This window comes from Pogoniulus pusillus, chromosome 7 (genome assembly GCF_015220805.1).
Source record: "Pogoniulus pusillus isolate bPogPus1 chromosome 7, bPogPus1.pri, whole genome shotgun sequence".
NCBI lineage: Eukaryota > Metazoa > Chordata > Aves > Piciformes > Lybiidae > Pogoniulus > Pogoniulus pusillus.
In genome coordinates this window covers 10,821,322-10,893,410 of record NC_087270.1, presented here as the reverse complement: position 1 = coordinate 10,893,410, position 72,089 = coordinate 10,821,322, and the positions used below count along the sequence as shown (strand labels likewise).

The window sequence follows — 72,089 nt, the reverse complement described above, 5'->3', positions numbered from 1 at the left end:
CATTATTGTTCTTTTTATTATTAATTTATTTTTATTATTTATTATTATTTGAATTCTAGACAGCTAATACATTTCTTTACCCATGTCCTTTAGCAGCAATGATAGTAGCTGAGGTGAGATTTCTACAGGTTATGGAGTACAAGATTTATCTATGCTGTTGTAGTGAGTATCTTGGTGCTTTAGGTAACCTAAATAATAGAGAGTAATAAATGTACCATTTTCTGTATTATTTCTCTCCATTCATGTTATTCAAATGAAAGACATTTATTTTGAATGCTCTCACTGAAGCTATAAATTTGCTATGGAAAGTCTACAGATATCAATTTAGAAACAGAGGCTGATCTGCAGTGGCATTATACCATTATACCACTGCTGAAAGCTGCAGTGAAACGCACTTTCAAATGAAGTTTCAAGTTAGTGGTTATGTTTCTGTGCACCTCCCTGAACTAGGCAAGTTTCTAACACCTGTGATGAAAATCTGGCTGAACAAGAGTTTGCATCAGCCATACATGTGGATCAGTGCCCCACCCTATTACACCACACAGTACTAAAAAAAGGCCCAAAGGTAAAATGTAGCAAGCAGATATAGTAAGGGAGACCTTAGTGCTCTCTACGACTACCTAAGGGGAGGCTGATTTGAGGCAGGAGCCAGCCTCTTCTTGATGATAAGCAACAGGACCAGAGAAAGTGGTCACAAACTGCACCAGGGGAGGTCTAGGATGGATATTAGGAAATACTTCACTGAAAGGGTGATCAGACATTGGAATGGTCTGCCCAGGGCAGTGTTGGAGCCACTATTCCTGGAGGTGTTCAAGGGCTACGTGGTGCTTAGGGACATGGTTCAGTGTTGACACTTCAGTGATGGACTGAGGGTTTGACTGGATGATCTTTGAGATCTCTTTCAACCAGATATATTCTGTGTCTGTATTAAAGAAATCAGATGATTTAATTAAATTACTTGTTAGCCTATCTGGATTTGACCTGCCACAGTCAGAGAACTTCCAGGTTTTACAGAAACCTGAAAAAACATTCTCTCTCTGCTGGCACCTGAACACCTAAAGTGGAATATTAATTTTAAAAAATATATATATTTAAAAATATCCCTCTCAAATTATTTCTGATTGATGAAACTGAAACAATCTCTTTTCATAGAGAACTAGACATTATAGGGTAGCATGAAGAAACTTATTATGGCCTTTATTTATAAATCAAGTTCCTATCCTCAAGTACTAAGCAGTTAAAAGCCTTTTATTTAAAATAATTGTTTAAGAAGAACCTTGTTAAAAATGTGAATCTTTTGAAAGACCTTATAGCTGTCTTTCCAATTTGCAAGAAAGTAAATAACATTCTCTGTCTGGACTTCAGGTATAAAACAAGAGCATGCATGTCAACTTTATTGCTGCAGTTACTTGCAGTTTCCAGTCTATGAAGTCTTGAATGCTTTTCAATGTTCTTTAGTCCCCGTTGCTATACTTACATCAGCAAAAGTCAAGGTGTATGTTTGTGTGGGTTAATATCTGCACATCCACATGGATGCACAAATACACATTCTGCTATATTTATCTCATATGCAAACCACATAGTGCTAGCTTTATGTGGATGGCTGAGTGTGCCTCCCATTTAGCAGACATGTTTTATGATAATAATAATGTTCATTAATATGTAAAGTGATTTGTGACTAATAATCAGTTCTAAAATAATATGGATTATATAAATCTGCAGAGAATTAAACTTCACTTCTTGAACAATCAAAATCCTATGCAATTACACTATTTTCTTCATTTACTCAATCCATATTTCCCATCAATTTTAGCCAAGTAGAACTAATTAAGTATTCCTTTAACATTCCTAAATTGAACCTCTTTTTTCTCTTCCCCCTCCCCCCCTTTATTCATGTCAACAGGGAATGTTGTGCTGTGTGTATCTATTGGTCAAATAAGTGTTGCAGAAACATTCCTTTTCAATTTGAAGTGATTAGAGAGTCTCAGGAATTCCATTGCCATCATTTGTGTTCGACAGGTCTGTGTTGAGTTGAGCAGTACCTACCAATATTTATGTACTGTTCTGTATGTGTATAGCTGGAGACAGATATTACAGTCTTAGTGCCATGGTCTAGTTGACTGGCTAGGGCTGGGTGCTAGGTTGGACTGGATGAGCTTGAAGTCTCTTTCAGCCTGGTTGATTCTATGGTCCTATGATATTCACCTGTGAGTGATGCCAGGATGTGTTCTCATATTCCCATTTGCTGTTTTCACATATGGGGGGCAGTAGGCTCCAAAGGATGACAGCAAGCAAACAGTAATGTTAAATCCTTAGATCACCATATCTGCACAATGGCTGTGTTCAAGTCCAGTTGTTTTCACGACCAGTTGCAGTACTCTAAATTACTCAGTGACAACTTGAACAATTACTGACATGCAAATGTCTTTCAGCATACAGAATAATTGAGAACATTTTTCAATAACCATTTAGCACATTCTGCATTCCAAATTCGTTACTAATGCTGAGACACAAGACTGTTTTTATTCTATGCCTGGATGTTTTTCAAGCTTGTAGAACGCTTAAAATGGCAAAAAAAGAAAACTTCTCTTTTGAACATTTGCAGTAACACAAACTGCACTCCATGAATATTCATAAAAGCTTCTCTTTCTGTGCTATTTTTAGAACAAATATTGCTGATACCTTTTTTTTTTCGCTGTTTGGTATGGGCACAGAGAAAGAATAGAACTCTTATTAACTTAATCCTGGTTTGTGTCTGAGAATTCTTATGCTATGTCCCATCCTTCTAGAAATATAATGGCCAGCTACAAGAGAAAGTTGAGTGAAAAAGGGTGAAATAATCAACCCTATTTAAATCAGTCCAAGTTAATTTTGAAAAATATTAGACTTTTCTGCTAACCAGCAGACACATAAATATTTGTGTAGTAGTTCATCCTTGCATAATTGTAGTGTTCTTGATTGGTTCTCAATGAACAGCAAAATTAAGAAGCATATGGACATACTGACTAATGCTAGACTTAGGACAGAACTCTGGACAGCCCTACTTGATACAGCCTTCACTGAGACAGGGGAACATTAGTATGGTCTCTAATCCATATTATTTTCACCTACACTATGTCTCCCATGCTTGCTTATGAGAATGTCTGTCAAAGATTTACTCAGGTCAAGATATATTTAATCTACTTTTTCTTGTCTATTCATAGGGCTTGCTGCTCTCTGCTGGAGAGAAATTATGTCTTGCTTGACAAAATCAATTTATGACCAATCCATGCATCTTGTCACTCATCTCCTTTCCTTATGCCTGCCACTAGTGACTGTTACCGCTCCTAACTGGAGTAGAGCTATGTTTTGAAAATTGGTGCAGAAAAGCAGTAAAGATTTTAGCCTTCTTGCCATTAGCTGTGGAAAGCTGCACCACCCTGCTGAACAGCAGACTGGCCCTTTCCTTTGGTTTTCTCATGCTGTTAACATACTTGAAATTCTCTTTGTCCTTTGCTAATTGCAGCTCATCTATTTTTGCCTCTGTGGTTTTCATTTTGTCCCTGTATGCTCATGCTAGACTTTCATGTTCATCCTTATTAGCCTGTCCTAGTTTCCATTTGCTTTTTGCTCGTTTCATTTTTAAATCCACAAAGTGTTCCTCCTTTAGCTGAGTAGGTCCCTTACGCTATTTTCTGTTTCCTCTGCAGGGGGATAGTTTGTGCTTGGGCCTTTTAAGTCTTCCTTTAAAGAAGTGCCAGAATTTTGAAATATCTCTTCTCCTCAGATGAGCCTCTAAGGATAAGCAGCCTACCACTTCTTGGAGTTTATTCCAAGTTTATTCCTGAAATCCATTGTTTTCATTTCCAACTTCTCCCCTAAAAAATCTTGCTGCTTTATGATTCTTTCCATCTCTATATTCTTCTGATTGTAAGAGAAAGGAATCCCAGAAAATCTTCTCTGATGGTTATCTGCACCAACAGTGTCCACAAGTATGTTCCACAACTTTTTGGACACAGTTTTTCTTTCTCCTTCTGTGTGTCAGGTTAGCTGGGATACTAAGGACAGCTCTGCCAGTTCCTTGGAAAAAGCCTCACTTTTAAATTCTTTTCCCCCTGAGTGTAATGTAAACCTATGGCAGACTCCCTTGATAAATGGAAGAAGCTATACTGCTGTTTTCTTTAAGCAGCTCTGGAGAATGTTTCAAATCTCTGTGCTCCTTCTTGACCCTGAAGCTCTCTTGTGCATATTCATATTGCTTCTAGATTCAGGCTACCATTTTTGAGAGGTGGATATTTAGAACTTTTTATAGTTATGTATTTTATTGTCATGTTTGTTATGTTGTTAGTAGCAATAAACTTGAAGAAAAACTCAGGTTTATGATCTTTATTCTGTTAGCAGTAATAACAGCACAAGGAGTGATCCAAAGTGGATGGATGTGGCAGTAGTGGAAGAAAGTGATGATCTTTGAATCATAGAATTGTTTCAGTTGGAAAAGACCATTAAGATCATTGAGTGAAACCATTCTCTAACTCTACCAAGTTGCCTGACTCAGTGCCATGCAAGACAATGGAGCAGGTCACCTTGAGTACAATCACACAGCACCTACAGGATGCCCAAGGGATCAGACCCAGCCACTATGGGTTTATGAGGGGTGGCTCCTATTTGACCAACCTCATCTCTTTTTATGACCAGGTGACCCACTTGGTGAACATGGGGAAGGCTGTGGATGTAGTCTACCTGGACTTCAGCAAGGCCTTTGACACTGGCTGACATAGCAAACTCCTGGCCAAGCTGGCAGCTACCTTTCAGGTAGCTGTGGAGAAGGTCTCCCCTCAGCCTCCTTCTCCAGAACAAACATCCCCATTTCCCTCAGCTGCTTCTCAAAAGATCTGTTCTCATGACCAGCTTTGTTACTCTTCTCTGAAGGAGACAAAAACTATTCCTATGCTGCAGGAAGCAGTACAATGTCCAATCTGGCAAGAAACATCATATTTCCTTTGCACTCTGTATCCCCTATGGGATAATCCTGATGCCACTGAGCTCTTTTCCTGCTTAGAGTAAAACCAAAATAATGTTTCAAGCCAATAACTACATCACTGGAACGAAAGAAGCCTTATCCTCTACTTCAGTGGAATGCTTCTGTTTCTCTGGTGCTTCTTAGTAAACCTAAAAGGTACCCATATCTTTGTGACTTCTTAGTAAACCTAAAAGGTACCCATATCTTTGTGACTTCTTAGTAAACCTAAAAGGTACCCATATCTTTGTGACTTCTGAGTGACCAGTGAAGGAGGTTTGTAAACACAGGGATTTACCAGTAAGTACACTAAGAGATGCCACTGACTTTGGAAAATAAACACTTCACATGACATGTTGTCTAAATAAGCAAGATAACATAAACTATTGACAATTCAAACAATTTATCAAAATCAATGAGGTCAAGGCTGTCTCATGCCCAGTTTTGCTCTTTGCTTTGTTTGTAACAAGTGGCTCATTCACTGCATCGCATGACCTGCTTCATGAAAAACAAAAAATGAGCAAATTCTCTGAGCCATATTTCACCTCCAGACACTGTCTCAGTGGGAGGGTTATGGTCTTGGCCAGTGGCTAGCCCATTCCCAAGGAGAAGCATAGGAGAAAGGCATCTAGTGGTTAATTTACAACATCTCCAAAGTAGATGGTGAAATAAATGAGGCAAATTATCCTCCAGAGGTGCTTCTTTCTCTGCTAGCTCTAGACAGTGCCTAGATGACTACTTTCAATTCAACACACTATCAGATGACCTTTGGTGCACTCACAAACTTCTTATGTGCCCAGAAGATTTCCTTTCTGATCCATTTGGTTCTTGGCTAGTATATCTGGTGCCTGCTCTCTTGGCAGTTCCTTAGGCTGACCAGTTCTCTGCTGTAACTTTCTTTCTTGCTGTGCCTTAGTGTCTCTCAAAGTTTCTCACTCAGAGCAAGCTCTCCAAGGCAAGTATAACTGCCTCTTTTTTTCCAGAGGCAAACGTTTGGCCCACTTACTCTTCCAAAAAAGGGCAACATATAGCCAGAATAAGAAGACCAGACTGTCATGTACTGAGAGAAGAGAAAAATCCCTTCCACTGTATTTTCTAAAGGCAATAATGCAGCTGCAAGTATGTCTCACAAGTTGGATAGTGGATAGACATATTGAGCATCATTTATTCCAAACTGAATCAGATGGAAATCTTATAAAAGCAAGCATAGTTTTGCATGAAATTTCTGTTTAAGTACTCTCAGTTTTCCTAACTCCTTATAATCATTACCTCACTTCCTTTACATCAAGGAGATTAGGAAAGGCTCCCAACAACTTGGAAAATGCAACTGTTGCAAAAACCTTTGAGAAAGGGTATGGAAAAGATGTGAAAGTCTGTCTCTCTTCAGGCCCTGGTCAAACCATGATGCAAGCCCTCTTGGCACACAAATTAAGGAGAAGGTGGTGACTGGGAAAATGGATTTACTGAGGGGAAACTGTCTGGTGAAATAAATTGCCATCTATTATTTTCACTAGTTCTAATAGGCAGATCCATGCCAGGTGATATGTCACACAGATTTAGTTTGGTGGAAAGGTGTACTGAAGCTCTTGAGTCTTGTAAAATTAAGCACCCTGAGAAAGGGAACTATATATATATTTTTTAAATTATCTGGACAAGAAGAGAATAAAATTGAAAGAAATAGAGCATCAGCAGAAGAATAAAATAAACCAATCCATGTATCCGTTATCTTCAGATACAGCTTTGATTTCCCCACTACCTTCTTCCTCATACTATATTTCCAATAGTAACAGGCAAATATGGTGATTTTAAATTCTTCATGAGCAGCACTCTTCAGCACAGCATCTCATTGTCAGATACAGAACTGCCAGCCATGGAGGATTAATTATATTTCAGGACTCTCCAGTGCATATCTGTTTCCATCTCTTAAAGATTTTCTGGAGTTTTGGTGTTGCTTTTGTTTCCTTCCCCTAAGAGTACATTCAGCTTTACCTCTGCAGCTTTTCACATAAATACAAACACATTCTGATACCATTTCTGGAAGATTGCTATCAGAAGGGCAGTTCAGCAATCCCTCTTCTCAAAGCAAGGTTTCTGCACTGGCAAGTCTGGTGTTTTGAATTTTGTCAAGATCTGTCATAAGGATAGCAAGAATAATGCACATAAATCAAAGATCTCAGCATTCCAGTGAGAAGGACCAAAGCCTACAATGTTTTCTAAACCAGCAAACCTATTGAGTTATTTTCTAGGGACCTGAAATCGAATTCCTGCCACTTGCAAATCATCAGCTGAAGTAGACTCAAGAGTGTTCTTCAGGACAATGACCTAAAACTTGCATTCCTCTTCTTCACTTTTTTTCAAGTTAACACAAAGTAATTATTGAGCTCAGTGGGCTTGTTCCATACCAGAATTTTAAAACAAAGAAGCAAAACCTTGTAGCATCTTTCTTGGTAGAAAATGCTGCAGGGAGCATTTATGAGACTTTTGCAGTTTGCTCCTATCTATCCCGAGAGATTGCATGCAGTAGGTTTTGCTGATCAAGATGTATATTAATGCTGGAAACAAAAATGTACTACCTTTCTATTAATTGTAACCAAAATTTTGTCAAATAATATCATAACTGAAATAATAATTCTCACAATTTTACCAAGATACTGGACAGTGGCTTACAAACCGCATTGAGCTTCTAATACATGGGTTGTTAACGTCGGGCAGAGTAATTAGATACCAGACCCTGACACACTTCACTGAAACAAAGGCCTGAAATGGAATTTGGATGGAAGTTATACTTTGGTCTACTAAATAACAGAGACTTCCACAATCAATTTAAACACATAGACATGCCTTGCCTAACCTCTCTCCAGTCTGGATGACAGCTGGCAGATATGTGGAATTAAAACACCTGCAGCCTGGAAAAGAAATTAAACACAATCTAGACAAGAGAGGTCCAGATAGCAACATCTCTACCAGTTCTCAGTCTTCTATTTCTAAACACAACAATCTGAATTCATCATTCATAATAGCATAAAAAAATGTGAACATATGGAAAATAAATTTATCCTTCCAGAAGGGAAACAGTAATGATTGTTTCACCCTCCATTTTCAATATTAACCTCGCATTTGGGGCATTTGGCCAAGATGTGGATGATCCATGGTTGATTTTCTCTTGCAGTTGACAGGGTTTAAATCTTTTTTCTATTTCCTAGGTGTCAAAGTATAAAATGACAAAGTGAAGAAATGCACTGTGTAGACATGCCAGAGGGGAGGAGATCTTTTTGTGCTTCTGGGACTGTTCATGAGTTCTACAAGAGTCAAGTATAGTACAGAGTGAGTCTGGTAATTAGAAGGAAGACATAGTGTTTGTCAAAGACTTGAGGAACTGCTTGTGACAGTCATTTTCAGAGCTTCTTTAGTACACTGATGTCATTGCATCCTTCATGAAATGGACTATGGTTGCCCTTTAAAGAAAAGCAATCCCCATATGTGCTGTTTACCTTATACAGTAGCCTACTCATTATAGTATTCACAGCCAAAAAGTATTCCAATGAAAAAGTTTACAGTGAAGGATGTTTCAGCTTTTAGCTTCTTACATGGGCTTGAACCAGGAAAAAAAAAATGAAACTGAGCATGAGAATGAAATTGGCATCAAATTTCCAGCCTGCCATTTGAATGATACAGCTGCCAGGCATTTATAGAAGGAATGCTACAGCAGACGTTTTTTCCCTCTTAAGAGTCAGTTTTGCTTCATTTCTGAAAGGTTGATGTACTCAGCCTCTGAATCTCAAGAGATCAGAGTTAGGTGCCAAAACCCCAGAGATGGATGTCTCTGTGCTTAACATATCTTACAATAAAAGCAATTCTTAGTTTTTGTACTGAAGTTTTTGTAACTTCGGTGGAGACTACTCTCTGTCCCCAGACATGACAGGAGAACTTCTGGGGCCTGGATTGCCATTTGAGAGTGGCAGCAAAGACCAGAATCTGGAAGTACTTAAGGAAATGCATTCACTGATTTCATGAAGAAGCAGAGGCTGACAGAACATTCAAAATCCAGCACTGAACCCTAATGAGAATTCCTCTATATTCACAGTCTTATTACAGATTGTATTTTCCATCACCTATTTCTTCTTGTGAGGCAAAAAAAAAGCACCACTTTGAAGTCCCACTCAGTGCTTGTGCTTTTTATATATGTCCAGTGTCATGGTATGCATTTTTGTTGTCTGTGCAGTAACAGAAAACAAACAATAGCAGAATACACAATACAGAACCTTGGAGAAAATCTGTGTGAATAGCAGGCAGAAAGTAACAGGTGAAGTACATATTGATCTTTTTGTTATGACTGAAGAATGCAGAATGTACAAACCATGAAGCAGGGGTTTATGTGTGGGTATTTCTCTTCTGGTGGCACTGGATCTATGTAGCCAGGCCCCAAGAAGCAGACAGACCTAATACCTCATCATGATTATTGGCTGATATGTATTATGAAGGCTGTACCTCCACTGTAAGGATAAAGTTTATCTTCTCATTATGAGTTTGATTGTTGAGTCTTTCCCTAAAATCCTCTAGAACAGCCCAAAGTGGGGTTGGTTGGCTGAAATTAACTGAAGATGTAATTTGCAGAGTTTTGTTTGTAGCAGAAAAACCTTAAAGGGGGAGGTGGGGGGGAGGGGGGAGAGAGAAGTCATAACAAGCTATAAAATCAAATCCCATTGAATCCATTAGGGGCAGAACTTCACTAGCAACTTTTCAAAACTATCTCTTTAACTTATAATTTATGGATCATCACTTACCTTGCACTGCTCCCTGAAAAGTAGCAGCAGTTGCCTTGAGGCCTTTCAAACAAGCTGCTAGCCAGACTTTGCCTCCTGCCTTCAACAATTACATCCTCTCCTCACAGTTCTTCAGTGACACATAACGGTGATGGTTTGCTGTGACCTGAACCCTGAAGAAAAATATTTCTGATTAATTGTTTGGAAAATGTCAAAGCTTCCTGACTGCTTATATGCAGTTTGTAGTTTCTCTTCCTATAGCAAATACACTGGACAGGAACATTCTCCTCATGTAATTGTAACATGTGTTTGTGTGATGGGAGACACAGGAAAAGAATGAAAATTCACATACTTAGTCAGCCTCTTATGACCTGCAGAGAAACCATTTAAGGTACTCACACTTTTCCTGATATTATTGTAATACTGCAAAATCATAGTACACTTAGAGTCTGATGAATTTCTACAACAGTGTTCTCTTAGAGGCTGAGCACTCTCTAGAAATGAAAAGCTGATCCAGCCTGAAGGATTAAAATGATGTTTTAAACTCAGCAAAGTCCCTATTTGAAAGTGATGGCAGAGTTTTATATGATTACAAACTGTAGCATCTAAGAAAACAAAACAAAAAACCTGTTGCTTTATGAAATCACCAATCTTAGGCTTGTGTTTAATTTCTAAACCACAAAAGCTTTCTCAACCCTTTTCATCTATGTTTTTTTACAATATTAAGTCAATTGCACTGTCATTCTAACTGAAGATCCCCGACACCAATATAATGGCAATATTACAACACACTGTGAATATGATTATTCTGTACTTCAGTTGCAGCTTATTCCCCAGAATAGTACTCATCTGATGCAAGTTGAATGAACTGAAGGTAACCATGAGGGCATTTTTTTTGCCTTCACTTTAATAGCATAAATATATTCTAATACATAATTTAAATGGTTTGCTTTAAGTGAGGCTTTAGTGGCTCTCAAAAGAGAAGTTAATCAAGATAGCAGATTAATACAAACCACTAATTTCACAGCTGATGATTTAAAAAGTCAAATTAAGTTCTGTAATAAAAGAAAAATGTTTAGTTTCTGAAGAGTGCTTTACCCTCCCATTTCTATACAATCTAGCCAAAATATCAGATATGGTAAACTTAAGATAAAAAAAACTTAAAACTGTAAATTTATTACAGATATGGTATAGATATGGTACTTCTAATGCAGAAATTAATGAAGCAGCAAAAAGGATTAAGTTAAGCAATTAGTCATTATGGAGCCAGAAATAAAGCCCAGATTGTTCTATAAGTGGTAAATTGGTAGTTAACTACTTTTTGCAGCTCATGGAAAATAACCTCCATGCTCATTTCTTTATTAATCTGTTTATTCACGTATTTGTTTCAGCCTTACAAAGGAAAAAACATGCATCTAGCATTCTGGTTACAATCACATTAAAAGCAAACCAATCCATTTTGGCTTGCCTGTCACATCAAGAATGCTAGCAAAAAAAGAAATGTATTAATTATTCTTCACACAAAAGCCTTAACTAACTGCAATGGTTTTGTGAGCATATAAAAATAATATCGACATGGTATGCCCTGAAAAAAAACCCCACAAATTCCAGATGTTAGGAGCTGATGAAAAACAGCACAAGAAATAGTGTCATGGTAATAAAAAAATGCTAGTCTGCTTTTTCTGATACATACTGAAGGTTGGGTCAGCTTTTTCTCATCTCAGAATTATAGAGATGCAGCAGAAGGTGAAGCACAGTACAGTTTCTTATGTATGAGGCTCTCCAGTCACTACAGATCTAAATCCAAATCGCAACAGCAATCTGACAGTTCCAGCAATAGCTAATACAGACCATAATACGCTTTAATAAAGAAAAGGGTTAGCAAATGATGCACTACATCTAGTATCAAAAAGATGTAGCACTCTTTTATTGTACCAATATAACTTTAGTCTTGAACTGGCTAGGGCATGGATGAAATTGCAGAGCTGCCACCTAAAAGAAATGAGCCTAGACTTCAAGCAGTCTATAAATAACAACAGTCATTCTGTCTGCAGCCCTAACATGATCACCTAGAAACAGATGAAGCAATTTGGAAGATCTGTAGATTTCAGACTCCTGAAAATAAACTATGGACAAATGGAATTTCTTTTTTTTTTTTGTTACAGATATTACAGATATTACTTTGCTTTTTGAAGTGCTTTTTGCAGCTATCTCATAGTTACACGAGAACAGATAGGGTTTCAAGTTGCTAGTCTTCATACAAACCCTAAACTTTCCCAAGCAATGTCAACTGACATTGTATACGTTATATGTGAAAGCTGTACATGGTATGTATGAAAACAGAAAGGAAAAGAATTCTGAGAGCCCAGCTGGAGAACAAGACTCATAATCCATTGTTTTTAAATAACATTTCCATTTTGTGAAGTCAAACACATCACTTTTGAGTACTTATGTTTAGGAGGAACAGATAGGTGCTTTCAGCATCCTGAGTTGTACTGTATTCATGTGACTCTTGCGAGAGGAAAAAGTGAACTCATCACGAGTCGTGACATTAGCCACACATCTAGCAAATGCAAAATGAACTAATTGTATTTGGAATCTCAGTTTAGAAGAAGAGGGAAGGTTGCACTTTGTAAATTAAATTTGTTGTACATCAGGGTTCCAAGCTGCAATAGATAATTTTTACATGTAGGATTAGGTAATTGACTAAATATAATCTTCAGGGGAGTGTGGTGGAAGGTCCAAATTATACCTAGAATACATATCCGAGACATATCCTAAACACCTACCTGAACACCCACCTTGCACTCCCACCCCCCCACTGCTTCTTCCCGTGTGGAAAAAGTATGGGAAAGCAGCCAAAAGCCTTGGCGCCTCTCGGTCTGCCACAAAGACACCATATTTGGCCTTCTTCTGCAGCCTGCTTTGTCTTTGGTAAACACAAGTCATGGATCCTAGGCATGGGCACCTCCCCTTTTTGGTGAAGTAACTTAGCATTGGTTCTGGGGGTGTTTTTCTCTGTTGCTATTGGTCAAATACACTTGCCAAAATGCTTAAGGCCCTCGCAAACTTATCTGCTTGCTGCTGCTGCCTTTGTTTTGTCAGCTGTTTGCTTGCATGCCTTTGCACCGTGTAGCTGGGGACTGGCCTCCCCCACGAAGGGCAGCCCTGACCCCACCTGTCTTCCACACTGAGCCGAGTGACTGAAAGAGCTTGTCCCACACTAGTATACAACTGCCCACTTGAGCTCAGCCAAGCCTGAGTTCGTTTGACTCTCGCCGAGTCTAGGCAACCACCTAGGCAATGCCGTGCCAACGAGTTGCAGTATCAGGACCTGCCAGGCTGCCACTTCAGCGCAGGGCCAGCTCCTTTGCTAACCACAGCATGCAATCGGACTGCTCCAGCCCGCACACCTGGCTCCTGCTTCGCCCAGGTGGCTGACCACTCCGATGACCTCCTGAGAGCCACAGAGGATTTGCCTCGTGTCCACAGATCTTCTCAGACGACCTGCTCAATCTGAGCTACACAAGCAGCAAAGCCCCACCACACCATCCCCACGTGGAAGGCCACCATGTGGCTGGGACTGTTTTTCCTCATTTGTGCTTCTACACAGACTTTTGAATTGCAAGTACTGAGACTCTAACTAGCGAGTAAACTACCTCTCTTTTCTGAAGTTTGCAAAAGTTTATGCTCTAACATTTAAGTGGCAGCTGTTGAAGTTTTCTAAACCCTTTCCTAAATAATTGAAATTTAATCTGACTGTATATATTCATTCTGCAAGATTAGTTTTACCAACCACATAATAGAATCTCTCTGCGTTAATTGTAAATAAGTTTGGGGAAATCTTCTTTATATATATTTAATTAAATATTTAAGACTTTTATATTGGCCTCATTGCAATTCATTTCTAACCCAGATTCAAACCCCTCCTTAACAGGGAGGTCCTATAATTATTTTTTTAAATTGAGGCTGTCTCCCATGTGATTCTCCTAGAGATGCTGTGATATGCAGACTTGACAAGTATACAGTGATTGGAAACTGTGGCTGAGTGAAAGTGGATTGAAAACTGGCTATTTGTGCCCAGGGGACAGCGTTCAGTGAAATGAAGTTTAGTTGGAGGCCAGTAGTGTATCCCAAAAGGCAATGCTGAGTCCTATCATATTGAACATTAATGACCTGAATAATGGGTGTACATGCAGTAAGTTTCCCCATGATGTGGCTGAAATGACAAGAGTGTTGCACTGCTATCCAGAGGGATCTTGAGAGGCAGGAGAAATGGGTCAAGAGGAACATCAAGTTGCTCAACAAAAGGAAATGTGGAACCTCATGAACCAGCATATCCTGAGAGCCAACTAGTTGGAAAACAGGATCTGGAGATCCTGCTGGATAGCATGCTAAAGTGTGATCTTGTGGCAAAGGAGGCAAATAGTATCCTGAGTTAGGCAAAACATCGCCTGCAGGTTGAGGAAGGTGCTGCTTTCTCTCTGTGGAGTACTGGGGAGGTCACATTCTGTACTGTGTCAGTTCTGGGCCCCCAGCACAACAAAGACAGATATAACAGAGACAGTCCAGTGAAGGGCCATAAAGACAATACAAAGCCTGGACAGAAGCATCGTGACTATGAGGAGAGCTTGAAAGAGCTGTGACTGTACACATAAGGGAAGAGAAGGCTCAGAGGGCATGTTGTCAGTTGGTGTCCAGAGAAGGGTCCAGAGGCAACGAGCACAAACACAGCAGGTGCCAACTGACTGTCAGGAAACAGTTTTACTATGACCAAGCACCACCACAGATTGTCCAGGGAAGTTGTGGAGTGTCTATCCTTCAAGACACTGAAAAGCTGAGGGCAGTAGAAGATGACCTGCAGAGGTCCCTTTGGAACACAAGCGTGCTGTGATTCTGCATTTTCTATCGTCACTGTCCCTAAATTACATATTCGTGTGTCTTCCTTATGTTTAGTAGATAATATCCTTAGGTGTCACACAAATTTTGAAGGTTTAGTCCCTAGCAAACTATGAACCTGGTGCAAAAGCCATTGAAGACAGCAGGGTCCCAGAAGACTGCTTAATCTCATTTCCACACTTTACTTCTACTCACTGAATATAATAACTTAAGAATGGTAAAACCAGAATGAAGACAAGGACAAAAAGATTATGTGGGCACTTGGGAGGTTAGTGCATGTGGTTCTGCTTTTATTCATGAGCTAATACATAATTATTTTTTTCAATTAGATGAAATCAGTTAAAAAGCTTAACTAATCAATTACTGAATGAAACTTAAACAGAAAAAAAAGAGAAAAGGCAGCAAAGACCTTAATTTCACATTGCCTAACAAGTCCAACAAAGACAAATGAATGCTAATCACGCTCTGAGAGAAAAACTTCCTTCTTTCAAATCTGTCTTGGGAAGCTAGGCTTTTCTAGCATCACCACTCAATTCCTCAAGCAACCTTCAGGAGGTTGTTTCTAGCACTCAAGCACCAAGAAGCCACTTCCCATGTTTTCCCAACTTCCATTAAGTGTATAATCCTGCAAATAAAAACTCCTCCTGAGTAATCTCACAGGATCTGGAATTAGAACTTTTCAGTGTGCTTATCATTGGCAAGGGGCTCTGAAGAACATCTGCTTTTTCTGTGCAGACAACTGAAGGTGGCTTTTCCAAACTGGCTGCAAGAAGATTTTCCAAAATGCATCAGAAATCCTTACATCTGACTCCTCTCAGCTTCTGCTTTCACTTGTTCTGCAGTAAGTAGAACACAGCGAGGTCAGGAAGAGTTATTAGACAGAAAAATCCCAACAAATCAGATTTTTGGAGGTTTTTTTGTTGATTGTTTTTGTTTGTTTGTTTGTTGGTTGGTTGGTTGGGTTTTTTTTGGTATGTCAATGAAGTCCAGAAGAAATTAGCAGATCATCTTATCTTCTACATAAAAGTCTACCAGATTGGATCCAAATACTTCCATGTGGCAGCCAGTAACATTATCTGATTTTGTTGAAGTATATTTTATTGAGAAATATGTGCTTTAAAATGGAAAACAGCTGATTTAAAAATAAGAGTCTTTATTAATAGAATCTCTGGTTTTGTTAGTATTCCATGTTTTCATAAAAAACAATGTCCTATTTATTTCTATTTGTGCACCTTTCCATTGAAGTCATTGTATCCTGCTATAACTTTCTCCAGTAGATCTGAGAGTAGCAGGAACTCATTTGGTTTTCCCCAAGAAGATGCTATGCATTGAGAAAATTCTCAGGCTTTTTTACATGAAGCACAGAGGAGTCTTTAAGACTTACATGACAGGTTATAGCTACAAACATTGCACAAAATACAGAGTCTCTCCAGAGCTACTTCCCAAAAAAAATCAGTGATCCTTTCTGACTTTATTCCTTTCCAAATATCTATGCACAGTCTTCTAAAGATGTGCCTCTAATTTATCCTCACAGGCATTCCACTCTGGAGAAATTCTCTATGTGGTATCTAGAGAGAATGCTGCCCACAGTAATTTCATATTTGCTCCGAGACAGTTGATTAAACTACCTGAATTAATTATTATTGATTTATTTTCTGGATTAATTAATTATTGAATCAAGATTTAGGCTTAAATCCAGTCCCTAGATGTTCACAGAAATAGTTTCATTCACGGTATTTGCCAGACAGTTGGGTCCATTTAAAAATGCTTCTTACTGTAATGTTGAGCACCAATGAATCTTCATGAAAATGTACTGAGATTCTAAGTAGTATGATATGTAGTAATTTTATCAAACTTATCTTGAGGGGATGAACTCATCCTGTAAATATGTTCTTTCCTCCTATATGTTTAGCCTGTGTTTTGACTTAAACTCTCTATCATTAACATCTAAGTTAAAATCTAAGCTAGAATGTTTGTCCACAGTTATAAGTATCTTGCCATGAGGTTTTAACCTATCATGGTGGACAGCAGAACTGATTTGCTTGCAATGTCATTTTAACATTACAATCTCATTTTAATCCACTTAATACAAACCACAGTGATTCAATACACATAGTTCTTTTGCCTCAGAATGTTGTACAAAGCCACATAAAATGCTGTATACACTATATAGCAATATAATAGTTTGTACTGGCCAAATCCATGACTGAATAAAATAATAGCAATGGATCCACTTCACAAAAAAATCTTGTTTCTATAAAGCTGCACTGATCTGTCATTAATTATGTGGCGGGGGAAGTCTAGGATGGATGTTAGGAGGAAGTTCTTCCCAGAGAGAGTGATTTCCCATTGGAATGGGCTGCCCAGGGAGGTGGTGGAGTCACCATCCCTGGAGGTGTTCAAGAAAAGCCTGGATGAGGCACTTAGTGCCATGGTCTAGTTGACTGGCTAGGGCTGGGTGCTAGGTTGGACTGGATGATCTTGGAGGTCTCTTCCAACCTGGTTGATTCTATGATTCTATGTTCTTGATTCTTTTTATCACTTGAATTCTATGTCTGATTTTGGTAGAGATTCATGCTAGACTAAGTTATCTGTAATTACTTTTCATTCCCCTTTTCTTACTAGCATTAGCACTTACACAGTATTTGCCTATACATCCTTTCCTGTATCAACAAGCACAGAATAACAGACAAGTTTTGGTTGGAAGTGACCTCTAGAAGTCACCTGGTCCAACATCCTTGCTTAAGGAGGTCCACTCGCCTAGGACCTTGCCCAGACAGCATTTCAATATCTCAAACATTGATAGAGATTCCTGAACCTCTCCAGACAAACTGTGCCAGTTACTCTTACAGTGCGCAAGGTATTTCTGACATTCCGATGGTACTGGCTGTGCTTCAGCTTGTGCCCATTGCCGCTGGACTTTTCACTGTGCACCACTTAAAAAGAGACTGGCTTCACCCTCTTTATGCTCTCCCTTCAGATATTTATAGAAATTCATGAGAACCCTCCTGAGCTTTCTCTTTCCTTGACAGAACAGCCCCAGCTCTCTCAGGCTTGCTTCATAGGAGAGATGTTCCTGTCCAGTTCCTTCTTAGTGGTCCTTTGTTGAACTCTTTCCAGCATGTCTATCTTTGATGTATGGAGAGGCTCAGAACTGGACAGAGTACTCCAGGTGTGGCCTCACCAGTACTGAACAGAGAGGAAAGACCACCTCTTTTGACCTGCTGCCAATAATTTGCCAAATGCACTACAGGATATAATCTGCATTCTTTGATGCAAGAGCACATCGCACAGTCGAGACAGAGATCTCCATGAACACTTTGGAATACAGACTATTGAACACAAATTCAGGGCAAGGTTGCTGGGTGTTAAATATTTATCTGTAGGAGACAATTTTTCAATCCAGTTTTCTTTTACATTGCCCTTTACCTGCCACTTGGAGATTTTCCCCTTCATGCCCTTATAGTTCTTACTATTTTTTCTGCACTTAGTAGAAAATGTCTTCCCACATATTTTTTTTTTCACATTCAATATAGATTGTTTTTATACCTAACTGTTTCCTTCTCTTTAAACATGGCCTAAAATAAGGACTAAAGTAGCATTGTCTTCTTTTTTTGTTGTGTTCTTGAGAAGAATGTATTATTTCCTGAGTTGCTGCTTGGATTTCTCCTAATAAACTCAGTGACAACATCTTTGCTAGGTCAAGATCTCTCTACACAATTGCAAAGAAGAAACTGTTCACCTATGGCTCATTGATTTCCACATCTATTTCATACTATTTATTGATCAGGATTTATAGTCTTATAAAATGTAGCCTAAATACTAGATTACAAACTTCCTTTCCTGACTGAAGAGTGTCAAACCTTTAAGATTAATCATACAAACACTTTTGTTTCTGGATGCTTTTTTTTACTTTAAGAGTTACCTTTGAAGATAATAATAAAATTAATAAAAGGCACACAGCATTTGAACTTTTTTCCCCAAGATTTTCAGCAACAATAAGCAAATGATTAGAGCTATTGTGTGAACTGAATAATAAAATCAAGCTATTGCAAGCACTGTTTAAATAAAAAAGTCTGACAAGATGTTCAGCTCAAACCCCTAAGTGTATGGAGAGAAATTAATTTGTATTCCTGACCAGTTATAGAAGAGGTTAAGCAAAGTATTAATTTGGGCTGGAAGGAATCCATGAAAAAAAGAATTTTACAGTATGATACATACCATAAATACATCTTTTACTGCAAATTCTATTATGATTATTACCACTGTTACTGTTATTATTATGACAGTAAATTCCTGTCCCGAGATGTGACTTTCAATCCTTGCACTGCTTTTGTCTGTGACAGCCTTGCGTGCCTATGTGGTTCTGTAGTTTGCAGTGCTGTACTTTCTGTATACCTGCCCTCATATCTCTGCTGCACATTCTTCCAAGAAGGAACAAATAGAGATATGATTAGAAATTAACATATTGCTGCTTTTGGAAACAGTAGGTTACTTTCTGACAAGATTAAATTGACACTAATAAAAACCATCAGGAAAACATCAGGGTGCCTAGTAAATCTACTTGAAGGGATTTCAGTGATGTGAGACACTATATTCTCCACCTCAGAATTTCATCTAAGCTAGCTGAGATCAAGTGATTCATTGTATTCTCCTACGGGAAATTATCTATGAGTCCTAGAAAGGCAGAGATTAAAGCTTCCCACTTCTGTCAAAGTGGTTGACATGCCTGGTAGTGTGACTTTAAATATCTTTAAATCAAAAATTTCCAAACCAATTTAGATGAAAGAAAATTAAATAAAAGCACTCCTCTTCAAGTTTAGATGTAAATTGGCGTGTATGAATTCATAGAGATATTTTAGCTCTGAACTGAAAGAGTTACCACCAATTTTTAACAGCAGTATAAATCCCTGTGGATGAAAAGCTCTGACAGAACTTTAGCTACTAGAGATTTCTGCCACTAATCACTCCTGATGTATTAAGGGGGATGAGAAGAAGAAATTTTGTATTAATCTGGTCATTTTTTAAAGAGTTGGTTCTGCTTAAGAGCAGCGTGGAAGTGAGCAAGCTAGAGCATTTCCTCCAGAGCAAATGCTGAAGATAAAGAAGCAACTGCAAGCTTTAAATCTGCTTATTTACCAGTAGCAGATCTGACTTAATTTTGAATCTAACATTATTCCATCGTTTTTAAGAGTGTGTCCATATTAAAAATAGTGGGAAGAAGAAGATAAGTTGCCTGTGTTTAGATCTTTTCAGTTTCTAGTGGCTTCTTGAAATAAAACAACAGTAGATATAGAAAAGATTATGTGGAGAAAGAAAAGGCATAAACCAAACAAAAATCCTGTAAATCCAAGGAGTGAATATTTTGGAGAAACAAGAACAACAGGGAGTTGACATCTCTCTAAACTAGGGGAAGGAAGCATAATAATGACTTGAAGTTGATGCTAAACAATTCAAGGATCCAACTCTTAATACAGACAATTACTGCTATTTCACAATGTTATTCTGAGGAAATGTATTGCTTAGGTGACATGTGGCATTTTAAAGATGCACTTTATTCCATTATAATGGTGGCACTTAAAAGAGGTCAGATCTTCCACACCCTAAACATCCCTGTTTCTCTCCACTGACATTAAAGGTAGGCTGATTATCTCCGATATATGTGTTTATAAGGCACACAGTTGTTGGTATATGAGGACAATCTAGTTAAATGAAGAAGTTCAAGCAAAATTGTGGTGCAAGCATTTCTGACAGAAGCTGAATGGTTTATAATTTATAAGAAGGTCAGGATAGATGATTATAATTCACTTTTTGGATTTAAAAACTCAATAATCTCTGATGAATTTTACTTCAAGAAGAAGAAAGACTTTGTCCTCATTTATCCATTAAGTCCTGAGAATTATGAACCACACATAAAAGAAGTTATAAATAGCTGAATATAATTTGTCTGTCTTCCTACCCTAAAAATACTTTGCATTTTTAAATACCATATGGTGTTAATCCATTGGGCCCAGGCTGGTAGAAGTTCATAAAGGAATGCCACCTGTAAGAGGGACACCATGTTGCAGCAAGGGAGGACTGTAGTGCTGCTTGGGGTTGTTGTGGCCAAAGTGTAGAAGCCTACACTTAGCCTTGTTAAATCTCATCCCATTATGACTGAACAAAATATAAGTACAAATGGACAATCGTGTATTGGAGTTTATATAAATCCTAAGTAAATCAGAAAGAAGTAGGATATGTGAGAAAGGCAAATGAATTTTTTAAGACAGACATATAATACCAAAAAAGTAGAGATTGATGAAAGGAATTGTATGGCTTATGCATCATCATCAGAAATTGACTGGAGATTAGGTTTTTTTTTTTTTTTGCTGGAAGATGGTATTTCACTCAGAAAAAATAACTTCTTTATTGAAAAATATCTGACTAACAACACACCAGAAGCTCAGAAACTTCATGACCTGATTTAGATGCATGTGTGAAACGAGACCTTTACTTAAAGTCCTGAGGTCAGTTCTGTCGTTCCTTACATCTCTGATGCTCCCTTTGAAGTCACTGGGGCACGCATCAGTTAACAGACAGAGGAATTTCCCCGTGGTCCTTATAGTAGTGATTTCACTTCTTTACAGATCAGCTCACTGCTACAGTAATAAAAAAAGAATCACAACAACAACAGGAGACTGTAGTATTTTTCCCTTTTAAACTTTTTGTTTTCCTTTTCCTCTTCCCTTTCCTCTTCCTTTTCCTCTCACTTTTCCTTTCCCTTCCCAAAGTATCAGACCCTGCTCTCAGAATGACTGCATGCAAAATGACCACAAGCCCCATTATAAGGTTATTACATTCCTGTTTTCTAGCAATCTCTGATTTAATGGTAGCTCACCAGAATTCCAAACACAGTTTTTTTTTTAAAGCAAGGATAGTAGCCCTCTTTGGGTGTTAATACCTCATGGTGTGATATGAAAAAGAGAAATGAAGCATAATTTCATAATGGAAACTAATTCTCTACTGAATGCTGAATAGAAAGTTTGTTGGTACCTAGTTTTCCAACCAGAACCTCCACAGTAATTTTCAGGAAAAAACCCAAGCAAGCAAACAAACAAAAAACAGATAAAAGTGCTTATTAAGTGCACAAGAAAAAACACTTGGCAGACCCCAAAGGATGCTATGCCAGAAGGATGCTATGCTGGCTGATGAGATGGCAGTGCTGTTTGGGGTTCTCTTCACATGCCAGCACTGCTTTTTCAGGTCCAAGGTGAGACAGGCAGCTGGCTTAAGGAGCACATTGTAAATATGCCTTCAAACAAGAGAGCACTTCCTAATGGATTTTGAATCCCCTAGGAAGATTCTTATTACTCTAAGGGTGATCTTTTTTCAGAAGTTTTGGAAATGATTTTGAAAGGAACCAAGAAGATTCAATGGGTGTCTGAAACAACTGTGAAATGCAGCAGTGAGGCTTTCATATTTCTCCTTTCCAAGGGAGTCATTGTAAGCAGACAAAAGTGTTGTCTAAGTACTGAGGGCACACAACTGTTCTTCCAGACTGCAAACCAAAGAAATAGAAACCACTCTGCAGCCTCTGATTTGTGAAAACAAAACAAAACAACCTGCATTCCTTCAGCTGGATGTGAAGTGATTTTTTTTTCTTAGGCTTGATCATAGAATCATAAAATCAACCAGGTTGGAAGAGACCTCCAAGATTATCCAGGCCAACCTAGCACCCAGCCCTATCCAGTCAACTAGACCATGGCACTAAGTGCCTCAGCCAGGCTTTTCTTGAACACCTCCAGGGACGGTGACTCCACCACCTCCCTGGGAAGCCCATTCCAATGACCACGGTGTGGGGCTGGAGGGAAAGTTGCATGAGGAGAGGCTGTAATGCTATTCATCACCGTTTTCTTCTGTGACTCAGCCAACACACACAAAATTTTGCCCTATATTACATGTGATAAGTAGGTTAAGAGTTTAAAAGGTAATGTGAAAGTTTCTGCTCAAATTTCCCAAACAGCAGAAGTGACTGATTCTGTAGCACTGGTGCACGTAAACTTGGATGCAGTAAGTCTGTTTGGGTTTCCAAAAGACTGTTAGCAAACACTCTCAGCAAAAGAATGTAAGCTGGCAGTGCACAAGAGGAAGATCCTCATATGGGTAACAGGTTAAAATAAGAAACAGAACAGGAGCAGATTATTTCAGGAGAATAGTTATGTCAGCAGTGGAACTCCTTGGAGATATCTGCTGCAATCTGTGTTGCTCAAAATATTCATAAATGATGTAAAGCAGAGAGAATAGAGAGGTACAGAAGTTATTTAGAATAATAAGGATGAGGCTAAGTTAAAGATGTGAAGAATTATGAAACCAAGTAACTGAGAATTTAAATGAAAAGTAAGGTTCTGTGTAGTTAAATATGAAAAAATGCAGCTGGGGAAGTTATGCACAAAACGACAGATTCCAAAGCACCAGTACCATTTAGGGGCAGATACTGTTTTACTGCAGATTGTCCCATAAAATATCACGTTGGGGATCAGTAGCAGTGAGAAATAAATGTTCAAAATTATTAGGAAAGAAGAAAGAATGAAAAAAGTTTCTTATATGACTTCATCTGCACTTGGAATACTGCCCACGGTTCTGGTCTCCTCAATCTCTTAAAGGATAACGTAGAAAACTGAAGGAAGACAAAGATGATCGAAACTACAGACCGGTTCCAATGCAAAGAACTAAATGTGTAACTCTGGAATAGAAAGGAAGGTATGACAGAGTGGTATGAACGTTACAGATGTGCGTTTGAGGCTTGAGGATTTAGCATTTCTGCAGTTAGGAGACTAGAGACTAATAAAACAGAGGAAATAATATTTCTTTGGGGGAGGATGGAACTCTTCATTAAAAGAGGAAATAAAAAGTTGCATATCTACAGAAGGAAGTGGAAATGGATTTAGGTTCCTAAGTACACAGAAACCTTGCCCAGATCAGCAGGTCACTATGATGAAAGCAGGACATTAAGCTGAATTATGTTTGCACTTCTATTACTGGGAGCAGGACATGGAAGAGGCACAAAGCCTTTCTCCTGTCCTTATTTATCTGCAGAAAGTCTATTAAAGCCTTTTTATGGAATGCTTATGCTATGTAGTGATATAATCCTGAGCATGTCGTTCTCATTTCCTTCACTTAATCGCTCGTTTATTATTCATGTCCTCTCAAACATTTTTACAAGTCTCCAGCCACTTTTACCTAAGTCCTTCATATTTATTCAGGAATCATATTCTTTAATTGAGGTTGAGCTTAAAGATCTGTTGCTTTTTATTTTGCTCTGGATATTTTCCAGTAGAATGTTCCTATGAGATTTTTCCAAGTACTGTTAAGACTAGTGAAGAGTTAAGAGAAAAGTAAGCAAACAGTCTAAATCTTATTATTTCCTTTCCATCTGTTCCATATTTTTGGGGGCTGTTAAAATCTTCTTTTCTTTCATTTGCCTCACTTTAGCCAATTCTGCTATCACCTTTCATTTTATGGCTGAAATTCCCAAATAAATTCCCTTAGAAAAATAGGTTCTTTATATTATACTTTGCCTCATAACTAATGAAACACAAATCCTATAATATCAAACCATTTGTTACATTCTGGCCCCTCAAAGACTATTGTTGGAACTGACTTCTGCTTCCTTGCAGTTTCACTGCTTCATCTTTTGCCAATGCCATTTACTTTCCTGATTTCCCTATCTAACACCTTAACAGACCAATATGTCATTGTGCATGCCTCTGAATTTAATAAAAGAAGAAAAAGAAAGCTATATCTTAATTCTAACCATACATTACGAAGATATACTGACTACCCATATTATTATTGGCAAAACATAGCATGATGGAGACAGAATTTGTGTGACTGTTTATAGAGATGCAAAATGCAATAAGGCTACATTTTGTTTTAAATGTTGTGATCTATTTAAGGTAATTAAAGTTGCTTTAAGTTTATGCCATCTAAGCTGTCTTTTTAAAATGTGTAAATGAAGAACATTATTAACTTTAATTTTAATGTCTTCAGTGACCTTTTTCCGTTTTCCAAGCTGTCATTTTATTTTTACTGTTTTCCAATTATTATCTATGTGAAAACACCCAAACCCTTTGTTAGATAATCCACCTCTCCTGGGGAGCACTCTGAAGGCACAATTCTAACAAAACAAAACAAAAAAACCCAACCATATAATTTCATTGACTAAAGCTATTAAATGTTGTCATATATTTTTAAATGAGTAATCTGTGTTAGCTATAAACTTGTATGTAGTATAATTTAAATTGAACAAGCTTATTATCAATTGATTCAGTGTAAATTTCATGGAATCATAGAATGTTAGGGGCTGGAAGGGACTTCAAAAGATCATCTGGTCCAGTCCCCCTGCCAGAGCAGGATCACCTAGAGCAGATCACACTGGAACACATCCAGACAGTTCTTGGGGCAGCCAGTTTTATCACCTTACCACCAAAACCATCATAAAAAAGTAATACCTGGTATGCCAGCAAATTCTTTGACACAACATCTGACAGATGTGACAATGGATACATCTGCCACTGTATGCTGTGTTGTCAGTACAATAGTACAGTTTATTAGTTTTTGGCATGAAGAGGTATTTTTATGTAAGTCCAGTAAACGTATCTGTGACTGTTTAAATACAGTCCTGTGTCTCCAGCATAATCTTATCATAAAAGACAACAACAGCTTTGCTGATGTTCCACATCCCTATGTAATGCAAACCTGTTATTATTCTGCAATACTTCATGACACTTTCCTCCATTATTAAATTTACTTTGTTAACAAGCCTCTTTTTCTTTGTGTGGAGTTCTGAGACTCTTTTGTGAACAAAGTTCTTCACTGAGAGAGTCATTGGACACTGGAATGGGCTGCCTGGGGAGGTGGTGGAGTCGCCGTCCCTGGAGCTGTTCAAGGCAAGATTGGACATGGCACTTGGTGCCATGGTCTAGCCTTGAGCTCTGTGGTAAAGGATTGGACTTGATGATCTATGAGGTCTCTTCCAATCTTGTTGATATTTTGTGATACTGTGAATACCTGAACACTGCTGTCTCATTCGTGGTACCCACTTTGTTAAATAGTAATTCTAGGGTTAACAGTAATTTATTTTGTCTGTAGACAATAGTTTGGTTTTTCAGTTGAGCTACACTCATTTGCCTATATAGCTGTTACAAACTATGAAAAATTAATAATCTATATCAGTTTTGATGTCCAGGTGAAGATTGTTAGCAACTATGAAAATTGTTTATTAACATTAAATCTTGCCAGAAAACTTATTTACAATGTTTGAAACACACAGTTTGGATACTTACACACACAGAGAAGAGGCAAACTAGAAGACTTAAAGAAAACAACTAGCAAATAGAAGCATTAAACTTAAAATTGGAGAGGTTCTTAGTTTCAATTATACCACTTGCCCACCAGGGGGCTTGAGAGGCTTCTTTCTGCTACTACAGCAGAAGACTCTAGTTACAGGCTTTCTTACAAAGAGGCTTTGAATATATGCACACAAAACATCAACACACAGTACTCCAAAACAGAACCCCCCAAAAAAGAAGGGAGTTCTGCCGGTGTCTTGAGAGTTGTTGCAGGCAAGGTGGAGCATAACATGGCAGGGCTGAGCAGGCAAAACCAAACGAAAGCAGAAGCAAAAAGCCATGTGGCAAAAGCCTATTTACTGATTGCCTGAAATGTGATGGCCCCTTGGACCACAGACATTTGCCAATCAGAATGATATTTTGCCAAACCTGACCATTTTAGGTGAAACCAGGAGCTTGCTTTGCCTTATTTGGGAAGTACAAGTCTGGGTAAGCCTTGTCTTCTCCCTGCGCTCTGCTTCCCCTCCCACTCCCAACAGAGGGAGGAGGACAATGTGATCATGCCTGGCTAAGCCAGGACATGTATCTTCCACGACAACAGCTTAATCATAGTCTTTTCAGAATCTTTATTGACTACCTGTGTTCTGCTTTTCTTAATGATTTTCCTTCTATCTGTTGATACAATTTCAGTTCTTGACCTTATCCTTTGTAATAATTTGAAATTCTAATTTTCTAGATGTGCCTGGTGATAGAACTGTGACCCATGTCTGTGAACCCTGAATAGCTCTTAATCTCTGTTTGTAACATGTGCATACACAGAATTGTTTTGCTTTAGCAAAGTAGGTCTTCATCGCTGTTGGTAAGCCCATAAAGGATGACCTCTGTGAGAAGAGGCCAAGGGCTGCCCCCATGTTGGACACATCTGGTTCCAGCTAGCTCAAACAGACCCACTACAGGGCACAGTTAAGCCCAGCAGCCAAGCTACTGCATTTATGCAAGAACATAATTAAAAAAGGGCAAAAGTGTCCAATGAGTAGAGGGGAATTGGGAAAAGTAAACCAAAAGTTTGAGAATCAACAGCACAAGCACCAAGGTAAGAGAAGAAAGGGAAGAAGGTGCTCCAGGTGTCAGGCCAGAGATTACCCTACATCCTAGAGAGAGGATTATAGTGAAGCAGTACTCTAGCCTAATGTGAGCCCATGCTGGAGTAGGTTTATCCTGAAGGACTACACTCATGTTGGAAAAATGTGGCAAAGAAGGAACATCAGGGAGGACCTATTACAGTCTCCATTCCTCATTCTCACTGCATTGTTTGGGATAGGGGGCAAGAAAGTTAGAAACGGAGTGAAGTTGATCCTGATAACAGGCTGAAGGTGGGATTAAGCTGTTATTTTAACTTTTAGCTTTGGTTCTCATTATTCAAATGTATTTTAATTGGAAATAATTTAATTTTACTTGTGTCAAGTGTTTTTTGCCCATGATGGTGCTTGCTAAGTGACATCAATGTCTTTACCTTGATCTATGACTACTGTCATCATAAACCTCCATCTTTCAAATCACTTGCAAGTGTTTCAGTTATTGCAGTAGTGATTTTCCTGTGTCGCAATGCAACAAGAATACTGCTTTTGAATGTGAAAAGTTCTTACAATTAAGAGTTTGTGATCAAGTAATTTCCCTCAGTTTTACTCATTCATTTCAATATAACCAGGCTTTCAGCTCTCCCAGTACCAGTCTTCACTCAAAGTGATTTTTTGACCTGAAAAGCAGGGTCTTGCTTTAATCCTCTACCTTTTAGTATCTGTAATTGTCTAATTTTGGCAATTTAACATTTCAGTACCTTTCCTATACATTCTTAGATGGAGCCATTTTTAGAAAGAGTCCTAATTAAATGAACACTTTAAAAGTGTAGAGAGTGCTCTTTATCACAAAACAAGTCTGTTGTTTTATTTCTTTATCCAAATAGCTTACAAAATTATTTGCTATAACTTTCTAACAAACCAATGTGGCATTATCTCAGTGGAATAACTGAGAGTAAATTGTGCCAAGTTTATGGCACCAAAAAAATCATATTAAAATAACTGATCACTGGGTTTCCCATTGTCATTATAAACATAATAGTCAAACAAATATAACCACCAGAAAACATTCAGATAATTTCAAGCATCAAATACTTTCCTTGTAATCAATTTCTTACTTTTCTTGAACATTGAATTTCCTGTTTTGAAATCCAGTGGTAGGTCAAAAAGCTAAAATGCAACATCTTGACAAGAGTTATTTAATCTCATCAAGGTGAAACCATTTTAAATAGATAATTTATATAATGTCTGTGCTTCTGTAAAGCTATTGAACTCAAAAATCAAAAGGTAACTGAGTGAATCTATATCTCCCTAGTGAGGTAATAAATGTACTTGAACACCGACATTTCTTCAGGCAGTACCCAGAAGAGCTCTTCAGAAGGTCTAAAATGCTGACATCAGTTAATCCATTTGTTACATCACAAATTTAGGCATCTGTTAATCTTTTTGCTTGAGTGCCTTGTTTAAGGCTCAGAGATCTAAGTACAATGTCAGCTCTCCTGCGTGTGGCGTTACTTTATCTACATGGTGTTTTTCCACTTCATTGGCTAACCCATTTTGATTATAATCCATTTAGGTTATCATCTGGAAGCGCTATTAGCAACAGTGATTTCCAAAAGACTTCTTAATTCATTTCCACACAAAACTTCAGGTTTTTATGGTCCATATACATAACACCTCAATTTCATAAGAAAAGTGAATTTAAAAATGGTTGTTTTGCTCAGTGACAGATGTAACATGAGGCCATAGCTTCTGATCACGTTTTCCAGAAGATGTCTTAGATGTGACATGGCGTATTTCAAAATGTGGCAATAAAAAGCCATCCCCAAGTAAACAGCTTTGTCACTTCATTTGATGGCACTGATACTGCTCAAAAAGTTTGAGAACCTGATGTCTTGTCCTATTAAGCTCAGATCAGCTTCAGAAAACATAATTTTGCCATAGCTAGTTCATGCCAGGCAAAGATCCTAAACATTAACCTAGATATTAGACAAGGACAGTGAATAATGGAGTCACAAAGCTAAATACAATTCAGTATCAGGGAACATAATTTTGTAAATCAGTAGATGATTAGGAAACCAGTAGAATCTATAGAGTTCCAGTACTTTTTTTTTTTCTGTTTGCAATCAAATTAATTGCTTAAATGAATAAAATTCAGTAATGCAGTCAGGTTATTTAGCTATGTAAATGTATTTGCACATCAATATTGCTCCTAAATGTTCTAATGCTATTAGTTATCTGCTCTTTCATTTTCACTTTCTCACATGATTATACTTTGGACCCACTGATAACAACTACAACATAACAATAATTGCATCTGTAGTGAAAGCATGCTGTATATGCTAACTTCAAACAAACACATTCTCTTGTAATAAATCTTTGACTTTACAAATAACAGATGCAAGTTAACATTTATCAGTGTTTGTGAATTGCACATACTTCTGCTTCCTTAGTGAAATGTTTGAGAAGGACAAACGTGCTACATAAATTATATAACTCTCCAAAGAATAATCAACTTCACTTTACAATAATGGGTTTGAAACTAAATATTGTCAAACTTGACATTAAACAGTAAGTGGTTAAACATTGGTATATGTCTTTAAATATTAATTAGACTTCATTTGGTGGCTAAGAAACAAGCAGAAATGAAGACAAATATGAATGCCCTATTGAGCTATTTGATACAATAACTATCTGTCTTCTATCCTCTTAAAATCTCATACCAGAATATGTAGCTGAAGGAGACTGAAGTTACTGCTTTCAGCTAATATCTAAAAGTCAGAATGGATGGATTTTCCCCCTGCTTTACACTGTTTAAATCCCTTGTGGAAAAAATATGTTCACACATTCAAAGTTCTCTAACTAAACATTAACGTGAAGAAGCATCGTGTTGAATCAGCAAATGACAGATACTCAAACAATAAAGCCTGAACTTGAGCAAGGAGTGAATAATTAGTCTAAAGTTATAGGAGGAATATAGTGAGCCCTCACATTATTAGGGCTGGCTCTAAGTATGAAAACAGAGGACATTTTCATTCAGCAAAGTGATGCAGACACTTTCTATTCAGTATTGTGCATGGTATCACTAAGGCAATTTCAAATTAATCACAGCTGCTTTGGTGAAGGTCTGTACTGTGTAGAAAGAGGAGCCTGAAGAGCAAACAAAAAGTGTCAGAGGAGTGCATTTTCAATGGCTAGTGTTGATGACACTATATGGAAGTTCATAAATGTGCTAAGCAAACCCTCGCATGGCAGGAGAAAGTGAGGACAGAATAACCCTCTCAGAGTTTCACAGTTTAGCTGCAAGTAAAATGACTTATTTTCCATGTCCTACACTGCTGCACATGTTAGCCTTCAAACAACATCCAGCTACCATGCTACTTACACCAGGATTTGGTCTTTGACATATACCAAGTGATTCTCAAAGGGGCTCAAGTAACCATTAGGTACTGTTTTGTTAGTTGCTGCACAGATTATTGTGGCATTTTCTCAGGTCAGTTATCTAACTCTGATTAAAATTCAGGAACCTGCTTTCAAGACACAGAATAACACCTTTACTTTGACATGCCATTAAGAAACCAGACATTTTATTTATCTTTGCAAAATGGAGTGAGATCGCTGGTTTATTCATTGTCCATGCACATCTGAGATGTAATTGAGAAAGTAGATGTTACTGACATATTATTAAGTTATTTCAGCTTCATATGTCATTCTGCAATAAATCAAAGGATAGGAGTTTTGAGCTCTGTGCCATCTACAAAATAATAGGAGTGCCTTAGAGTCCACAAAACATCTTGATAGTATGACTCAGTTCTCATTTTATAAGTCTTAACTGAAGCCATTATCAAATAATGATTCCAGAGCAGAAATAATTGTTAATAAAGCTCTGGAGATCATATCTGTCCCTGCTGCTGTAAGTTCAGAGTACCCTAGCTAAGGGATAAGAGTCCAGCTCTACAGCTTCTCCATCAGAAGACAGAGAACCTCTCAGAGTGAGTTAATAGAGAGATAGAGTGAATATATAGTGCTTCTGAAATTAGGGTTGAGTCTACTGCTGATATTCATACCATGCTGCTGTCATGCCAGCTTCAAAATTAAAAGTGCTGTCTGGAACAAAGTATTATGGAGCTTGAAATTCAGAATAAGAAGCTTCCTGTTCAGATTGCTACTTTTAGGTTCCAGGGGTTTGGGTGTTGGCTCTCTTCCACTAGGATGGCAGCTGGACAGAGAGGGTTTGTGGGGTAGCTCTCTGGCTTGTGGCTTTCTGCTTGCTGCTACTTTCTACTGTGCTTTTTTTTTTTTTCTGCAAATAACCTAAGGTAGTTGTGCATTATGTCATCTCATTTATATTAAACTCTTATCTGAACTCTTTATGGCAACCTGTAATTTTTTGTTACTTTCCCCTCACTTCTGTGCTGTAGGGATAAAGCCATATTCAAATTGTACAAAATGTCTGCTGATACGAAGCTGTTAAAACACAGCATTTACTTTCCTATAACTTTCTGTGGACTGAGGCTGCTGCTGAGCCTTCAGATGTATCTTCTGTATCTACACCACAGGAAAAATACAAGTTTACAAGTAAAAATCCTTGATATTTTGTTTTTCTTACCATTACCATACAATCAGTGCTATTCCTGTGATATTTCTATCTAATACGATTTATTCAAATTGAATTTTCTATGTAACAATAAATATCTATATGAAGCTATATTTTAGTATGGAAGTTCTACAAAAAGATAATGTTCTAAGTGCACATATTAATAAACACTTTAAAAAGCCATTTCATAATCAGTTAGATAAAACTATGTGTTCCATATACAGATACTAGTGGACCAGGAGACTTTTTCTTGGTTTCCACTCACGTTTCTGTAAAAACAACACTTTGTATGATTTTCTAAGTGCTCAGAAAGGCAGTTGATGATTTTGTATCAGATCTGCTCTGGTTCATGACCTCTAGTAGAGCTGTCTAAGTGAAAGCAGTACAGACTCAGACGAAATATAGAGAAGTAGAAGCCAGACAACTGTATACTCTGATCTGGATTCCACAGACCACATGCAGTGGTGATACCAAACACTTGGAAGCTTTCGCAACAAATCTCTTTGCTGCATAATTTTACCTTTCCTGCACATTGAAGTCTTACAAATATCACTGAATTATTTCCACAAATTCCTCTTCCTGCAATATATACTTTTTTGTATTACTTATTAGAAAACAACTCTTTCATTTCTTCTCAGATGAGCACTGTCCCTGGAGGTGTTCAAGAAAAGACTTAGTGCCATGGTCTAGCTGACTGGATAGGGCTGAGTGCTAGGTTGGACTGGATGATCTTGGAGGTCTCTTCCAACCTGGTTGATTCTATGATTCTATAATGATTAAGTGGACAAAAAACTTAATCTGGGTTAACTAAAATAATCTTATATACAAATGTCTTTGATTTTCCTGGTAGCATCTGACTGTAACAAAAAAATGCAAACATCTATCAACATTTAGATCTGTATAGATTTGGAGTGTATCTTCCTGACATTGTTCTGGAACTATACAGTTACCATGACTTGGAGTCACATAGATGATCAATTACATCAACATATTCATGTTCTTATGAACTGTAGATTACCACACAGCAAAAAGAGGGAAAGATTATCTTAAGATACTTGCTTTATGTCTTCTATAAAAGACATCAAGGCAATTTGCAGTCAGAAATGCAGTTGAAATAGCAGAATGAGATTTCCGCCAGCTTAAACTTCCCAATGAAGATCACTGAAAGTACTCTGCGTATTTAACTTTCCCCAAATGGTCTGAACATGTAGCACAATAGCTGGCCTTTGAGACTGACCTTTCTTTTTAGATGCTGCTGCCCTGACCACATTAGCCTTAAAGAGAACAGACACAAACAATAAAAATGCTGTGCAATAACATGGTAGATTGACTCTGCTGTAAAAACACAGTCATATTGCAGTACCTTTGTTAGGAAAATTATTCCCATGAGAAAATTAAATGACAGTGTATTTAGCCACTTAATATAAGATTTACATCATTACCTCCATTGGCTGAAGAAAGAGGAGCTAAGGATGGTTTTCTCTGGATACCAGAGTAAGAAGATTAAATAACACAGCTTTTCAGTAGAAAAACAGATCTGTGTGTACAAGTACAGAAGCACTTTTCGTAACAAGATAGTATTTCTACTGATATTTATTATAAAGATTATTTCAATTCCATCAAGATATTCTTTCTTCGAAAAAAACTCTTGGATTGAATTCTTTAATAACAGGACAGCAAAATTGCAATCAGTATATCAATTGTAACATATTCAGTGCATGGTTCAGCAAATATTTCAGTGTTTGAATTCACCCATTTATAGTTAGATGGACTCATCTCCATAGAAAATACTTGACTATCAGTTACATTGAAGAGAAGGCACAACTTCATGAAAATTCTGAACTTCAAGCAATTCAAAGAAAACAGCAAATAGCTCAGGGGTGTCCACTTCATCAGCTGAAATAAACTTTACTTTTATGAAAAGAATAAAAGGACAATGAAAATTATCTAAAAGGTATTAATCAATTTCTTTTAATATGGTATGCTATTTTCCTATGGGTGTTTTTTAATGGTTAATGCATCTTATTTTCAGACTTATACATGCTACTGTTTTGAAAAGTAAAGTGTATAACACAGAAATATCAGCTTCTGTCATATATGTGAATAGATTTGTAGGGTTCACAACATTTCTGGTTGGTTATTCTTTGTTGTTGTTTGTGGTGGGTTTTGTTTTGTTGGTTTGTGGGTTTTTTGTGTCTTTTCTTTTCTAGCAGGTTTTATGCCTGCTGCAAATAATGTAATTTCATACTTAAAATCTAAATGTGCTAGAATTGAGCATCATTGCACAGTATAGCTTAAGTTTTATAGAAATTCATAACCCAGTTCTGATTTGATCTTACAGATTTAAGTATGCACTAGAAAAAACCTGTAGAAACCTTCACTCTAAAATCAATATTTCCAAATAGTCCAAGAAGCTATAAAAAACATTTCTTCTTCATTTCCATCACTCTGGGGACTATACTCCTGCAAGTCTTCAAGGAAGACCTTGACCTTTTTCTTCTCACTGACTTTCTTGATCAAATGGTCTTACCTACCATTTTTTCCTGCCAGCATCTAATTTGCTACTGTTGATGTACATTCAAGTTGCTATTGGTATGATGCTGCATGCACCACATTAGGCACAGTATCACCAAGGCATGGTCACTGACAAAACAAAAGGTAACGGGAAATGACTGGAAACTACTGTGAAGCTGTCCTGGAAGACTCATTAGGCTTATTAAACATCCTGGCTTGCCCCACACTTCTGTCCATGGGGGAAGCAAGGGCAGGAGGAAAACAAATGCTTGGGCTATTCTGTCCCCTCCCAAAGTGATAAAAAGGCACCCACAGGTGTTTAGGTTACTTGTTGGTGTCTTGCCCAAATAATGGTGAGCAAGCCCTGGTTTCACCTCATATGGTCAGTTTTGCACATGCCATTTTGATTGGTGAATCTCTGTGGCCAAAGGAGCCTTTGCACTCAGACAAATAATATAAAATAAGCTAAGTTGAAAGCAGTTGAACAGCTTCTGTATCACTGCTCTGCCTCGGTGCATGCTGCTTCTGCCCTGATGCCTCTGCTTCACTGCTCTTGGACAGCATGTTTTGTTCTGCCTTGTGCTTCAGAACAGCTTAGTCCTGATGTTTTGGGCTTGAACTATCTGGAAACTTAAGTGCCTCAGGTTTCCCAGGAGAAGGCGTTTAAGTGCCTCACAACGTGCTCTCAAATTGCATCACTGTATTGATTCACATTCTGGTTCACAATTCTAAGATTTCCTGGAAGTCAAAGTGTTTATAACACTGAAAAAAAAGATGAAGCAAAAATTACAGCAGAACATTAAAAAAAAAAAAAAAAAAAAAAAAAAAGTGATAATCCTTAAAGCATGCCAGCCTGGCCCTGAGGGATTGTTCTGGTATCTTGAGAGCAACACCTGCCAGTGGAAATATAAACCAGCTAAGGACAACATCACCTGATCTATGCCTTTCACTTTAACAGAAATAATAGAGAGCTTGTAAGCAAAAATAAGAGAAGAAGAAAAATGAGCCTAAATAAAACCATTACATATGAATTAAACATTGATCAAGAAAAGAATGGATGAGGCATTTCGTGCCATGGTCTAGATGACTGGATAGGGCTGGGTGCTAGGTTGGACTGGATGATCTTGGAGGTCTCTTCCAACTTGGTTGATTCTATGATTCTGTGATTCATATAAAATCCTGGCTTTGATATGAATCCATCCTGAGATTTCTCGGAAATTATTCTTTCTATTGTATCTTTATTTTTACCATTTTTAAAATGAATTAAATGTAAAATAGGACTAAAATGGCTTCAGAAATTAAGAACTCAAAGAGCACATGTATATTCAGAAATGCAACTGCTACTGTCTGATCAGAAGTGCAGAGAGAGAATGATGTAGTGCAATTCACTTTAAGAATCCTATTGAAAAAAGAAGAGGGCTGTCCTCGAGCAAGAACTTGCACAGTGGTGTAACAACAGCATGGAGGTTTTCCAAAGCTTCTCTTCAGTGAAATCAAGTTTTGAGTTGTGCATTCTGGTCAAAGCCACTCCTCACTCACAGTGGATTGAATCTTTCAAGATTTGCCTTCTCTTTTTCCAAGTCCCCTTCAGATATGCTTTAGTTGAAAGCAATCCTTAGCCTACCTGGAACTTTAGTATATAAAATTTTCACTGCTGGGCTCCGTAACTATAAGACTTTGAGATCCTCATCCAAAATTCTTTTAAACAGTGTCAGTAGAAAAGCGTCATTAGTGGCAGAAAAATAAGTAAGAAATTCTTGACTGTCACTTCTACTCAGAATATCTTCCTCCTTACTCGATAAACAATTCAGCAAACAATTACAGGCTCGCTTTTTTAATAGGTAGTTACAGAAAAAACAAACAAACCAACCAAAACCACAAAAACCCCACTACTTTTTTTTAGTTGTCATTGGGTTTCCTGAGAGAAATGTTAGAGAGAAATGTTAATTTCTCTTTGCTTTTAATTTTTTTTTGTTAACCTTAATATATCTAAAATAATCAAACACATATGAGTCTCAGAATAATGAAGTAATTATTGACACAGTAGTAAATGAGTTAAGTTTATTAAATTATTAGAATGCCCTGGTAGCTAACACCATGGAAGATATTACAGACTAGATCAACCAGATAATTCTTGTTGGTTTTGGTTGGGGTTTTTTTGCTGATAAAAGTATGTATTTTAAGTCTCAGGCAGCTAAAATAACACTGATCAATCACCAATACCAATTTTGTGGCTCTTTGACATAAAGCAGATATACTATAATTTATAAGGAATGATACTTTCTCATGCTGCAATCTCTCTTTATTTTTATAGCATCTACTAGACACAAGTATGTAACAATTATTCCACAGATGAATCTCTTCTATTAAGCGTCAACAAGGCATTTATGGATGAGGCATACGTGTTGACAAAGAAACACAAGCCAAGTTTTCACGGGTCTCAGCTCAGTTTTGGAACTTGAACAAACAATTAAGTGGGGCACTGAGGCTGCTGTAGGCTTCATTGGCTGTTCACAGCTTGATTGTGCACTACATCATTGGGCACAGGCAGCACATTATGGATCTGTGTTCTGCCAGAAAGCTTACTTCACGCTTTGCTGGAAGACATACACAACAGCAAGACCTCACACACAAATAGTGGGCAAATCAAAGACCTGTAAAAGATGTACAAAATATGGCAGATAAACCCTAGGAAATAAGAAAGGATCTTAAAATAATCATAAATTCATTAAGGTTGGAAAAGGTCTCTAAGATCGTCAAATCCAACTGTCACCACCATGTCCTGAAGTGCCACATCTACATGTTTTTAAAAACACCACCAGGGATGGTGGCTCCATCACTTCCCTGGGCATCTTGTTTCAATGCTTGAAAGGAAAAATGGAGGTGTTGCTTTACAATGAAGAAGATAACACAACAGAATATTTGCGGCTGGAAATGACTTGTGGATATCATCTGTTTCAAAAAGCTTTTTAAAGCAGATCAGCTAAAACAGATTGTTAAGGGCTGTGTCCAGCTAGGTTTTTAATCTGTCTAAAGATGGAAAACCTGGATCAGAGGGCAACCTGCTCCAATATATGACTGCATGGATAAAGCAGAAATCCCTAAATACTGCCTGCAAACGTGCTCAAGATAGACTCTTGTGCCAAAGCCCAGGCCTGCATTATTTTCCCTTCATCAGCTCATAATTACTAGTCCAAATCAGCTTCTTGTCTTTGATGTGCCTGGAAAAGGTTTCCAGCATTAGTTGCTGCATCAGTTTCTGAGGGATTGAGGTGAGGCCTGTAGTTCCCCAGATCCTCTTTTTTCCACTTCTTGAAGGCAGGGATTGTATTTGCTTCCTTCCAATCTTCAGTTTTCCTGTCACTGTGATATTTTGATGATTGAAAGTGGTTCCACAATGACATCAGCCTTCAGCTCCTTCAGTACATCTCAGGAGGTCCGGAGGACCTGTTCATGTTCAGTTTGTTTAAACATCCCCTAATCTAATCTTCCTTCACTTAGAATAAGACTTCTTTCTCCTGGTTTTCCCTCCAGCCTCAGGGGCTTGGGCTTCACAAAGACAAATCTTACCAGAAAACAGCAGTGTGAGGAAAGCATTAAGTACTGTGGCATTTTCTATCTGCTTTCTCATGGAGTGCTCTCCTCTATCATCTCTAATGATCTTTTTCAACCTGCAATGTTCTGTAACTCTGGGATTCCATAAACTTTAGCTTTAATTATTTAATGGTCTTCCTGAAGTTTGAGGTCAACTGGGGCAAAGGGAGTGTTGCATTCTTTCATAAAGATTCCCCTGCTCAGAGACATAAAAGCATCTTTCTCTCTTAAAACTGAGCTCCTTCAAGGCTTCACTATGGAACATGTTTAATAGAAATTGCAGTATGGAAACTCCGATACCAAACAGCCAACCTGAGCACTGCTTGAAGAGCAGGGCCTGTCCTCATTTCTTTATTCTCATGCAGGCTCTTCACATCTTGAATTAAAATTACTGTTAGATGAACCAATATGACATGATAGAGCTTTCTTCTAACCTAAAATGTAATTTGAACATTCAATTACTTGTATTTCCTGTGAAATGCACTGTTTTCTAGTGTTGTTTAAGCAACTCTAATAAACTCAGGAAATTAAGAAACACTGATCAAAGCATCTTAAATGTAGCCTTTCAAAGATAAAACTTTCAAAGCTAGATTTTTACATAGCAAAGAGAGGTAGAATTTCCACTGGCACTAATCCCTGAGGCTGAGCTGGAATGGGTTACTGACTCATGCACTGGCTTGTGATAGAGAACATCGTGGAGTCTTTCAACTTCCAATAGCATGTGACCTTCACATGAAGTGTGCACTATTCCTCATGGAGAGAATAGCCCTGCCTTTAGGTCTTACTTGCTTTAAATATTCATAAGTATTCTTTCTTAGTGACAAACTCTGTTTATAGTATGACGTACGCCTGGAAGGTATTTTGTCTGGCAAAGAGTATTAACTCTGGAGCACCGCTGAGATTCCCTGAAATATGAAATATGTCACTTTACACTGTTAAGTTCATTCTTTTTTTTTTTTTCCAAAGAAATGCACAGGGATAATTATTTTATTGCTAGGAATGTAGCAAATCAACTAACTCCTCCTTTCACTGTCTGTGTAAAATATCTCCATTTTTATAGTCTATTAATTTTGCTCAGCATTAACTGAAAACTGCCCTGCAAAATGCTGTGTTTTCAGAAACAGGCAACTCATTTGAAGAAGCACTTGTAGGAAAAATAGTAATGGCCCGAGTAGCAAGTTAGGTCAAGATTCAGGAATAACATGGTATATGCTCAGATGTAACAAACGCTGGCTTCAGAATCATAGAATCAACCAGGTTGGAAGAGACCTCCAAGATCATCCAGGCCAACCTATCACCCAGCCCTATCCAGTCAACCAGACCATGGCACTAAGTGCCTCACCCAGGCTTCTCTTGAACACCTCCAGGCACAGCAACTCCACCACCTCCCTGGGCAGCCCATTCCAATGCCAGTCACTCTCTCTGTGAAGAACTTCCTCCTAACATCCAGCCTAGACCTACCCCGGCACAACTTGAGACTGTGTCCCCTTGTTCTATTGCTGGTTGCCTGGGAGAAGAGGCCACCCCCCACCTGGCTACAATGCCCCTTCAGGTAGTTGTAGACAGTAATAAGATCACCCCTGAGCCTCCTCTTCTCCAGGCTAAACAACCCCAGCTCCCTCAGCCTCTCCTCATAGGATTTGTGTTCCAGGCCCTTCACCAGCTTTGTTGCCCTTCTCTGGACATGCTCCAGCACCTCAACATCTTTCTTGAATTGAGGGGCCCAGAACTGGACACAGTACTCAAGGTGTGGCCTGACCAGTGCTGAGTACAGGGGAAGAATAACCTCCCTTGTCCTACTGGCCACACTGTTCCTGATGCAGGCCAGGATGCCATTGGCTCTCTTAGCCACCTGGGCACACTGCTGGCTCATCTTCAGCTACTATCTATCAGTACCCCCCAGGTCCCCAGCCTGTAGTGCTGCTTGGGGTTGTTGTAGCCAAAGTGCAGAATCCTGCACTTGGCCTTGTTAAATCTCAGAAGTACCACTTTGGTGTATAAAGTCAAATCCTTATCTCATATATGATTAAATCCTTTGTAGAGCTGAGTTTTTTTAGTAAAGCTTTGTCTTCACTCACTTCTAGCAGATGATTTTTGGTGAAATGTGTATGACCTTGTGACAGATTATGCAAAATTAATAATCTGTATTAATTTTTATATGCAGGTGATGATTGTTAATAACTACAAAACCTTTTTATTAACATTAAAATTTGCCAGAAAACTTATTCACAGGTTCGAAAATGCACAGTTTGGAAATTTATACATGCAGAGAACAGGCAAAACTAGAACACTTACTTCTTAAAGTGGCAAATGCAAATATTATACTGGAAGAGGCTTTTAAGTATTTACTCACTAAATTATTATTACCCAACTTGTGAGGCTAGCCACAGTCCCAGACAGGAGCCAAATGCTTTCAGAGAACTCTGTATTGTTGGCTGTTGAGACTTGATTCTTCCCAGACTTGTGGCAAAAGGAGGCAGACACTCTGACCTTGTCTCCTGGCTGCTCTGGGTGATCTGTTTATCTCCAGGACCTCTAGTCTTAGCAGGAGACTTTCAGGTGCAGGCAGGATGTCTTGCCATGTGCAGTCTCAGCACGATGTCACACTGGGGGCTGTGCAGGCTGATCGTGTGCAGGCATTTAGAGCTGGTTCCGGATAAGCTCTCCAGGCAAATTCAGGACGCAAAATGTGGTGTCAGCAGTCCCCGTGTCACCTGCCCATCCCTTTTATCAATATCCAGCCCAAGAGTAACGGGGCATTAGACATAGATTAGCCAATCAAAATGGCACTTTGCCAGGCTTCAGCATATTAGGCAAAGCCAGGGCTTTTGCCCTCCCCTCCTATGTTTGCTTTCCCCAGCACAGGAGAAGCAAGGGAACATGTCTGGGCAAGCCAACATGGATAAACCTATGCTTGCCCTATCAGGCCTACCGCCAGAGACCTTCACCATCTGGACGTGAATAATTTTTTTTCCTCCTTATGAAAATCTAGGTCTTTTAAAAAATCTGGATACTAAGGAGCAGATATGAAAGAAGAATTAATGACTACTGACAAACAAACACAAACCATTTTCCATGTCATCGTATTTATCTACTGCACAATTGCTTTAAAAAGGAAAGCAGTTATAAAGATGTCATGACACAGAGCATAGTCTACTTTTGTCCTTAACTTTTTTTACATGTTGAGTTTTGTCAAGTGTGATGGGTTGACTCCAGGCAACACCCACCCAGTCTCTTATTAATTCTCCTCTCCTGTGGGACAGGGAGAAAAGAGAAGTAAAGCAACAAGACTCTTGAGTAGAAATAATGATAAACTTAATTAAAAAAACCCAAAGTTGTGTGCCAGTCATGTGAATGGCTGTGTGAGACTGGAATTAAATACTCCTCATTCTCATGATACAGCCTGACTGGCATTGGAATGGACTGCCCAGGGAGGTGGTGGAGTCACCGTCCCTGGAGGTGTTCAAGAAAAGCCTGGATGAGGCACTTAGTGCCATGGTCTAGATGACTGGCTAGGGCTGGGTGCTAGGCTGGCCTGGCTGATCTTGGAGGTCTCTTCCAGCCTGGTTGATTCTATGAATTATGTGACAAAGATTCTGATAATGTAAGAACAATAAAGACAGAATACATTGAAATCAACAAAACTTGAAGATGTAAACAAAGAAATGCCTATGTTATTTCTCAGCCAGACAAGGAAGCTTTTCTACATCTGGGTCCTAATATTTAATAAACTGGTTAACACACCTACTTTTAAAAGATGGTGGATTGTTTATCAGCTGTAATTAAGTAATAAGATAACAAGAGAACCTCAGTGCATGGAAAAAGTGCAGGAGAGCACTTTGCCTTAGAGATTGAAGTGGGAAATACTGAGCTGGGAGGATCTGTCCCAACCTCCAGATTGAAAAGAGAATAAACTCATGCTTTGATAGTTTGCTGCTTGTTGGCTTTGTTCTGAAAGATCACTGCTAATTTTCAAAGGAGCTGTTAAAAGTCCCCTTAAGTGCACAGTGGTTTTGAGGTCCTATTGCTCTTACATGCTTAATAAACATGAGTCCATGCTACAGAAATCTGAGTTAACATTTCAAGTAACTGCAAAATGCACCATAAGGAGAAGTAAAACCTTTGTGCATCCTAGTCATTGACCTTGATACTGTGAAAGAATAGCTTAAGTTACCATGAATGAGTCACATTTTTCTGCTGTTTGTTTGCAGCTGTAATCTCAGGCTGAGTACATTAAGTCCAATTAATGACTGCAGAAGTATTGACCATTTGCAACATGGCCTTCAGGTAGAAAACATAAACCTGGACATTTCAGCCATTTGACAGATAAATTGACAGCATGAGATGTCACAGCTCTATTTGAAGACAATAAATATGACTAACAAAGGGATGGACTGCAGATTCTGATAGGGAAAATAATATCCTTCAGCATATTTCCTGAGTACTTGCTCCATTCCTGTTGTGTTCAATGCTAGATAAATCCCTGGGACATAATGGAGAAGTACATCAGCATATTATTTAAATAGAGCCAACTACCTCTGGTACCATACAGCAAATTCATCACTCATATACCTCTAATTGCTGTGGAGATAAGCAAGCCAGCTAAGCTGTATTTTGGTACAAGTGTGGTCCAGTTGAACTTTTATAAATTGCTAATAAGCTGACAAGGGATTGTAATAATTTTGGTTTCCAAAACCAAAACAAGAATTGCTTTGTAGATAATGTGCTAATATACTACCACTGCTAATAACCTTTCCTCAGCAGTACCCTAATTCTGTTCCAAAAGAGAAATACATTGTGCAGTGAAAAAAGCATCACTTTAAAGTACATAGAATATAGGACTGAATTTGAGATTTTGTGCTCAAAATAGGCCTATTTCTATCAAAAAATGGAAACCTATACATTCACCTTCTGATCATATTAAGGTCAGGTATTGTTTGGTGGTGATCATAGTACTGCATGGCTTTGGAAACAAATTGAGGTGGTGTTTTTTTTTCCTTCCTTGCTGAACTTATTAGCATATTTAATAAGTCATCCATCTGCTTAAATCAATGAGAAAAAGGAAATAACTAAAAGCTGAGGAATTAATAAATTCCTGCTATGGAGTTCTGCGGTGTCTTTTCAGGAATGGGTGCCACATAAATATCAAGATTGTCACTCACTGTCAAAACATTGCAATAATTATAATCTCTTTGGGACATATTTACTAATTTTAAATGCTTTATTCCACAACTTCTCTGTGAATCTGGCCACTAAGAGAAGATATCTGTCTAATTCTGATGGCTCTCCATTACAGGACAGAAAGATTAAAGGCAGGGACATCACCTCTTTCAGGGACTTGCATTGAGTGAGGAATGAACCATGCTTGGAAACTGCTCTGATGCTTTTCCTTTCCCTTTACTTGTTAGACTCAGTGATAAATGCTAAAACATGAGCCTAACGGAGGACAGAAGTGACCTGATGCTCACAGAAAACCCTAATTACTTGCCTGTGGATAGTGTGTCAAAATGATGGCTGCCATGCTTTTAACAATGAGACATGAAAATTCTACATTATGTACTGGTGCACATTACTGGGAATTGTTATCTTCTACATAGATGTAGCTGCAAAATACAGGCTTAAAAGACCTATTGTGAGAAGCTGTACCTTTTCCTCTTTGCTTTCTTTCCTCTTGTTCACAGACTTCTTTCCTTTCCTCCAAAATTAATTACCTCAATAATGATCCAGTAGTCATTAAGACAGAACCTGGCTTCTTCAGAAACTACATTCTCCTTGGTAGCGACAAACATAAGATCTGAGATGTCATTAACCTTTACCCTTCTTCCCCTGCCACCTTCATAATTAGTCATAACAAATGCTAGGGTGTAACAAATTAATACAGAAAGCTATTGAAAAAAGCCATACCACACTTGTTAAATCTTAGACAACTTTTGCTGTATTAGCTTCTGTAATTTTGAAGCATAATAATGAAAGAGGGAATGAGAAGTGGCAGTTATTGAGCAGTGTATCTGACAGAGTGAATTTATGTAGGTTGGGGCTCAATGTAAAAGTTACTTGAACAAGGACAAGTGTTCCCTGGATTATGTTTGGACAGCATTTGAGTAAGGCTTACTAAGAGGCAAATACTGTCCAAACAGAAATCAACCAGTAATGACTGCCATCTTAAAATTTTTTGGTCACCATATGAGTAAGTCAGTGTACTGTGTCTCAGTGGACTTGTACTCTTCAGAGTTTGTTCCTTTTGTTTAGTCACTTAAAATTACCTGTCACTTCAAGTCTAGTGTACTGATCTGCTGAAATTTGCATTCTGATTCTGGATCAGGATATTTAGATAACTGTTTTGTTATTAGTTTATAGAATTCATTGTAAATTCCATGGCATGACAGAATTACTGTATCCTGACAGAAAAAAATAAAAACATTTTGTTTGCCATCCAATATAGGCAGTAAGATTTTACATTTACAGCAACTTTGTTGCTATTTATTGTGTGATGTGAAAGCAAGAAAACAAGGAAATATACAGAAGAAAAATGCAAACCATGTAAAATGGAGTAAATAATGATACTTTTGTATTCTGCTTTTGTCCAAACCATTTTCTTCTGGAAGGAGTAATGATAGATGTATTGACATTTCACTTACAAATAGTATATATCCTGTTCATCTGACAATGACTCTCACCATGTTCTAAAAGGATCTTCAGCTGGTTTTACCCTTACAATCAATAGTCTGGATTCCATCTAGATTGTGTTTAAGTTAGTCAGTGTACACCTCAGCTTCATTTGATTTAACATAGATTAATAGAAATCACGTATGCATATACACAGAAAGATTTAAAGTATGATGTAGTAACAGATGTTATCACAAGAATTACCCTTTTGCATGTATTTCCTTTTCTCAAACTTAATTTGACAATGAAAACATGGACTAACTCTTTCTTTTCATTGTAATCTATTTTTTTAGCACCATTTCAATGGACAGTAGTTTAATTGCTCATTCCTTTTCCCTTGGAAAAGATCAGCGTTGTGCAATTCTAGAGTTAACACTTTACAACATTTTGTACTGATTACTCATCTTTTCTGTAACTGAAATGTAACCAATTATTTGGTGCTTGGTTTTGTCCTGGCTTTTACTTCGAATTTCAGCAGTTGCTTTATGTGTTTGGATGTCTTCTTATCATAGGATAAGAAAATATTTTTGCATTTTAGGTTGCACAAGTGCAATATCTCATTAGTCAAATAACTCCTTTTTTCATTTGTGTCTATCAGGTTTCACAGAATCACAGAATGTTAGAGGTTGGAAGGGACCTCCAGAGATCATTGAGTCCAACCTCCTTGCTACAGCAGGATCACCTAGGGTAGTTTGTACAGGAATGCATCCAGGCAGGTTTTGAAAGTCTCCAGAGAAGACAACTCCACAACCTCTCTGGGCAAAGGTTTCCCGTAGCCCTGTTGCATATGTTCCTGTTCAAAACAGAAACTAGTAGTTTGTTACTTTCAGATAGAAAGTATGTCACCTTTGTATGAAATGGTAGAAAACAACACTAAATAGATTTATCCTTGCAGATTGTGATGGAATAACATCATGGGGCCAGGTAATCATGTCTTGAACTACAGAAATGATCAGATTTAAACTTCTATTTTGGGCTGTATTGTAGATTTGTATTATATACTTCTATAACTGCTTTAGAAAACCACACCTGTCTTTTCTTTCACTTTGAAATGGCACAGGGTCTTTATGATCAAAACTAATATTCCATAATGCATAGACATTTTAAATTGTACTGTCTTATATGTGAGTTCAATTCTACACTGTCTGTATTTCTGGCTGAGTGCTTCCAGACATCTATTAATATGCTGATACCAACTCATTTCTTTAACTAAAATAGTTAAAATTCATAATGAAATAAGAAACAGAACCTCAACGAAAGTTGTAATGACTATTTGGATATCCCTCTGATCAAAGTGCTTCAGCACTAAGATCAAAACATACATTGTGAATGAGAGAAGATTATAAGATATCTAATAATGAAGGTTAGGTGATGGGTAACAAAGTTAATATAAGTATTTTGAAACAGAAATAGTACTGAAAATCCTTCTCTCTGTACAATTTCATAGATTCCAAAAGTTTAAAGCCAGAAGAAGTACTACATCTAATCTGTGCTCAAATGTCTATCACAGTCCATTAAATGTCATTTACTTGTTCCTGTGTTGGCCCAGCAATTTGTGAACATCTGCCAGGTCTTTCTTCATTTTGGGAGCTATATCTTTGCTTAGATTTATAAACAAATTACTGAAGTCCCCTACTCCACTCATATCACTGAACCTTACTGCTGTAGAGATACCCATTATAAAAAAGGTTAACATACTCTTAGCAAGGTGGTCTAGCTGTCAGAGGGTTTTATTTCTGCTGTTGGTGATAAAGTGGAAATAAAACATGAAGAACAGTGAACTGTATGGCATGTGGACACTGTGTCCTGGGAGAACTCTATCAACAGGCTGTAATTGAGTTAGTCTTTGTTTCCTTTCCACAGGCTTAAAAGCAGACAATACTTGTTACTAGAAGAAATAACCTCACTTTTTAGAGAGAAAGGATGTATGATTTCTATGACTAATTTATGATTCCATTATTTTATGCAGGACTATATCACTGACACTACAAAGAAATGAGGTTACTGACACTGCAATGCTCTAAAGCAGTATTATACAAAATTATAGAGGAGTCAATATTGTAAGTAGAGAACAAGTTTCTTCTTTAGTTGCAATTTCTTTGATCAAGGTTGAAATTGTGATGTGCATCATTTCATTTTAGAAATGCATTCTTCGAATCATGCCTTTCTGGCTGGAGATCTCAAGCTTCTCTACCAATTAGAAATACAAAGGTACAAGTGAACCTTTGCCAAAGTCTGATAGATATACAAACCAAAACATCTCCAACAGTTTTAACAGCATGAGCATCAAAGTATTCATACATTTGATAAAGTCATTTTTATATGCAAGTTATAAAATATAAGTTATATCTATAGGGCCATAAGCAATGTCAAAGGTAAAATAGCTGCTTCTCATTAGCATCACTTATCTTTCCTTCTCTGTCTATACCAGACACTTGAGAAAAATATGCAGAGCTAGCCAAAAAGAAATGTTAAAACAGTTTTGAAACAAGCCAATTGAAATCTGAACAGAAAGATATCTTTTAAAGAATCTCTTAATAGGATAGTCTGAGATACAAAGCAAAGATAAGTCATTGAAGGAATATGTTTTATATTTTGTTATTAATTTAAAATAATTCATTTAGAACAAATTCTTTTAAAGCTTTAATCACATCATTACTCCAGTTTATGGAGGAAAAAAATTCAATGCTGGGCCCAGTCTTGTTCAGTATCTTTATTGATGACCTGGATGAGAGGATTGTGTCAATCATCAGTAATTTTGCAGATGACACCAAGCTAGGAGCTGTGTCAATCTGTTGGATAGTAGGAGAGCCCTGCAGAGGGACTTTGACAGGCTGCATGGGTGGGCAGAGGCCAATAGGATGAGATTAAACAAATCCAAGTGCAGGGTACTACACTTCAGCCACAACAACCCCAAGCAGCACTACAGGCTTGGAATAGACTAGCTGGAGAGCAACCAGGCAGAAAGGGACCTTAGAATGGGCTGCCCAGGGAGGTGGTGGAGATGCCATCCCTGGAGATGTTCAAGAAAAGACTGGGTGAGGTACACAGTGCCACGGTCTAGCCATGGATAGGGCTGGGTGATTGGTTGGACTGCATGATCTTGGAGGTCTCTTTGAACCTGGCTGATTCTGTGAATTTATGATTAAAGCAAAGATAACTTTGTCAAGATTTAGTTTTCAGATGACTGGAGGAAAGAAGGCAAATGTACCCCTGTAACTGCACTCTTAGCTATGGAGCTTAGGAAACTCTTTTTCAGAAGACTTTCTGGAGTAGCACAGATGAAAACAGCCTTGTTAGATGTTGTAACTTGACTTGTACACACTATGTATAAAAGGAGAGTTCTCATGCTCTAGTTAATTAATTGGATTAGGCCTTCAAAAGGGTTGACACTTAATATGTCCTCATTCTTAGCATTTTTTAAGAAAGTTTGCAGAACAGACTTCAGAAGAGCAACCTAAAGATGAACTTTCAACTTGTACTACTAAAATTGCCTTTTCCAAAAAAATATTTTGAAGTGCTGACCTTCAAGCTTTTTTTTTCAAACTCAAAATTTATCCATTTTTTTCATGATGGTTCCCAGACACTCAGAAATTACAAGGATCAAAAGAATTCCGATTTCATAAAACATGGTAAAATTCTCCTTGGTTCAAACTCCCTATCATTAGCCTGAGTAATATTTTCAATCAATATCTTTCTGGGGGAGGTGCCCCACGCAAGAAGGAAGACCTTGGACACTACAGACCAGTCAGCCTGAAAAGGTGATGGAGCAACTCTTTCTTGGAGGTTATTTCTAACTATGCCAGAGGGTTATCAAGTGTAGTCACTGTGGATTCACTAAGGGTAAATCTTGCTTAACTAATATGATAACCTTCTTTCACTCTGTGCTGGATCAAGAACTGGCTGGATGGCAGAGCTCAGAGAGTGGTGGTGAATGGTGCCACATCCAGTTGGCAGCCAGTCACAAGTGGTGTTCCCCAAGGATCAGTACTGGGCCCGGTCCTGTTCAATATCTTTATTGATGATCTGGACGAGAGGATTGAGTCCAGCATCAGTAAGTTTGCAGATGACACCAAGCTAGGAGCAGGTGTTGATCTGTTGGAAGGTAGGAGAGCCCTGCAGAGGGACGTGGACAGGCTGGATGGGTGGGCAGAGGCCAATGGGATGAGATTTAACAAGGCCAAGTGCAGGGTTCTGCACTTTGGCCACAACAACCCCAAGCAGCGCTATAGGCTGGGGACAGAGTGGCTGGAGAGCAGCCAGGAGGAAAGGGACCTGGGGGTACTGATAGATAGTAAGCTGAAGATGAGCCAGCAGTGTGCCCAGGTGGCCAAGAGAGCCAATGGCATCCTGGCCTGCATCAGGAACAGTGTGGCCAGTAGGACAAGGGAGGTTATTCTTCCTCTGTACTCAGCACTGGTCAGGCCACACCTTGAGTACTGTGTCCAGTTCTGGGCCCCTCAATTCAAGAAAGATGTTGAGGTGCTGGAACATATCCAGAGAAGGGCAACAAAGCTGGTGAGGGGCCTGGAGCACAAATCCTATGAGGAGAGGTTGAGGGAGCTGGGCCTGTTTAGCCTGGAGAAGAGGAGGCTCAGGGGTGATCTTATTACTGTCTACAACTACCTGAAGGGGCATTGTAGCCAGGTGGGGGGTGGCCTCTTCTCCCAGGCAACCAGCAATAGAACAAGGGGACACAGTCCCAAGTTGTGCCAGGGTAGGTATAGGCTGGATATTAGGAAGAAGTTCTTCACAGAGAGAGTGATTTCCCATTGGAATGGGCTGCCCAAGGAGGTGGTGGAGGCACCGTCCCTGGGGGTCTTCAATAAAAGCCTGGATGAGGCACTTAGTGCCATGGTCTAGTTGATTGGATAGGGCTGGGTGCTAGGTTGGACTGGATAATCTTGGAGGTCTCTTCTAACCTGGTTGATTCTATGATTCTACGAAGGCATGACAAAGTGGATAGATGAAGGGAGAGCAGTGGATATCACCCATTTTGACTTCAAGTCTTTTGGTACCATTTCCCGCAACATCCTCATAGTTAAATGATTGGACTGTGAGATAGACTGTTAACTGGCTCAAAGTCCAGAGAGTTGTGATCAGCAGTACTGAGTCCAGTTGGAAGCCTGTGGCTAGCGGTGTTACTCAGGGATCACTATTTGGTCCAGTTTTGTTCAATATATTCATCAATGACCTGGATGAAAGGATTGAAGGTACCCTCAGCAAAACATTTATTATACTAACCTGGGACGGGTGGCTGACATACTGGAAGGCTGTGCTTTTATCCAATGAGATCAGGACAGGCTGGGTGAAGGCAAACCTCATGAAATTCACTGAGGACAAGTGAAGAGTCCTGCATCTAGGGAGGAATAACACCAGGCACCAGTACAGACTGAGGGTTGTCCTGCTAGCAACCTCCTGCAGGAGAAAGGTCATGGAGTCCTAGTGGACAGCAAGTCATCCATAGCACAGCAATGTGCCCCTGTGGCCAAGAGGGCCAATGGCATTGTGAGATGCATTAAGAAAAGTGTGTCTAACAGGCCTAAGGTAGTTCTTCTCCTCTACTCTGCCCTGGTGAGACCACTATGTCCAGTTGTGGTCTCGCCAGTTCAAGACAGATGGGGATCTGTTGAGGAGAATAATTGTGGAACTTGAACATCTCTCCTATGAAGAAAAAATAAGAGAATTTGGGCTGTTTAACCTTGAGAAGAGAAGGCTGAGAGAGGATGTAATCAATGTCTATAAATATCTAAGAGGTGGGTATCAAGGTGAAGGTGCCAGTCTCTTTTTGGTGGTGCTCAGTGATAGGACAAAGAACAATGGGTACAAATTAGAACACAAGAGGCTCCACCTCAACACAAGGAGACAGTTCTTTGTAGTGAGGGTGACAGAGTACTGGAACAGGCTGCAACGCAGGATTTTGGAGTCTCCTTCTCTGCAGACTTTCAAAACTTGCCTGGATGTGTTCCTGTGAGGCCTGCCCCAAGCAATCCTGCTTTGGTAGGGAGGCTGAAGTAAACAATCTCAAGAGGTCCTTCCAACTCCTAACATTCTGTGACAACACAGAGTGTTTGTTCAGAGCTGCATACATCCAGGGGATTATTGAACACTGCCACGTACATGAAAAAAGTTCTCTCATCAACAGAAAAAATAGCCAGAACAAGCCCTAAAATAGCTTGAGGGCAGGAAAGTAACACCTTAATTTGACCTTTGGTTACTAAGTCTGCCCCAGGAGGGAAATAAGTTTTGATGTTTCAGGAAGCTGGAGTATTTAAATCTAGTATTTTACTTAGTCTTTGTTGACTATAGAATGCTTGGGAGCAGAAAGGATGATGCTTTCTATCTCAAATTTCTGCAGGACAAGAAAACCATAGTTTTATTATGAAAGTCATATTTAATGCTATATATTTTGTACTGGCACAGCACTTTCCATTTTCAGGGACTGCAAAAGTCTGCATGCACACACACTGCTCTGTAATATAGCATTCAACACAGTCTTGATATCAGAGGCATGTCTACTTAGTATCAGTTGATCTGCAATTCTTCATGAAAATAGGGCATCTGATACATCTAGTACATAAGCCCCTTTTTCCAGAGCATAGATGAAAATATACATCAAGTCACTAAAGCCTAAGAAGTGCTCTGAAGCTGGATAAAACATTAGTAACATGATTAATATTTGAAATTTGTCTAGAAAGAACTCTCTTTAATATTTATAAGGCACCAGAAAGCTGCACCAGAAATGCTTAAAATCAAGAATGCAAGTCTGTGTCACTAACTCTTTTACTTAGCTTTCCTGCAAATCCTAGCAAAATATACCTTTTTTACACAGAAAAACTTTCCCCATCAGAATCCCATCTCAAGTGCTTAAATAACTGTTGAAGCATCAAAGCTATTTAGTAATTACCATTATTTGAACTGTAAAATGACTGTCCTGTAGATGATTTGGTAAACAGAATGACAAGAAAAAAAGAATTATCTCATTTGCCCAACCCTAATAAAGTAATTTTTTTTAAAGCAATTATTTTGAAGACATTTTAGTTGGGAGTTAAGAACATATGATTTACCTTATGAAGACAGACAATGAATGAGAAATATAAACCCCAAGAGTTTTATGGATCAATCTTATTTTCTTCTTTCACTTTTTGAGATTTGTGACTGTGTTAGGACCTCTTAGTACCCCTTTGGTATCTCTGTGAACTTACCTTAATATCAGCCAGACAGTCTGAGGGAAAGACACAGAATCACTACTGGAAAACACCTCTAAGATTATTAAGTCCAACCATCAACCAACACTACCACAAGCACTAGACCATGTCCTACAGCACCATGTCTACATGGTTCTTTGATATCTGCAGAGATGTTGACTCCACCACTTCCCTGTGCAGCTTGTTCCAATGCCTGAGCACTCTTTTAGTAAAGCCATTTTTCCTATGTCTTTTCAAATATAAAAGGTTTACATATGTTTGTTGTGTATATGTTCTCCACTTACCAAAACCTTTAGTGAGCAGGACTGTTGTATTTAGTGTTGAATTGAGCAACTGCACTATGAAATGTTTGTAGATATGGTTTCAGTTTGAACCTGCACAGAATTTGAAGCATCTAATCCATAAGAGGTTGTTCAAATACTTTGCATTGCCATCACTGATACGGACTGTCCAGGCACCATGTAATGCACTCATATTAACAACAGTCTATGAAAACAGGTACTTTCTTTTTTGTGAGTCTTTGACTCTTAGTGATTACAGCAGTATACTCAGAGACAGCTGGATGAAATAATGATAGGTTTACACACAGGGCATTTAGACACAAAAGGAGAAAATGCAAAATTATCTCTGTGTAGCTGACATTAAGTACCTAAGATCAGTTTTCCAAAGTCTTTAATTGAGATATTTTGTCATAATTTACATTAAGTATCCTTTCAACCATCCTATAGGTAAGAAGTCAAAAAGCTGTCACTTCAAACCTCCAGAAAATTAAGCATCTGTTTTCCTGACTATCCTCAGAAAGACTACGAAATAACAACTTCAACTCCAGACCTAGTTCATCCTAAGAATGAGGGAGTTATGTAAAAGGTTTGTGCTCTGGTTCCCAAATTAATCCCTGTAACAGTCAAATCAAACTTTTCCTAATGTTTGTCTAAACAGCTTTTTAACTCTACCCACTTAGTGGAGCATTCCTGTTGGTCCTGAATCAGTCGCAACATTATTTTGCTTGGAAAAGACCTTTAAGATCAAGAACACCATACTTTATTAAACTTTTGAATATGAATGAGGTGGTTTCTTTTAGGAAAAGGCTGCAAGATGAAGAAATAATTTAAAAATCCTTTCTAATGTTCAAGTAATACTGACTGTGTTAAATCCTCCAGCATCCCCTAAATCTCAGTTAGACAATGCTCTAGGATATAATCCTTATTTAACTTTGAGAAACTCTCACTTCGTGACTTCAATCTATGTCTCATTATCCAGTAACATGCAGCTTAGTCACTCAAACAACTTTTGCTAAATCTCTGCTGAGCAAAAGATTGCCAAATCCTACCTTCTCTCTAACCTTAGCAATAGAACTGTTTTTGGTATTCTTTCCCAGTTTTGATGGCAGAGAAAGTCATTGACACCACCATATTTTCTGAAGTTTCCAATGTTCTTCAGATAAACTATGTCACAGTAAAACAAAAGCAACTTAAAATACTTAATTCTTACCTATTCTTATCAGTGTCATCCATTTTAATTTAGTGGCCACATTTTTAAGAGCCATTTCAGAAATGCAAATATGAGAATGTTATTGTTAGAATCTCAATGAGGTTTAAGTACAAACCATAATCTGACAAAAACAATACTGTTTAGAATTACAAACAGATGTGAGAAGAATAAAATAGCAAACAATTTGCTTGCTAGGACACTTTATATTGTTCAAAGTTTGGAATAAATTATGTCTTTTGTCAGAATCAGTACACAGATTGTAAACACAAGCAAACAAAAAATGTAGGTTATGACAAAAAATTACTTGATATTCTGTGCTTTGAAATACTAAATAATCACTACTCACATATACAACTGTGAAAACTGCTAAGCTAGGATTTCACTCCACTGAGGTCCCACCATATGAAGTTCTAATTTTCATGGTCTAAAAAAAAGGGAAGAAAAGGAAAAAGAATCATCCCTTTGTCATAATTTCAAGTTGTTGATGATAGCTGTTCTGCAGTACTCGCAGGTTGTGTTAACTGTGGCAAATATATAACAATTTACAGTGTGATCACATCTAACACATTTATGAATCTACCTTACCATTCGTTCCTAGTAAAGATGCTGCACAGCCTAAACAATTTATAGCTGAATCTATGAGTGGGCATAAATGTTATGATGTACAGTGAAATGTGTATCTTTCACCATGAACATTTTTATCCTATCCACTGACATATTATTGTTTTATCTTGCAAATATTTAGATTTGTGTAGGGTCCAATTCTGAAAATATGACATTTCTACAAACATTATGTATATTTAAAAAAGCAAACAGTAAATAATTATATAGCTGTTATCCTAGAGTTTAATAGTAAGAAGAATAGACTCCAATCACAGAATTGTACAACAGTTGAGCATCATCTAGTTTCAACCCCCTTCCAGTGAGCGGAGACATCTTTGTCTAGATCAGATTCCTCAAAGCCTGACCTTGAACACTGCCACTTTGAACACTCCACAATCTCCCTAGACAACTTGTTCCAGTTTCTCACCAATCCCACCATAAAGAATGTCCAACCGAAATCTGCCCTTTCAGTTCAAAACTATTGTTTCTTGTCCTGTCGCTACATGTCTTTCTTACATGCCCCTTTTATATACTGAAAGACTGCTTTTAAGGCCAGGCTGGATGTGACTCTGGCCAACCTGATCTAGTAGAAAGTATCCTTGCCCATGGCAGGGAGGTGTTGGAACTAGATGATTCTTGAGGTCCCTTTCAACCCTGACAATTCTCACCCTAGAATCATAGAACCAACCAGACTCGAAGAGACCTCCAAGCTCATCCAGTCCAACCAACCTCCAGTCCAACCAACCTCCAGTCCAACCAACCTCCAGTCCAACCAACCTCCAGTCCAACCAACCTCCAGTCCAACCAACCTCCAGTCCAGCTATGCAGATGCCCAAGTCAGTGGAGGAGAAAGAAGAGATAGGCACTGGAGCAGAGATTCCCCTGCATATGACCATGGAGGGCTTCATGCCATAGCAGGTTAATATGCCACAAAGGAAGCTACATCCCACAGAGAGCACATACACAACCAGGCTCCTGGGTCTTGTGGGAAACCTATGCTGACGCATTCCCATTTCAGGGGATTCCAGCCCAGTGAAAGGACCCATGCTGTATCAGCTCTTGAAGAGCTGCAGCTTGTTAGAAGAAGCCATATGGGAGAAGTTTGTGAATGACTACATCCCATGGGATGCATGGCACACTGGAGCAGGTGAAGAGCACAAAGTGGCAAAGGCCAAGTCCTGTGAAAAGACTGCAATGTTCATTCCCTATTGCCCTGCATTAGTCAGGGGGAGGAGGTAGAAGAGTTGGGAAGATAATCTTGCAAATAATTTTGCTTATGATGAAGGATTTTCCTGTAAGAAGATTTCCATATATTTAAAATTGCAAATGAAGCAATTGTTTTCTTCATAATTTCCTTATTTTCATAAACAAGGTCTAATCTGCATAACAAATGGCTGCATTCTGCTCTCTGTTCAAGACAATTATCTGCTTAATCTGAAACAGAGGTAAGTGGAAAGACAAGGCAGGCTTTCTTTTCCATATGAAATTCACCACCATTTTGCTCCAGTGCTCTGCAAATGTTGGTTTGCTCAGTGACTCCCTTACTTCAAAATAAACATATGTCTGACTGAGTGAATGCTTTGCTTTGGTATTCAGTTCAGAAATACATTATGGCTATAAATTTGCCAGGTGTGGCTCCTAAAGACAGTTCTCCAGCAATGTCCCAACAAGCCTTAGTTTCCATGAGCTTCCATTCTGCTTTTTAGGACATGCAAAAAGGCAACATAATTTTTTGATCTTGGAGTGTTATTTCAGGTGCTTTGAAATGGAAATTATATATACAGAGTTACCTCTTGACACTAAAGCAGAGTATTTGCCTACAGAAAAAAAGCAGTACTGTTCAGTTTAGATACAGGTATTCCACTCCAAACAGGTGCTTTATGCTTAGAGAACACAGGGCAGTTTACATTACTTAGCAGGTCCTTCCAGAAGCAGAGCTAAGACATATGGGAAACAGAAAGGTGATGCCTACAGCCAGTATGGCTTCACTAAGGGCAAGTCATACCTGACAAATTTCATGGCCTTCTACAACAGGGTTACAGGATTGGTGGAAAAAGGAAGTCTGACTGACATAATCTACCTGGACTTGTACGAAGTATTTGATACTGTCCCACACAACATCCTTGTTTCTAAAATGGAGATGTGGATTGATGGATACTCAGTATATGATTAATTGGCTCTCTAGTCACACTCCAGAGTTGTCATCAATGTCCAAATGGAGACCAGTGATGACCCTCAGGGCTCCACATTGGGACCAGCATTGTTGAATAGCTTTGTCTGAAACATGGACAATAGGATTGAGTGCATCACTCGGTAAGTTTGTAGATAACATCAAGGTGAGTGTTGTGGTTGATACTGTAGAGGAGATGCCATCCAGAGGGGTCTTGACAGACTTGAGAGGTGGATGAATGCAAACCTCATGGATTCAACAAGGCCACAAGTAATGTTCTCATGCTGGGGTCAGAGCAGGACCAAACATGGATGCAGGCTGGGATAAGATATAACCCTGTGAAGGAGGACTTGAGGGTATCAATAAAGGAAAAACTGTATGTGAGCTGAAAATGTGTACTTGCATCCCTGCTTAAGCAGGTCCAGAGGAAGGCTACAGAGATGACTAGAAGTGTGGCACACATCCCCTGTGAGGCCAAAGAGATGGAGTTGTTCATCTTGGGGAAGAAAGGGTGAAGACCTTCATGCAGACTTAAAATATAAATGAGGCTTATATGAAAGACAAAGAAAGACTTTTTACTGAGGCCTGGAATGATAGGACAAGATATAATAGTTTTAAATTGAAAGACTGTAGATTTAGTTTAGATATTAGGACAAAATTATTTGCTGTAAGGGTTGGAAGACATTGGAACAGGTTGCCCAGATAAGCTGTGCATGTCCCTTTCCTAGAAGCATTGACAGCAGGCTGGGTAGAGCTTTGAGCAACCATGACTAGTGGAACATGTCCTGTCCATGGCAGGAGGGTTGGAAGTAGATGATCACCAATGATGCCTTCCAAATCATTCTTTAGTTCTATGACTATGCCATGGTTACCAGCTGTGAAAACAGTCTTAAGCAGCTAAATCTGTTGTTTGGATATCAGCATGGAGCTAGCTATTAATACAAGACAAAGTAAATGTGCCAAACAGTTCTGGACAAAACCTGCAAATGTACTGTACTTAACATATGTGGCAGGACATGGTTTTCATAGACCCTGAACAAAGGGCCAAGGCTTCCCAGGAGATGACAAAGATCAGCCTAATGGCCCCAGACATTAGCTGGCACCTCCTAGTCCAGAAGTCCTTTTGTTAGCTGGATAATTCGGGCCTCTAAGAAACTGATGATAGCACAACTTAAAGCGTGTAAGTGAAGTCCTGCTGCACACAGAAGCAGCCTAGCAGTCATATCTTCTGTCCTTAGAATGGCACCATGTCTAAAGAGTCCTCACCTCTTGCCTTGGTGCATGCATATACCTTGGGTACCAGCAGGGAGATTTGCCTTTTCTGACTGCACATTTTGGTTGACCTCTCTGAGCAGATTAATTTGTTGTGCAATGGTATTTTTCCAGCTGACACCTGAGTCTGTAATTTTGTTGTTGGAAGGAGAGCAGATTAATTGCAAAAAATCCAGTTTTCAGGTGGCTGTTGCTGTCTGTTTTGTGGGTGCCTCCTCAACAACATACTAATTGGCAGAACTGAACATGTTTTTCTCTCTCTGATTACAATGGTCTTGGAAGACTTAAACAGTGAATGTGACCATTACATGAATCAAGTTCTATTGCCAACTGAAATCTCACATCTATGCACTCAGTACTTGGCAGCCCTCACTTTGGAGCATTTGCCTTAGTAAGTACCGATGATTACTGCAAATTAGTAGCAACAGTCTCTCATGATGAGTGAATTTGTGGGTCTTTCTGATCTGAAATACAACCTTGTAGGAAAAAAGCCTCAGCTCTTGCTTTAAAATCAGCAGTATGAATAGCAGACCACTTCAATTAAGGATTCTGTGGAAGGTGCAATATTTTTCAGTATTAGCTGGACCTGATCCATCATACAAAATTTTCTCATCTCATCCCAAATCAAAATCATCAGTTTCTACTCCAAGGAATTAAATGTATCAAAAGTCCATAAATTAGATAAATGCTGAACAGTATGAAACATGTCTAGTAATGAGAGATAGTGCATTCAAAATGCTCAGAATGGAATGAAACACAGAAGAATTAAGTGATTTGATGAAAGTTATCTATGGTGATGGGTTTTAATGGAGAATTGAACAGAGATTCCTAAGCTAACAACTTAAGCTCAGTCATTTCTTCTCTGATGTGCCAGAAAAAAAAATATTTCCACTTAAAAAACAGTGAATTTTTAACCTAGTAAAAGAAGTTTTGGTAAAGACACAAAATGCATTTCACAAAGCCATGTACATCCATATCTTAGTCATACACATGTGGGCAAAAAGAAAATGACAGAAGGAACAGAATCATAGAAAAACAAAATCCCAAATCCTAATACATAAAAAGCACCAGAAAAATAATATTACAGCTCTCTGTTCCTGGTCCAAGCAGACAACAGGCAATTGTTCCTAAAACGTTAATATAGCCTTTTCTTTATGCAGGGTCTGACTGAATATACATATGTTTTTTCCTGTAATGCAGTGTCTTGTAGCCAAGAACTATCCTAGCTCACTTTCCACCTTCTTTTTTTTCTCTGGTTTCTAATCCAGACTTCTCACCTAGTTTTGCTGTCCTTCTTATCTCTGAATTTTTATATAGGTCTCATCCTCTATGAAATATGCAACTTATGACATGATCAGCAGAACAAGATGTGATTATCCCCGTCTGCTCTCATGAGGTCCATCTGGAGTACTGTGTCCAGTTCTGGTGCCCTCAGCACAGAAAGGACATGAAGCCATTGAACCAGGTCCAGAGTAAAGTCATGGAGATGATCAGGGGGTTGGAGCACCACCCCTATGAGGACAGGCTGTGATAGTTGTGGCTGTTCAGCCTGGAGAAAAAAAAAAGTTTTGAGGGAGACCTTATAAGCAGCCTCTTCCTGTATCTGAAGGGGCCTAGAAGAAAGTTGGAAAGGGACTTTACAAAGGTTTGTAGTGATAGGACGAGAGGGAAAGTATTTAAGCTTGAGGAGAGTAGATTTAGACTACTAGATTTTACAATCCTGCTTTCTGGAATGTTTCGATAGGTCAGTATTCATAGTTTCATATAATCACAGAATGGATTGGGCTGGAAGGGACTGCTGAAGATCAACCATCTAGTCCAACTGCCCTGCCAAGTGCAGGGTCATCTTTCACTATGTCAGGATGCCTCACAGAGCCTAACCTTGAAGGCTGACAGAGGGGCATCCACAGCTTCTCTGGGCAACTTGTTCCAGTGTCTCACCATACTCATCATAAGAAGTTTTTTCCTTAAATCTACTCTAAATCTACCTTCTGTCAGTTTAAACTCATTACCCCTTGTCCCATTACTACAGACCCTGGTAAAAAGAATTCTTCTGACTTTCTCATTGATATATTGAAGACCATCATATATCAGCCTCCTTAATCTAAAGTACACTGATATCTCATAGTCAAAGATGATTGTTTCTCTGGGCTAAGAGGAAAAAAGAAATCTCTCTCTATCTTTTAAAACATGGTTAGATATGGAACTAGGAATCAAAAAAGAGCTCCAACTCTTCCCCACACTTTTGTGAGTTCTTTTGCGAAGAAAGTGTCATGAACATGCATGGGGAAAAGTGTTACTTCTGAGGAAGTAATAGAATGAAGATCATTTTGTTCTACAGTAACAGAGAATGGAAGATCAAGGACACCATGTGCTAGGCTTCTTCTAGCTACAACACTGTAATGTTACTTAACAATAGCAGAGTGCACATTGCTGATTTTCTGTCTGTCTTTTTCTAGTGCCAGGCTAATGGCTTGCTGGAAAGGACCAAGGGAGCAATAGCAGAACTGATAAATGGTTTGGGAGAGTTAGTTTATGATAATAGCTAAGCAGCTTATTTTTCAAGCCACCAACTTGTAGGTCAAGGGCAAAAGTATAAAACAAAATTAGCCATCCCTTTCAGACTGATTTTGGGAATCTCAGTGCATCCAGTGCAAAATAGAGGATTCAGAGATGCATGTGTACTAGATTATGCAGTAACATTTTAGGGAAAGAAAGGAAGGAAAAGATTTAATATGTCTTGACATGCAAGCTTTTTCCCCATCCTGACATCAGTTAATCATTACAAGCCTTCACTAGGATCCTTTTCCCCCTTTAGGACATATGTATCCCACCTGTTTCCAGCAGGGCTGGTTCTCCTGTAAATCAGCCTCAATTAAAAAAACCAAACCACACACACATCCCACCACAAAAAAACCCAAATCTCACAACAGAATCCCCCAAAATTTCATGTGCTGCATTCTAAATCCCACACCTGCATGCACAAATCCATTTTATAGTCTGTAATGCTTAGCCATTTACCAGTATGATTTTCCATGCAGGCTTTTACACATTACAATATCACCTTGAGACATGAAATCCTTAGCTGCTCTGCTAGAAGTTTACTGCACTGTTATAAGCCTAGTTCCCTCAATGACTCTCTCTGCACTCCAATACCCACATGAAAGTTGCTTCTGCAGAATCTTTCTCCTTGAAATATCTTGATTTTATGTTCAGTGAAAGCAATTTGATTATAGATCTCTCCTGTGTTTCACTCTCCTGTTCTGTTCTTTGCAGTGGATAAGACAGGCCAAGAACAAAGATATTATGTCCTTTCATGTATTTTTAGAACCATTCAAAAAAGTGCATGTTCCATAGAGATGGGAGCATATATTGATTCTAAAAAAGAGAGACAAAAAATAACCTTTATTCTCAAGAAAAGGTTATATTTTTAAGCTCTCTTCTGAGAAGGAAAGAAACTTACTATTTTTAAGGACATAATAGAAAACACTTGTTAAGTTTCCTTCAAGTGTATAATCAAAAGGAAATAAAAACAAAAGCAAGCAATCCAAAAGCAGGTATACAAAGAGACAAAAAGGTGAACAAAGACAAGAACAAATGTTAACCTTGTGGAAGCCCAAGACAGATCAAATACAGAACATGTTTTAAAAGGTCGCTGAACATCCTTTAAGAAACTGCTGAACCGAAGCACTTGCAGCAGTTATGAGACACTTTGCCTCTCATTCCAAGAACTGTTAGACTGACCCTTGCCTCTAATCAGGCTCAGAGAAATGTGCTTTTTTTTCCCAAAAGACCAGTAGTTCCCACTGTTCATATGAATAATTTGGAAAGATAGATTAGACAACCATGATACAGGAACAATATATTGGTAATCCCGTGAATAAATTCCTTCAAGTGGTAAACTTATCAAAATACTAAGAAATATTAAAATTAGAAATTAAGAATCAACCAGGTTGGAAGAGACCTCCAAGATCATCCAGTCCAACCTAGCACCCAGCCCTAGCCAGTCAACTAGACCATGGCACTAAGTGCCTCATCCAGGCTTTTATTGAACACCTCCAGGGACGGTGCCTCCACCACCTCCCTGGGCAGCCCATTCCAATGCCAATCACTCTCTCTGTGAAGAACTTCCTCCTAACAACCAGCCTATACTTCACCTCGACACAACTTGAGACTGTGTCCCCTTGTTCTGTTGCTGGTTGCCTGGGGGAAGAGACCAACCCCCACCTGGCTACAACCTCCCTTCAGGAGGAGGAGAACGATGAAGAAAAATAAAAGTCCATGAAAATCTATGTAGCTTACTTGTTAAATGTGCTATTTATAAACATTGTTTCTACAGACTCCACTAATACAGATTGTAGAAGAAGATACATTTACTTTTTTTCCCCAAATGATTATGCCTGACAATTGTTGTTAAAAAATTGTATTGAAAATGAAACATTATTTGCAACTGAGACAGTATTAGTTAGGATTGGATTGTGATTTTGTTGTGCAACTTCAAACAAAAAAAATAATCAAAGAACAATTAATTAAAAAAAAACTCTTAATTTTAAATGCACTTTAAAAATAACTACTTTTTTCCTCTCTCCTCACTCAAACTTTGGAGGCCCTAAGACAAATACATATTCTGGTATTTGTGACATGTAAGCACTAAATCTAATCTAAATTTCTGTCTTAATGAGACAAGGGCATTATCAATTCGCTGTCAAAGGGTATATTAACTTAGTTAATGATCCCACCTTTGATAGATGTTCTAGAAATCAAATTCGCTGCTTGCTAAGTTAGACTCAGTAAATCACATTGTGGGAAAAAACCAGTATTTTTAAGAACTACAACAGAGTATTACATTTGTTGACAGAGAACTTATTTTAATGAGACTTCTTAAAAAAAACCCAACCACTTATAAATTACACAAGATAGGCTGTGAAACTGTTGCTAGAAACTAATCCCTTCACAGTAAAGCACATATTAATAATGTAAATAATGCTGAACTTCACTGTACATAGTTCAGGCAATAATTCAGCAAGGTTGAGTTCTGAAAAATAGGTATCATTTTTATGCTCCTGACTAGAGTAAAAATGGAATTAAAATAGCAATGGTAGATTTTCAGAATAAAATACACCAGTAAATGTCCATGAAACACTGTCTGAATTCTAGCTTAGCACACTTTTCTGTCATGTACTGCTTTAATATTCACAAGCTGGTCCCACTGCATTAGCCAAAGAGGTGGTCTGAGTCTAGGCATCTCTTCTATATTACACTGGAAAGACTCTCAGCTACTACCTGAAGTGTCCTGAAACTTTATGTTCGGAAGCTATGATACTTCACTGTAGTCTGTACCCACAAAAGGATCTGTAGGCTCATTAGTTATCTGCTGACCATGATTATTAACATTCTCCCCATTCTCTGTCTTCAGATAATCCTCTTCTCTGTCAGGATTTGGAGGGAGAATTAAAAATACCCCATAAATGAGGTGTTTGCCGGTTTGAAACTATAATTTATTTCTTCAGTTTTTGTGTTTCCCCATAATCTATCACTACCCAACTGCTGAAAAATTATAGCACAGGATTAGCATTTGAAGATTTTTCAAGGAGGCTGAGAAAATGTTCAGAAATTCTGATGGATTTCTGTTTCCTATGAATTCCAGCAGAAATTATTTCCCTATACATTACAGAAATTTCAAGAAGTTTAAAGAACACTGTGTTGAGTGCTTTTAAAAGTGATATACTATTTTACATACTCAAGAAACTGGAATCTTGAACTAACAAAAAACTTGTGGTTTTTTTTTCTTGCTGATAATTAACTTATTTCCACTGAATTCTCTATTTGGATATCTTGCAAATATCCACTCTACAAACATAATACTTGCTTTCTTACAACAGACAAGTCAAATGACATTTTTGAGCCATCTTCCTTCTCTTATTCATATGAACTATTAACCATTTTGAAGCATTACTATACAGGATGCTTTCATTCATATATATTCTATGAATCCTGCTGAATACAGGTTGCAAATGTCTACATTTTTCACATAACATGGAATCAACCCAGCCCTCCAGGAGGCACCTCCAGGGATGGCAACTCCACCACCTCCCTGGGCAGCTCATTCCAATGCCAATCACTCCCTCTGTGAAAAGCTTCCTCCTAACATCCAGCCTAGACCTCCCCCAGCGCAACTTGAGACTGCATCCCCTTGTTCTGTTGCTGGTTGCCTGGGAGAAGAGACTGACTACCACTTGGCTACAACCTCCCTTCAGGTAGCTGTAGACAGCAAATGAGGTCACCCCTGAGCCTCCTCTTCTCCTATATTTTCAGGCAACTCAGCCTATACAAGAACAACAATACCAAGATAACTGTAAAAAGATTATTATATCTTTTAGAATTATTATAACGTCTTGTGACTGTAAAGAGAAATATTTCTGGATTTTTTTCCTTCTCATTTGTTTAAACTGGTTTCCCTCTATGTCTTGGGAGAACTTAAAGGTTGAACAAAGTGAAACAAATCCTTTTGTACAATGAAGATCTCACAGATAAGGAGTCAGCAGTAGTCTCATAAATAATCAGTATTACAAAGGCAAAACTTATCAGAGTAAGAGCATGAAAAAGAAGCTAAATTACACACAGTTCATCACTTGTGCCAAGAGTATCATAAATGTGTTATATTTGCTTCTGACTGGAGAGAATTGGTTGTCATAACTAGGACAACCAATTGTGGACATTTTTAAGCTTTAAAAACTCTGTTCATCTATTTTAATATTTCCACATGATACAAAAATAAGAAGCTGTAAAGTCCAATTTATATCCACTGTTGCTTTCCAATTTATCCATTAAAGATAAGCGAACATTCAGAAATACAAATCCTAATTTTGGTTTCCTTTTTTTTTCCCCCATTGAAATAACTTATGTTGTATAAATCAGACAAGAATCACAAAATACAAACAATATCATACAATACACACATAAATTCTTGGTAGGTTGTTCTGTACAGCTGACATTGCGGAATGTGATGAAAAGTACTGTTACACAGACAAGAATTCAGGCACTGTAGAAAGTATCCAAGTTGTCCTTGCAAACCTTTCAGATGGATGATCTAACACTTGTTCCCTACCATGACAGTGTTTCCAGAAGAGATCACATCTGGTTACACTGGTATGGCTTTTAACTTTGTCTCTGGCTGTTACATGAAGTAAAACTTAAATTACAGCAGAAGCATGGTATGAAGTGTTTCCAGAGACAGTATAGAAGACAAAATAGCAGAGAGTTTAATTAGGATAAATAATTTGCAGCTGCACTTAGATTTCTCTAAAGACAGACTGCAGGGAATAGTTTGTTTAAACTGATAGAAATGCAAAATATTCTATGATATCATGAACATAAGAAAGGAAAAATGCATGCAGAAATCAGATGGAAGTACAATGTGATTTGTTGCTTTGTTTGAACAAGACAATCTACTACCTTAACAGCTTCTATGAATTCATATACTGATGAAATCAGAAACTGACTTTTAAAAGAGGAAATGCTCTTCTTATAGAAAAACATGAACAAAAATACTTAAAATAATTAAAATTTTAACTTTTGCATGTTCCTGTGACATTGCATAAGGTTTGTCACTGCCAGAGAAGTGCAGGTGAATGCTACCTCTGCATTCATTGAAGTCACCACGTGAGAATCCATACATGTACATCAACACCAGGTGTAAGTGTAAGCCAGTTTGCAAAGCTACCCCAGGGTTCATAGCATGTGCCCATTGTCAGCAGGAGATTCTGGAAACATTGATTTACAGTGATATGACATCCTAACAAGAACAGGCAGAAAATCTCTTAAATATATTAGGCAAAGTATACTTAATAGATTTTCAATATTAAAACCTCTGCAAAGTCTTACAGCTTAGTGCTATAATTTTAGAATGCTTTGTTGGAAATAAAGTTTTTCATCATGGCTGCTTATTGAAGAACTCACAATAAGACCATAATGCCTTTTTTTTTTGCTGCTATTCACTTCCTCCTGTGGCATAGCGCATGCTCATGCAAATTTTTTTCCTGCTAGTGTAGCTCTTTCAGCAGATAATATCATTTTAGATAGCATAAAAATATAGGTGGCAAGCAGTTAGAAGAGCTTTGTATCTGTCCTTGTAAATGTCTGTATGTACACACTTACATATCCGATCCCTGGAAACCTTCGAGGTCAGACTGGACAGTGCTCTGAGTAACCTAGACTAACTGAAGATGTACCTGCTAACTACAGGGGCATCAGTCTAGATGAACTTTCAACTCTTCCAAACCAAAACGTTTTATAATTCTATGGTTCAAATGTCTTTTGATACACCACAAGATTTTTCTTTAGTCTGTCTTGTTCTTCTTCCTGCACTGTTACAGATGGTTGTTCCTGTACCTTGTAGTTAGAATTACACCTTAATATTTAATATATTTGTTGGCCTTTCTGGCTGGCAGTTATTTGAAGGTCCTTATGAAGTATTTAATGAATAGTAATGAATCCAAAAGTAATTCTTGTGTTGCCTTCTTACATTTTCCTATTAACTGAGAATATGTTCTGCAAACTAGTTTCCCCCTAACTTTAAAACAATTTTGTTTAAAAAGGTGCAGATGGTTTAATGAATCATAGAAAACTACAAGAGACAAAGTAAAAGTGTGTCTAAACTGACACAAAGAAAGGCAAATGATCATGCTCACTTATCTCAGCTGAAATAACAGCACTAATATAGGTCATAATATTCAAGGTTTAGAATAAACTCATAGTTCACAATGTGACAAACTCCAGGAGCTTTCCAGAGAGAACACAAAGAGGTATATTAGCAAATCTAATCAAGTCATCAGTATGCACTGGCTTAGCAAAACATCTTTTAAAATAATTGATCAGTGATCTATAACTCATATCTTCATTAACATCTACACCCACATTGCACTGAAGGAACACATAAGTGTAAATCTCTGCATATGGAAAGATGGCAAGTATTTTCTCTCACCAGCTGCTTAAATGTAAGATTGCAATTTGTAAAGAGTATCTGTAATACAATGTCAGGGGTGTTTTCTTCTATCAGCACTTGCATCAACAAAGTAAACAAAATCTTAAACTGCTTCTACTAATTCCCTGAGTCAGAGGTATGAACCAAATCTTAGTACTACATTCTCTACCACTCCTAGAGAGAGCAATGACTGATGTGAGACAATCTGAGGCTCTGGGCAGAATACTAATAAAACAAGTTTAAGGGCTTCCCAAATTTTGAAATTCAAGATATGCAAGTGGTGGAATTTTCATTATCATAATGTCAGATTTGTGTTAGTGGTGCTTCTTGGATATTTTTCCTAGAGTATGTAACATGTACATACTGTTTCCATCAATGTGTCTTCTAACTCTCTGAAGATCTTGCTATTGTACCACAGTGATAATACTGCACTTAATTTATGTTCTTGTCTTCACAGGAATGTTAGGGGTTGGAGTCCAACTCCCCCTGCCAGAGCAGGGCCACAGAGTCTAGCACAAATCACATAGGAACACATCCAGAGAGGCCTTGAAAGGCTCCAGAGGAGGAGACTCCACAATCTACCTGGGAAGCCTGCTCCAGTGCTCTGTGACCCTTACAATAAAGAAGTTCCCCCTTGTGTTGAGGTGGAACTTTTTGTGCTGCAACTTACACCCATTGCTCCTTGTCCTATCACAGGGAGCAAGTGAGCAGAGCCTGACCTGCTTTCAAATGTTTATAAACATTTATTAAATCTCCTCTCAGTCTTTTCTCCAGACTAAAAAGCCCCTGGCCCCTCAGCCTGTCCTCATAAGCCATGCCCTCCAGTCCCCTAATCATCCTCATAGCCCTCTGCTGGACTCTCTCCAGAAGATCCCTGTCCCTCTTAAACTGGGGAGCCCAAAACTGAACATAGTATTCAAGATGAGGTCGCACCAGGGCAGAGTAGAAGGGAAGAAGAACCTCCCTTGATCTGCCAGACACACTCTTCTTAATACACCCCAGGATTCCATTGGCCTTCTTGGCCACAAGGGCACATTGCAATCCCATGGTTAACTTGTTATTCACCAGGAGTCCCAGGTCCCTCTCCACAGGGCTGCTCTCCAGCAGATCACCTCCTTCTCAGTTGTAGGACTCTGCACTTGTCCTCGTTGAACCTCATCATTTGGTTCCTCTGTGCCCAGCTCGCCAGTCTGCCCAAGTCTCACTGAATGGCCACACAGCATTCAGCTGCATCAGCCAAGCCTCCCAGTTTGGTGTCATCAGCAAACTTGTTAAACAGACTCCCTGTCTGTCCCCTCATCAATGTCACTATGAAGAATCTGAATAGGACTGGACTCAGCACTGATCCCTGGGGGACTCCACTGGTTACAGCTCTCCAGCTGGACCTAGCACCACTGATCACCACTCTTATCACTGTTTTTTCAGAAACCTCTCCTGCACATTGACTAGTCTTACTTTTATTTTATTCTTAATTAAGATAATTTCCTTCCTATTTATATTTTATTGTCTGAACTTGGTAACGCAATTACTGCTGAGCTTTCCCCAGTATGCTACTGGCAATCATTAAGACAAAAAGAAAACAAGTATTAATACTTATTACTTTAAAAAAACAACTCTTTCCTGTAAAGCACACAGGTTCTCTTCATAGAGTTAATTGCCTATCTGAATCTCACAGCACTTATTTTTCTATTTTCAGAGATTTGAGGATATGTAATGTTTTCTTTTACTGACTTGTAGTAGTTTAATACAGAACTAATTTTAATTAAGAAAAGATGATTGCAATGTAGCCAGTATAACTTCTATTGTTTGCTTTTGCCTGACAACTTTTTACTACACATGGAAGCTATCTTTCATACACAAAACATCATTTTGTTTTCTCTGTTCCCTTTCTCGTCTCTGTAGCTCTCACTGCTCAACCTGGAGAGTATTATTTTCATGGGACTTAAATATCTCTTCCATTTCATACTTGAGTTAAGAAATATTAACAAGGAAATCACATCCAAGCAGTTGCTGAAAGGAAAGAATAACAAAATCAAGAAGTTAAGACTTCTGGATCACAACTGTTGATAATTAAGGACAAATCACTTTTTCCTTCATTGGTCAGACTATCTATTCTGATCAAAATGGATGAATGGGAAAGTAGAAGGTGACTTCATTTCTCAGGTCACTGGATGTTGTTTAATGATAAAGTAACATTTATTACCCAACAGTAAAACCTGAAGAGTAGATACATGTAGGAGCAAGTGCCAAGGATGTTTGAAAGTCTCAGGCAACAGTGAACAATTCATTACTTGCAGAGTCCCTGTGCCCTTTCTGCCCCAGTTGTCCACAGCTGACACTGGGAATTGAAACGCAAAAGTAGCTAACCTGGTGTAAGGGGGAAAATAAAACTTACATTAATAAAAGTCTTAGAAAAAAAGAATGTTAATAAACCTGCATTGAGCATGGTTTTCATACAGATTTACGACTCTGTATAAAAATTCAATATGTCAAACAGCACTCAAAAAAAAAAAATCTGTGAGCTTATCCAATAAAATTGCATCAGACAGAAAACTGATGAAGTGACATTTAGACATAGGTAGAAAGAACAGTTTTCAAGATCAGAAAAAAATTCATTATCCTTTGAGGATTATATACAAAACAGTTGATCTAGCTGTCATGCATGGTATTGACACCCTAGCTTTTGACTCACAGCATAGAGTATGTGTAGTTACTTTCAACATCATGTTATTTAGAACATTTGCACAAGTTTTACTTAATTTAAAAAGCAACAATATAAACTCTTTACATGATAGGACAACCTGAAAAACACACAAAAACACCCCAACACCCACACACCATAAAACCCCAACAACCAGAAACACTTCATTGTTTTTCGCTTTTGTGAAAGTACAGTTTACCACATGTAACTGCTAAAACACTTAGTGAGACGTTTGTTAAACAGTATTAATGAACTGTACATGACCTTTGCCAACGATTAATCTTTAAAAGCAGCAAGCTAACTTACATCTGCATGGATGACAAACACTGAGTAAATATTACTGTGGATGACTTTGGATATCAGCATATACAATATGACATACAGTGTGGGATGATTTCCCAAGTGAATAGTCTCATTGTTTCACCATGTTAAACAGTGTGTTAACTCTTAACATCCGACTTGAGTAGAATTTCCTTGTGCCACAAACAGATGCTGATAATTCATAAACTGACTATTGATACAGATGCCACCTTGTTAATTTCCAATGTCAACTCCTTAGCAGCTATAGAGAGGCACATCATCACCCAAAGATAGGACAAGATAAGTGTGTGAAGAGTGAAAATCTGTTCATTTCTTTTTGTAGACAGAAAAAAAAAAAAAAAAAAAAAAAAAAAAAGGGTCACATGGAAATTAGCTAACAGATGTGTTTACCAAGTCAATAAAACAATTGAAAGACACCACTGCTTTGTTAGTGGAAGTGAAAAAAATATTGTATGGTTTAGATAACTCAGAATCAGTTCATACCATAGATTCCTGACACTAGTATGAATGTTCAAAACCTGTCTCTTTACAAGATTTGCTGGTACCTGTAGAGTAGAACTGAAAGCCAGAGAAGCAAAGGAATAATTTGCCAGTGAAATTTAACTCAGCTAGACAAAAAGAGATTGCAAATGGATGTTGCTAATCCACAAAGGTAAAAAATATCATCCTGTTCCAGAGCAGTTGAAGTTTATGGCTTGAAGTATTTCCAAGATACACTTCACTATAAATGAAAAAGGGGCAAGAGAGGCTCCACTATCAATATCTTCTGTCTTTTCCCGACTCACTTTCAAACCTCTCTACTGTCTTAAGTCCCTCTAGATAATTATTTTTGACACAAAAAGAAGTATCTATTTTTCTTCTTTTCTGAAACTGCATTTGTTTGCAGTTACATCTAAAATGCTTTATTCTGAAAAATTGCATAGTTTTCTATATACATTATTGTACTACTCTTTCAAAAAGAGTATAAATGTTAGATCTTCTATATTCACACTGTATGGGTGTGCTAATTGCATGTACAAATCTGCATACAGGTGAGCACATTATTAATATGCCACAATTTGGAGAGAAGTCAATAAGAAGTAAGTAAAAGTAATGTAACTGGTATATCAAGATTAATTGCAGAGAGTATAATGAGCTCAGAGAGATCAACAGGTAACATAAGTTTCTTTCCAGAATTTATCTGTGAATTGTTCTTGAAAACAAAGCTTTTTAACAGTTTGTTAAATATATTCCTAATGATAGCCTTCTCATCAAAGTCAAGGAGCTTGTATGAAAAATGGAGTTCAAATTCTTGGCTGCACACTCTGAACAGCTGAAAGACTTTTTTAGTATTTATGTGCTTCAATACTATTAGATAGCAGGAACAAATTGTAAAAACTATGTGTAACACTGAATGAACAGTTTAAGCCAACAAAGAATAGAGTACAGGCCCTTCTAATAACATTGATTTTAGGCAGCTCATAGTATTCCCTGTGAAAGGAGAGCTTACCTGAAACACATAAACATAGGATATTCTACTATAATAAAAATATGCACTACTCCATGCAGAAAAATTCAATTTATATATATAATATATAGACTGTATACAATATTTTGTGTAACATTTAAGAGCTTTCTGATAATGTAAAAAATGCAAGTACCAGCACTGCAGAACCTGGAGGCTTGTTTTTTTCCTAGCAAGGAGAAAAGTTCTTTATACTCTTAGTCTACTACTTGTCTTAATCTATGAACTCTTACATAATCATACACAACAAAAAAGTTAGTTATATAACATCTTAAACAGTAGATCTCACTATACAAGTATATAATTGGAATAATTTGAATTATCAGTCTAACAATCTTAATGTTGATTATTTGGAGCCCCCACTAGAGGCTCTGCTATAAACCTGTCCTTATTTAAATGCCTAAGAATTTGATTTCTTACAGGGATGATAAATTTTGATTTCTGGTTTTTGTTGTTGCTTTGGGAGTTGTGTGTGCAGAGCTTTCATCCTTAAATATTTATGATTGTGACGCTATGATTGAGGACAAACTTCACAACGTTGACTGGAACAACTATTTTATGTCTATTTTATGTGATACAATGCATTCATAAAGCAGCAAGTAGGCCTGTCACATATTAGCAAATCAAAAGATTGTTTTAAAAAGATGAATGGATAAATCTGCCCAAGGAAGAAAGTCTATAACAGTCTTTCTTCTCAGTGCAATCTGACTTTTTCTTCAAGAAACAAATGAATGGAAAAATAAATTACAGGTGACAAAGGGAAAAAAAGTCATGAAGGACTACATCCCATACAAAAGACCCCACACTAAAGAAGCATGAGGAAGAAAGAGCAGCAGAGGTAAAATGTTATTAACTGACCTCAATCCCCATTTCATATCCTTCTGAGCAACCTGGCATGGAGGAAGAAATAGAAATGGAGATGTACACTTTAAATGGAGATGTCTCTGCCCATGGTGGAGAGGTGGGACTAGATCATCCTTGAGGTCTCCTCCAGCCCTGACAACTCTATGATTCCACCAGGCTCATTCAATGCTTCTGAAAAGGTTTCACAGATTTATTCCTTGCATCTTTACAGTTTCGCAAGTGAGTGGAACAAAGCAGCCAAACACAGAACAGCTCAGCCTAAGGAGGCCCAGCCAGCACACACAGGTGATGCTTCAGTGGCCTATTTCTACCTGACTGGAGGGTCACTAGGCTCCCCAGCCTTTATCTCCTTCTCAGTTGGCATAATGGCAACTCACCAGTGGTGACAGGAGGAAGATCCCACTATCCAGTCAGGCACAGCTTGGGGCTTCAGGCTTCTGTAATTCCTGGGGCCCATTATAAAGGGCAGTGGGCAGGGAGGGCAAAATGGTCACACCTGGGGTGGGAGGAGACTCCAACAGCACCCAGGTGCTCTGG

The 72,089-nt window shown here is 38.2% G+C and overlaps 1 long non-coding RNA gene across 1 annotated transcript; it reads right to left on the bottom strand.

Annotated features, from left to right (window-relative positions):
- Window positions 1-40,836: 40,836 nt before the first annotated feature.
- LOC135177112 (uncharacterized) lies at window positions 40,837-53,556 on the bottom strand. Its single transcript, XR_010302914.1, has 2 exons — window positions 53,481-53,556; window positions 40,837-41,021 (listed from the first exon to the last, which is right to left on the bottom strand). It is a non-coding gene; the product is annotated as an uncharacterized LOC135177112 (long non-coding RNA).
- Window positions 53,557-72,089: the final 18,533 nt, after the last annotated feature.